This window comes from Schistocerca americana, chromosome 2 (genome assembly GCF_021461395.2).
Source record: "Schistocerca americana isolate TAMUIC-IGC-003095 chromosome 2, iqSchAmer2.1, whole genome shotgun sequence".
Taxonomy (NCBI): domain Eukaryota; kingdom Metazoa; phylum Arthropoda; class Insecta; order Orthoptera; family Acrididae; genus Schistocerca; species Schistocerca americana.
In genome coordinates this window covers 844,448,941-844,521,029 of record NC_060120.1, presented here as the reverse complement: position 1 = coordinate 844,521,029, position 72,089 = coordinate 844,448,941, and the positions used below count along the sequence as shown (strand labels likewise).

The window sequence follows — 72,089 nt, the reverse complement described above, 5'->3', positions numbered from 1 at the left end:
CGATGTTGTTGGGGCTAAGAAGTGGAACTCGTTATCACTGAATACACAAAATGCAGTAGGTAAGATGATGTACTTACTTGCATACAGGTGCATGCAAAGTTGCATGACAATAGGCGTGAATTTCGCTTAGTCAGTTACTAAAAAGACTAATTTAATTTTTATTTTTCCTTCTTTCTTTGACAGTTCGACATGCTTGCAAACCTGTTGCGCCAAACAATTTAATTAATTGTGTTAAAGCTTTCTACGACTGTGTATGATGACATTTGGACGTATTTGCAGACTGTTTTCTATGGTATAAAAAACTCAGAAAAGTAATTACTCTGAATTGGTACAAATTTTTCGTACTGATATGTTAATCAATATTACCCAAGGTAAAAAGGAAATAGTAGTTGGAAAAAGGAAACTGAAAACTAAAGGGTTTATGGTATAAGTTATGTTCTTGAGGAGTAAAAGGTGAAAGCGAAACTATAAAGGGTTGTTAGAAAGAACTGTGTCCCTGTGAAAGTATTCGTAGCATTATCTATTTAAGTCACAAACCAAATAGGGTAACACGAAAATGTGAACATGAAATGTATCAGCTATTAATAAAACTAAGTATAGCTTATGACAACGGTGACACCCTCAACTGCAGATGCCTAGTTATCTTTGCCGACAATGTATGCATTTTGCCAAGGAACTGATCCTTCCACAGAGCAGAAGTAGTTGCGAAACGTGTCTCTAATGTCACATCGACGGATACTGCCTCTTAGTTGTACTTTTCCACACATTCCACAGAACAGGTTAAAGCATCTTCAGACCGGTAGCCATCATGCCTCTGCACTGCAGCAAGCAACACGTTTTTATAATACTTTCAGCCAAGTTAATATAAACGGCTATGGCCCTATGGAAAAATCACCATTTGTTAGCAAGGAAGCCAAAAGAACATTCTACTACACGCATTGCTCTACTTAGCGTGTAATTAAACACTCTCCTTGAGAGTATGTGTGATTTTCTTGCAAAAGTCTGCTTCAAGTGTTTATCAAGAGCAAAACCTTCAAAAAACTGGTTGAAATGGCTCTAAGCTCTATAGGACTTAACATCTGAGGTCATCAGTCTCCTAGACTTAGAACTACTTAAACCTAACGGCATCACACACATCCATGCCCGAGGCAGGATTCGAACCTGCGACCGTAGCAGCAGCGCGGTTCCGGGCTGAAGCGCCTAGAACCGCTCGTCCACAGCGGCCGGCGCAAAACCTTCGTCACCTGTAAGTACGAAAGCCACGTTTTCGTTGTTTGTTTCATTAGTGAAAGGTTTGGCCTCTGGAAAGGTTACCTTCTATTATAAAATGCTCTTCCGAAGTTAGTTTCTTTTAAAATATTTCAATGAATGTTCTCCTCCTTCAATGAATCGGAAGCAATAGTGCTATCCGCAACTGCCATAAGCACTACGGAGTGAAATAGTTTATGACAAAAAAAATTCACGCCCACTATTCCAGGGCTTCACCAACCGCACGTTTACCATCAGTGGCACCTGTGCCGTGAGGAAAATTTGTAGCTTTCTCAAAATTCAGAGCTAGTTCATGTAAGTCCTTTTTTTGTCGACATTGGCATGTACAGGGTGTTTATAAATGAATATCGGGGTTTTAACGCTTTATAATATTTATTATATTAAGCTTACAGTTATAAACGATATGTCGAATGAAAGAGCAACTCTAACAGTTTTACCAAGAACCTTATAAATGTTCAATGTGAGCGCCATTTGCCACACGGCACACATCAAGTCTACAGCCGAGTTCTTCCCAAACGTTGATAAGTGTGTCTTCAGTGATTGTACCAACAGCTGCTTCAATCCCGTTTCTTAATTCAGGGAGGTCTGCTGGTAGCGGAGGCACGTACACACGATCCTTGATGAAGCTTCAAAGGAAAAAATCGCATGGTGTTAGGTCGGGTGAACGTGGAGGCCATGCAAAGCAAGCCCTGTCATTGGGGCCTTTGCGGCCTATCCAGCGTTTGGGCACAGTGAAGTTCAACCAATCTAGCGGATTACGGCGGAAACATTGCGCGCTCCTTATGCGCACTGGTGCCAAACACAACTATTGAGTTGCTCTTTCATTTGACATATCATTTATAACAGTAAGTTTAATCTAATAAATATTATAAAGCGTTAAAACCCCGATATTCATTTATAAACACCCTGTACTTCAGCTGTAAGCACTTCAAAATGTCTCTGCGTGTATCTTCGCGTATAGGAGCAGTAATTGAGCGACCTAGGAAAAACTCGGAGTGTAGAGACTTCATGGAGCATCCCGTTCCAAGATACCTGTTATAAATAAATAGAGTATAACACACAATAAAAGGCTGATGGAACTTAATTAATTTCTATGAGCAGGTATAAGAGTAATTTTGTTTAACGTTCCTACAGGAAAAGAAGTACAAAAGCGGTCCACCATAGGCAGATGGCTTTCCTGCAAGAAGCCATGGAATTGAGGCAGTAAGTAAGAAATGTCTTCTGCAATTTTGTAACATTTAAATGTGTTTCCAATGGATATGATAGTTAATTACCTACTTAATACAAACTTACTACATATTTATCACATCACACTCATTTGCACAGTATAAAATGTTACATGGGTTTTTCCAAAAATGTATCCTTCAATTTCAGGACCTCAGGAAATATGAATGATGCCTCTATTCTTGAAGATGATGAAGCGGGAAAGCGTGATGAAGACAGTGCACCGCCACCTAACATGTTGCTAAGCCCTCCGCTTCTAAAGCAAAAAAAGGGAACTTCAGGACCCGTTTAAAAAAGACTTTATAAGAGTTCTGACACATAGTTCAACTTGTGCTGTTCCAGAAAGGGATCCTGATTAGCTATTTTTGACATCTCTTTTGCCTGACTTAAAAGAAATGACTACCCGTGGCAAACTAGCTTTTAAAATAAAAACATTACAATTAATAAAATCTTACAGCCGAAAGACTGTAGTCAGCGGCGCTACTACTGACTCCTTCATAAATGCTGCGCCGTCAGGTACTTCGGCATTGATAAGCACACAAAGCCCTACACCTGATAATCCAGTCAGTTATTTTTCACCAGTTACTGGAGTGGCGAATGAAGACTCGATTTTGTCGTTTGAAGATCGTTACAAGTGATTAGGCAGTTGACATGAACTTGTAAAGTAAACTCTTTTAATCCAACCTAGTTTACGTTAATGTTACGTTACGTGTTCCAGTATCCTCGTTTTGCCTTTGTTGATGTTCATCTTGTATCCTCCTTTCAAAACACTGTCCACCGTTCAACTGCTCTTCTAGGTCCAATGCTGTCTCTGACAGAATTACAGTGTCATCGGCAAACCTCTAAGTTTTTATTTCTTCTCCATGGTTTTTAATTCGTACTTCAAATTTTTCTTTTTTTTTCTTTTACTGCTTGCTCAGTATACAGGTTGAATAACATCAGGGATAGGCTACAACCCTGTCTCACTCCCTTACCAACCACTGCTTCCCTTTCATACCCCTCGACTCTTATAACTGCCGTCTGGTTTCTGTACAAATTGTAAATACCCTTTCGTCCCTGTAGCTTACCCATGCCACCTTCAGAATTTGAAAGAGAGTATTCCAGTCAACATTACCAAAAGCTTTCTCTAAGTCTACAAATTCTAGAAACGTAGGTTTGCCTTTCCTTAATCTATCTTTTAAGATAAGTCGTAGGGTCAGTATTGCCTCACGTGTTCCAACATTTCTATGGTATCCGAAATGATCTTCCCCAAGGTCTCTTTCTACCAGTTTTTCCATTCGTCTGTAAAGAATTCGCGTTGGTATTTTGCAGCTATGACTTATTAAACTGATCTACATCTATACTCCGCGAGCCACCTTACGGTGTGTGGCGGAGGGTACTCATTGTACCACTATCTGATCCCCCCTTCCCTGTTCCATTCACGAATTGTGCGTGGGAAGAACGACTGCTTGTAAGTCTCCGTATTTGCTCTAATTTCTCGGATCTTTTCGTTGTGATCATTACGCGAGATAATATGTGGGCGGTAGTAATATGTTGCCCATCTCTTCCCGGAATGTGCTCTCTCGTAATTTCGATAATAAACCTCTCCGTATTGCGTAACGCCTTTCTTGAAGTGTCCGCCACTGGAGCTTGTTCAGCATCTCCGTAACGCTCTCGCGCTGACTAAATGTCCCCATGACGAATCGCGCTGCTTTTCGCTGGATCATGTCTATCTCTTCTATTAATCCAACCTGGTAAGGGTCCCATACTGATGAGCAATACTCAAGAATCGGACGAACAAGCGTTTTGTAAGCTACTTCTTTCGTCGATGAGTCACATTTTCTTAGAATTCTTCCTATGAATCTCAACCTGGCGCCTGCTTTTCCCACTATTTGTTTTATGTGATCATTCCACTTCAGATCGCTCCGGATAGTAACTCCTAAGTATTTTACGGTCGTTACCGCTTCCAATGATTTACCACCTATGGCATAATCGTACTGGAATGGATTTCTGCCCCTATGTATGCGCATTATATTACATTTATCTACGTTTAGGGAAAGCTGCCAGCTGTCGCACCATGCATTAATCCTCTGCAGGTCCTCCTGGAGTACGTACGAGTCTTCTGATGTTGCTACTTTCTTGTAGACAACCGTGTCATCTGCAAATAGCCTCACGGAGCTACCGATGTTGTCAACTAAGTCATTTATGTATATTGTAAACAATAGTTCGGTAATTTTCATATCTGTCAACACCTGCTTTCTTTGGGATTGGAATTATTATATTCTTCTTGAAGTCTGGGAGTATTTCGTCTTTGTCATACATATTGCTCACCAGATGGTAGAGTTTTGTCAGGGTTGGCTCTCTCAAGGATATGTTTCTACTCCCGGGGCCTTGTTTCGACTTAGGTCTTTCAGTGCTCTGTCAGATTCTTCAAGCAGTACCATAGCTCCCATTTCATCTTCACCTACGTCCTCTTCCATTTCCATAACATTGCCCTCAAGTACATCGCCCTTGTATAGACCCTGTATATACCCCTTCCACCTTTCTGCTTTCCATTCTTTGCTTAGAACTGGGTTTCCATCTGAGCTCTTGATATTCATGCAAGTCGTTCTCTTTTCTCCAAAGGTCTCTTTAATTTTCCTGTAGTCAGTATCTATCTTACCCCTAGTGATATATGCCTCTACGTTCCTACATTTGTCCTCGAGCCCTCTCTGCTTAGACTTTTTGCACTTCCTTTGGATCTCATTTTTAATACTTTGTATTCCTTTTTGCCTGCTTCATTTACTGCATTTTTATATTTTCTCCTTTTATCAATTAAATTCAATATCTTTCCTGTTACTCAAGGATTTCTACTAGCCCTCGTCTTTTTACCTACTTGATCCTCTCCTGCCTTCACTATTACTTCTCTCAAAGCAACCTATTCTTCTTCTACTGTATTTCTTTGCTCTGTTTTGTCAATCGTTCCCTAACGCTCTCTCTGAAACTCTCTACACCCTCTGGTTCTTTCAGTTTATCCAGGCCCCACTTCCTTCAACTTTCACATTTTTTCAGTTTCTTCAGTTTTAATCTACAGTTCATAACCAATAAATTGTGGTCAGAGTCCACATCTGCCCCTGGTTCGTAAATCTCCGTCTTACCATTATATAATCTATCTGAAACCTTCCAGCGTCTCTAGGCATCTTCCATGTATACAATCTTCTTTCATGATTCTTAAACCAAATGTTTGCTATGATTAAGTTATACTCTGTGCAAACTCTGCCAGGTGGCTCTTTCATTCCTTACCCCCATTCCATATTCACCTACTACTTTCCCTTCTCTTCCTTTTCCTACTACCGAATTCTAGTCTCCCATGATTACTAAATTTTCGTCTCCCTTCACTATCTGAATAATTTTATCTCATCATACATTTATTCAATGTCTTCATCATCTGCGGAGCTAGCTGGCATATAAACTTGTACTACTGTAGTAGGCATGGGCTTCGTGTCTGTCTTGTCTACACCAATGCGTTCTCTATGCTGTTCGTAATAGCTGACCCGCACTCCTATTTTTTTAATTCATTATTACCCCTATTTGATTTTGTATTTATAACCCTGTATTCACCTGACCGGAAGTCTTGTTCCTCATGCCACCAAACTTCACTAATTCCCACTATGTTTAACTTTAACCTATATATTTCCCTTTTTAAATTTTCTGATCTACCTGCCCGATTAAGGGATCTGACATTCCACGCTCCGATTTAACCTATACATATCCCTTTTTAAATTTTCTAATCTACCTGCCCGATTAAGGGATCTGACATTCCACGCTCCGATCCGTAGAACGCCAGTTTTCTTTTCCTGATAATATTACGTGTATGTTCGTGTTAATAAATTACTTTCTCTATTTAATTAAAAAAACGTACCTCAATGTTACTGCAAGTTTTTCTTGCGCCCCAACGCAATCACGCAACTTAGTATCCTTCCTTTGTAAGTTAATTTTAATATTCGACGCCAGTAAAAGTCGAAAGATGCTACGGACATGAGGTGATAATAGAAGAATTTTTTCAGGGACCGATGACCTGAGCAGTTTGGTCCCTTAGGAATTCACACACATTTGAACATTTGAATTTATCCAGATGACTCCTAAGTTTCTAGTGTAACAACACAGACTTTCCTTCGGCTGGACGATTCATAATAACTGGATGAATCCGCCATTTTAGTTGACAGTTACGCTTTCTACGCCGGCGAAATACATACAATGCTACTGCAGCTAAATATTTCAGTTGTGAATGACAGCTCATCATGCATGGTGTCTCTCGTGGTTGGTTGCAGCGCAACTGCAGAAGCAACCGGTTTCTGTCGCTAGTGCGGCATCCAGTTTTGTAGGCGTGACTTCTTCCGCCGCGATTATTATCGTTTGGGAAGTGTGGCACCCTAAGCGACTATTTCAGCCGCGATTATTATCGATGGGAGTGTGGCATTAACCTTATACTGTGTGTTTAAATAAGAGCGCTCCATATTCTTAAGGAAGTAGTACGGATCAAAATTAGAAAAAAGTATCATTGGAGAACATGTCCAGAAACAACACTTGCTGAGATATAAGACACTCTACTTCTGTCCAGAGCGGCCCGTACTCATTAAGCGCCCGTCGTTTTCTTATGCGATTTGGTCAGTGTCCGGCTGTCTACTTCACAAAGGAGTACGAAGCAATTCTCAAAAAACCCGTAAAAACTGCGTTTGAAATTTGGAAGATATCCGACTGCTATTTACAAATTTCATGTTTATTGAAGTAGTTGTCGCCGGCCGCGGTGGCCGAGCGGTTCTAGGCGCTTCAGTCCGGAACCGCGCGATTGCTGCGGTCGCAGGTTCGAATCCAGCCTCGGGCATGGATGTGTGTGATGTCCTTAGGTTAGTTAGGTTTAAGTAGTTCTAAGTTCTAGGGGACTGATGACCTCAGATGTTAAGTTCCATAGTGCTCAGAGCCATTTGAACCATTTTTGAAGTAGTTGTCAATAACTGAATGAGTCCGCGAGGCTATTAAACGTAAAGCCTGTGGCATGAATGTCGTTGGAAGGAAGTTTGTTTTGGTTCCATATTTGTCAACAAATATAAATGTTAATTAATTATTACTATATCGCAGTTTTTCGTAAAAATAACATCTATTGATTGTTAGTTAGCTACTAATCGTGAAATGGTAGGGAGCTCGGATCACGGAATAGTAAGATGCTGAGTCAAAATTAAAAAAAAATTAATCATATACATGCAGTATGCCTCAATAGCATTTTAAGAATGACAAAAAAGAAATCACAAGAAGCGTTTTAACAGCAACTATATAATCGTAAAAGGAATAAGAGTAACATTTAAAGGCAAACGAATGATGCAGAACGGTTGGCATTTTAAACTCTTGGGGTGTAAAACGAAAGCACGTAATTCAAAAAATTAAGTTCTTGTAAATGGATGATTACAGAAATGACACTTCTACAGAACGGTCAGTATTATAATTTAAAATCCTGTTTGCCTTTTACAAACAGGCTCATAATTTTTTCAAGAAGGCCGAAAATAACTCTGGCATGATCTATTAACATGGAATGGTGACCCACATAAAAATTTACAGCAATTTTAACCTTCAATGGTGAAAGGTAACAGCGTGCTACGGGAGAACCCAAAGTGAATTTCGCTTAACGAACATGGCATTTCGCAAATGGAAACAGCGTTTTACGTCCTTTAGCTACACGTAATAGAGGTGCTCACAGTTTTCTCGGTACGCCCTTTTTTGCCTGCGCGACACCCACAGCAAAGGCAGCAAAAATAATAATAAAAAAAAACGTACAGACTCCGGAAAGACAAACGCGCGACTATAAAGGCAGAGGAACACAATGACTCTTCACACCGTTTCCTTTCTATGGCCCTCCTTAGCTGTAAGTAAATACTGGCACCGCAGCATGCACAGACGAGGCAGCCAAAATGGGAAGCGTGCCGTCTTCGAAGACGCAAAATAACGACTACGCAAGCTGATGGAAGCAGTAATTCTTCATCTGTCGTGTGCACATACTTTCCACATGACGAATCTGATCTCCGTCCTCGGTGAGCGACCGCAGTTTGTTAACAGAACGCTCCTCCGATGTGGAGCAGGAAGGAATGCGCGTGGCGAGCGACTCCGCACCCTCTCGTGAGACGGCGAACAAACTTCGCTTCGAAACGCCGAGCATAGAAGTTTCATGACCGGGAAGAATCGTTTCCAACATGGGCATTACTCAGATTGCACGAAAATAAATTAAATTTCGATAGACGTGCGAAGTACGTTATTGAGAAGAATGAAAAATCTGTACGCTTCAGTAGTACCAATCGATCTCTGTTTGGCTTCCTAAGTCAGCCATTCCTTGCGCATTGTTTTCAGCGTATATCGGCACCAGACCCATACTGGTGATTCCATATAGTATGAACAATGTAAACAGTGGACATTAATATGGGGTGTGTCCACCCTTCACCGTTATGAAGCCTTGAAATCCGTTAGCAACAATTTCAGTAAGGTGTCTGAATGCCGGTCAAATGGCAGCCCAATCTTCCTCCCATGCCGAAATGAGAGATAGTAGTAAAGTCGGACGCCTTCTTCCGAATTGTTCTCTGCAGTACCCAGTACACAATGCTGTTCATATCCATATAACGTAATCACCTACCAACATCGCTGTCGACACTGTTGGCATTGTTGCAGCCACATGTAGTAAGTGTTGCTTCACGCAGTGGACAATGGCAAAACAGAGGCACGCCGGCGACCGAGGCGTTGCGAAGTAGGCAGGCACAGAAAGCCTTGCTGACAGCACCAGTCTACCAACAGGCTGGCGCAAGGACGCACACAGACCGAGCGCCAAGCGAAGCCTGGAGAGTGCTGAGTAAGGAGAAGTGAGGCCAGCACGCTAAGTTACGCTGCAATATACTGCGGGAGTAATAACGAAAAGCTACCACCGAGGGTAAAAAACGTCCTCCTGCCGGATATAAATAGTGGAGCACAGGCAGCAACGGACAGAAGCCATTAGGAAGCAGTTCGGATCTGAGGACGGACGTGGTCCGTGTCCGAATATTTAATCTTCGTAGGTGACGATTCTGGAAATCTGTTGCAGCTCGCAGGAGTCATCCGTTGGCCACCAGATGTCAACTTCAGCTCTGGAGGTCGGTCTGAGTTCGGTCGGCACCATGGCTGACTAACTACAGCGAGAACTTCCAGCAGGACTAGCCGCAGCGCGGTCTTGGTCACAGGTGCCTGGACTATACAGCAACATGGCCCCACGGTGCGTGGTCTGTCCATGACGGGGCCTTGCGGACATCGCGACTGACGGCTTCCCAACCGCCAGTGCACCAGGCGTCAGCAGATGATCCCACGATGACGAGTTCATTTCAGCCTCAGGGCATCCTGGCTTCAGCAGAGCACTCACTGGTGGCCTGAGGCTCCCGAGTGCGATCAGCGGCGCGCGTTGCGCGCATTGTCGGAGAATCTACACTGCAGCAGCCAGGCGGAGGGATCCGCAGGACTTGGCAGCGACGACGAGGGGGAAATTGTAAAGAAAGTTCAATAAATAATTGTAAAACTCCACGCCGTCTCAGTCTTTGGTGCAGCCACTGTGTCTGCTGCTAACAAGTGGTGCAGAAGCCGTAACAAGTGGTGTCAGGCACACCCACGCCACGGCTTTGACCAGCACCATGCGGAGCAACTGAGAAACACCGAATAGGGTGAGTCCAGCAACTGCGTTCTCTCTATGTTATCTGCGTGGCTAGACATGTCGAGGGTAACGTTAAGGGATGTGAGAGTGTCATTTGAAAGGCCTAGCATCCGGCCGAAGTGGCCGTGCGGTTAAAGGCGCTGCAGTCTGGAACCGCAAGACCGCTACGGTCGCAGGTTCGAATCCTGCCTCGGGCATGGATGTTTGTGATGTCTTTAGGTTAGTTAGGTTTAACTAGTTCTAAGTTCTAGGGGACTAATGACCTCAGCAGTTGAGTCCCATAGTGCTCAGAGCCATTTGAACCAAAGGCCTAGCAGCGCTGTAGACTTATCGCAGTTTCGTGGGAATGATAGTCATGTTAACTTAGTACCATCTAAATGTGTAGTGTGTGGATTAACAGGTCACGTCGCTCCTTGCGATAAATTTGTACCAAGCACTTGTGACGTGTGTGGCTTCTATGATCATGTAACGGGGCAATGTGGTAAGTCTAGATGGCTTGCAATTAGACGTGCTAGGAATTAACTTGCTTCTGGATAATACAATTTTATTTTTGTGAGGTGACGTATACCACACGAAAAATGCCAGAGACACATGCAACCGGGACAAGTGACGCCGTAGTCGCATTGTCAGAGCAAGTTAAGAAACTGATTGAAGAAAATAAGTTGAAAAAGCAGCACATGCAGAGGATGGAGCAACCACTGTTGCCAAATACTCAATCAGGCTCGGGAAGCGATGGTGTAGAATGCAAGGGTACTGTCTTTTCTGGTGTGGCAGATTGTTCAGCGGCTAATTTGATACCTTCCTTCTCGGGTAAAACATCAGAGGATGTGAATATTTTCGTTGGTGACGTACGTCGTACGGCTAGACTGTGTGGCTGGTCGGATGAAATGTGTTTGCAAATGGCGAGGTTACGGTTAGTAGGTGACGCAAGGACTTATGTGGCATACCACAAAGGGTTAAAGAATATTACTACGTTCACAGAGTTGGCTGAGGGATTATTGCAAAGGTTTAGGAAACAAAACAGTGCCAGATTTTTTAGAGAAAATTTAGCGAGGATGACGCAAAAAAACGGGTGAAACGGTAGAAGAATTTTCAGACAGAATTAGAAGAACGAATGTGCACACATATGAGTTAACGCAAGATGCGAACGCAAATGAAGTTCTATTGAAAGAAGCAGAGAATAGAGCTTTAGACACATTTTTGCGAGGGGTCTCGCCGGATTTTTCACGCTGGATACGGATGGAAATTCCACGTGTCTTAGCAACAGCATTGCGCGTAACTACACATTTGCTGGAAGTAGATAGCGCCACTAGAAGTCGTAATAACAAGAAAATTTTTTCGTCTTCCAAAGAGTGTTACTGTTGTGGGAAGCAAGGTCATTTTAAGGGACAATGTCGGGAACCGCAGTGTTTCAATTGTCAGAAAATAGGGGGAATAAGGCATGGTAGTGTAAAGCCAAAAAACGAGTTAATGATACAGCAGGTAAAAAACTGTTAAACGAAAAAGGGAGTGTTCCTGCCGTCGGGAGGCATTCCCAGTAAAAAGAGGCACTCAGAGTGCACGAAGAGGCGGCTTGTAGTTTGATGGTTTGGGTAAAAGATAAGTGGCGAAGAGTTTTAGTGGATACTGGACCGCATGTATCAGTTGTCAGTGTGGACCTCGTGGGCAAGAAAGGATTGGAAGCTCCTAGATACATATTGTGCGCAGTAGGTGATAAGAAATTAGATGCACTAGGGACAGCACAGCTCAAGTTTAAGATAGGGAACATGTGGTTCCGGGAGCAAATGGAGGTGTTGTCAACTGTGGGACAGGGATTTTCAGCGATACTTGGGTTGGACTTCCCGATTAAACATCACGCCAAAATTGACCTTTCACGACATACGCTGGAACTCGATGGGAACTTGTTCTCAATGGGTACAGCCGTTGCAAATGTTTCAGAGTCGCAAGGTGCACCGATAGCTAAGGTGATACCAAGTAAACTGCGTACAAGTGCATTAAAGGTGATTTCGTGTGACAAAGTACGAACAGGTACAGGGAAGTGGGTACCGGTGGATGTCGATGTGCCACAGCAGGGGTTATTTTTGGTAGAGCCACTACCGAGTAATGAGGTTTTAGACGAAACGCATTGCTTTATTCATAGGAGTGTATCACGGGTAACGTACATAAACAGGCAGTTTATGGTTCCGGTGAGTTTAGATAACTTCGGGCAGGATGATGTCGATCTGCCAAAGGGATTAGTAATAGCCACAGTAGAGTTAATGGATGAAGAGGACATCGATAGTTCGAGGCTAGACTATGATGTAAAGCAAACCGTCAGCACGTCTGCACTTCGTGACAAGGTAAATCATTTGAGAGGAAATGATTGTTCAGGTACGGAAGCATTATTACTAAAGTATAAAGCATTGTTTGAAGCACAGAGTACGTTACCTGCTACACTAATAACACAGCATCGTATTCCAACAGGGAATCACGCTCCGGTGTATTGTAAGCCATACAGACTACCGAAACAATTACAACCAGTAGTAGAGCAATTAATAGAGCAACAACTGGAAGATGGGATAATCCAGCACAGTAATAGTCCTTGGTCTAGTAGCGTGGTCCTAGTTCTGAAGAAGACACTGGACAGGTCGAAAAAATTTCGCTTTTGTTGCGATTACAGACATATGAATGAACGGACAGTGGCGGACGTACACTCCTGGAAATTGAAATAAGAACACCGTGAATTCATTGTCCCAGGAAGGGGAAACTTTATTGACACATTCCTGGGGTCAGATACATCACATGATCACACTGACAGAACCACAGGCACATATACACAGGCAACAGAGCATGCACAACGTCGGCACTAGTACAGTGTATATCCACCTTTCGCAGCAATGCAGGCTGCTATTCTCCCATGGAGACGATCGTAGAGATGCTGGATGTAGTCCTGTGGAACGGCTTGCCATGCCATTTCCACCTGGCGCCTCAGTTGGACCAGCGTTCGTGCTGGACGTGCAGACCGCGTGAGACGACGCTTCATCCAGTCCCAAACATGCTCAATGGGGGACAGATCCGGAGATCTTGCTGGCCAGGGTAGTTGACTTACACCTTCTAGAGCACGTTGGGTGGCACGGGATACATGCGGACGTGCATTGTCCTGTTGGAACAGCAAGTTCCCTTGCCGGTCTAGGAATGGTAGAACGATGGGTTCGATGACGGTTTGGATGTACCGTGCACTATTCAGTGTCCCCTCGACGATCACCAGTAGTGTACGGCCAGTGTATGAGATCGCTCCCCACACCATGATGCCGGGTGTTGGCCCTGTGTGCCTCGGTCGTATGCAGTCCTGATTGTGGCGCTCACCTGCACGGCGCCAAACACGCATACGACCATCATTGGCACCAAGGCAGAAGCGACTCTTATCGCTGAAGACGACACGTCTCCATTCGTCCCTCCATTCACGCCTGTCGCGACACCACTGGAGGCGGGCTGCACGATGTTGGGGCGTGAGCGGAAGACGGCCTAACGGTGTGCGGGACCGTAGCCCAGCTTCATGGAGACGGTTGCGAATGGTCCTCGCCGATACCCCAGGAGCAACAGTGTCCCTAATTTGCTGGGAAGTGGCGGTGAGGTCCCCTACGGCACTGCGTAGGATCCTACGGTCTTGGCGTGCATCCGTGCGTCGCAGCGGTCCGGTCCCAGGTCGACGGGCACGTGCACCTTCCGCCGACCACTGGCGACAACATCGATGTACTGTGGAGACCTCACGCCCCACGTGTTGAGCAATTCGGCGGTACGTCCACCCGGCCTCCCGCATGCCCACTATACGCCCTCGCTCAAAGTCCGTCAACTGCACATACGGTTCACGTCCACGCTGTCGCGGCATGCTACCAGTGTTAAAGACTGCGATGGAGCTCCGTATGCCACGGCAAACTGGCTGACACTGACGGCGGCGGTGCACAAATGCTGCACAGCTAGCGCCATTCGACGGCCAACACCGCGGTTCCTGGTGTGTCCGCTGTGCCGTGCGTGTGATCATTGCTTGTACAGCCCTCTCGCAGTGTCCGGAGCAAGTATGGTGGGTCTGACACACCGGTGTCAATGTGTTCTTTTTTCCATTTCCAATGAAAGAATGCCGTTTGGACTAAAAAACGCTCCAGCAACATTTCAGAGGTTGTTGGATGGAGTCCTTCGCGGGTTGAAACTGAAAAACTGCATGGTGTATCTGGATGACATTATAGTTTTTTCAAGAGATATAGAGCAGTATGTGGAACGGTTAGAGGAGGTGTTTAAAAGATTACAGGCAGCACGGCTAACATTAAGTTTGGACAAATGCCACTGTGCGCAAGCACAAGTAAATTATCTCGGGCATGTTATCAGTCAGGACGGGGTACGGACAGATCCTCGTCTCACTTCTGCAGTACGAGATTTTTCGGTTCCGCAAACGGTTAAACAACTGCAATCATATATTGTACTTGCGAGCTACTATCGAAAATTCGCACAGGGGCTCGCAGAAATAGCGAGGCCACTTACCAAGTTGCTAAGAAAAGGTGTTACCTTCAAGTGGACGTCAGACTGCGAGAAAGCATTTCAAGAGTTGAAAGGGATACTGACATCAGATCCAGTTTTGAAGTTTCCAGACTTTTCGAACGAGTTCATACTACACGGTGACGCATCTAATCACGCTCTTGGGGTTGTACTTGGGCAAGAAATTGATGGCAAAGAACAAGCGATTGCGTTCGCGTCTCGTCAACTAAACAAGGCGGAACAAAATTACTCCACGACGGAGAAGGAATTGTTAGCGGTAATATACGGGATTTCGTACTTTCGATGTTATCTGTACAGTAGAAGGTTTAAGGTTGTGACGGATCATTCAGCTCTGAAATGGTTATTAGGTCTGAAAGACCCAGCGAGTAGGCTAGTGAGATGGGCGCTGAAACTCAGTGAGTTCGACTATGAGGTAATACACAAGCCAGGTGTGAAACATGCCAATGCTGATGCATTGAGTAGGAAAGTGGCAATGTTACAAGTAACACGGGTGACTGTAGATGAGTGGAAAAGGGCACAAGCCGTGGATAGTGATCGCCAATTGTTCAGAAAGCAACCGCAGTTCCTAGTACAGGACGGGTTACTTTGCAGGCCGACGAAATGCGGCCCGCGCGTCGTCGCACCAGCAGTGTTAAGATCTGAAGTTTTGCAACAGGCGCATGACCATTTTCTTTCAGGACATGGCAGGAGAAGAGCTACAGATAGGCGGATAGCGGAGAAGTTTTGGTGGAGGACACCACGTCAAGACGTGGACGAGTACGTCAGGAATTGTGTGCCATGCGCACAGCGTGCGGACTTGAGCCATCAAAAGATTCAGCTTCAAAGATTACCAGAGGCAGACAGACCTTTCCAACAAATCGGAATTGATGTATTAGGCCCATTTAATAGGAGTGCAACAGGGAATAAGTATGTGTTAACAGTGATTGAGCACTTTCCTAGGTATTTAATCATGGTCGCATTACCAGATCAGAAAGCAAGTACGGTGGCACAAGCTTTAGTTAATAATTGGTTACTGGGGTATGGGATACCTCAGTCCTTAATCTCGGATCAAGGTACTAATCTTCATGAAGATCAATTTCATAAGAGTTCGTAGGCTCTTGTTGGTTCCCCCGCGCTTGACTCCGTCGACGACGCATGGTTCTCTTCATAGATTCTGAATTAGGCATCACTGTAACAAAGTCATAACCTTTATTATGAAGATTTCCCATTTCATCCGCGTAGATCTCCGATAACTGTGTAGTTTCTTCTTGAGGCCTTCTCTTCGCCCTTTCCACTTGCTTTCTCATTTCCAGAGCCACATCGTCAGGTGGTCCACAGAGATGTTCTGATACGTTCAACACTTCTCCGTTCTTCGAAAGCAGCTTTCCCTTGCAATGATCCGCTTTTCGGCGTAAGCACATCCACGTAACAACACCTTCTTTAGATTCCCTGTGTTTAAGATACGCGTAACCATTGTAATGAGCAGAAGGCGTTGTAATAACTTCCATACTGATGGTCACGTTAGGAACTTCGAAAGCAAACTGGGCGGGCAGGTGAGGGTATGGAGGAGGAGGAGGAGGAGGAGGAGGAGGCAAGGGATCCGACCCTTCGGAGCAGGTAAAATCGTGGCAAATGTCCGGCGTGGCAAATGTCCGGTGTGGCAAATGTCCGGACACCGACCTGTGCAAGTAACTAAACGTCGTATGACGTCCCCTCTCCTCTTTTGTTGTCGCTGTTGATGTTGAGCCGCTACTGCTACAGCTCGGTCGTGGAATGGAGACGCGTCGCGCAGTGATGGTTGTCCCCGTCGGATAACGTGGAACAGCACCTGAAAATCTCTAAAGAAAATTGTTCCTCGCGTAATGTATGAAAGTCCGTTTGCGAGTCCGTACAGTCTTCTCAGCGATGCGAACTGCTGATTTTAACTGTCTGTTATGGCTTTATGATGATTTGCTATGCCCGGTTAGTTAGTTATTGCAGTATTGAGTGAATCATTCATCACCGGCGTCGTTTCACACCACTGAAGCGAGGAAAAATTCATTTGCGGTTCAGTAACAGTAGTTGTTGTTACGTTGCTAGGCAGAAATGTTCAATACGGCACGACGCAAATCCAGAGATAATCTATAATACTATCTTGTTTAGTGCGTCGTAATATTATTTCGGCAAAACACTCCTTTCAATGCTCAATGTTCATCAAGTCACTCTTTCAATTAAAATGTTCACAGTTAGTTAATTTTGATCATCAACTATCACACAGTTCAATTAATGATGGAGCCAACACGTGAGATTTCCATTACTGACGAACAATTTTTTTTTTATTTTTCCTTCTTAGCAGTTAGTTTATAATCATCACACCACACGTATACCGATGGATCAGATCAATTACGATTCTTTTCAGCTCGGTGATCGTGACAATTACGACAACTTTTACAATCGGCGTATTTGTATTATCTTCGTGTGGTCGTATTAATGTTTCCTACCCCAGGCTAATCAGGTATTGCAGTCTTCGATACTATGTCCATTCTTCGTTGTAACTGTTCACTTTGATGAAGATTGATTCCAACAATAATATCTCCAATAATTAAAGTTCATTAACTCGTCGTACACTATCAGAATATCACTTCAGTTCAAATTCTCAAGTCAGAATAACTGAGAACAAAGTCCGCGCATCTGTATCATACAATATTATTTTTTTTTAAGAAAGAAATAATCTCATAGCGTTCCGTTTGTAGTGCTATAACAAACGGTGCTCTCTCTCGACTTGATAGCAAGCAAGCTAGCAAGCGACTAACTTTACCATGATCGAGCATCGTAGACAAATTGAATTTCCTTTTCGCCGCGTTTACAACTCTCTTTCACAATAAATGTTATCTCTGATCGACATATTACTTTGGACTTAACTTTCGTCGTATTGATTTGCAGTTATTACTAAGATGTTTGATAGCTAATTAAAAATAACCTTTCTTTCTTTCTAGCTTTATATCATGACATACTCAGTAATTGTTGAATTTGGTGTTCATCAAAACTTTAAGGTGTTATATTATTGTCAAAGTTGTCGTACCTGTCAGGATAACACTTCCCTACTTTAAATTATCATGACATTCTTATTTGGGTTTTCGGCTTTCTTAGTTATCGAGAGCAGCTACTTTGTCGATAGAGGAAAGCGACATAACGATGCGTAGCAGAATTCGCAATGTTCAACCGTTCTGTCAGGCAGCGGTACCAATGGCCTTCGCGCCTGGCGAGCGGCGCTGCGCGGTCACGTGACGTTGGCGGCGTAGTCTGCTGTGGAGTGGGGGTGGGAGGAGGGCGGGAGTGCGTTACGCCCGCGCTCCGTCCTCAGCACTATAAATGTCATCCGTCGATGCTAGCGGAGACACTCAGCACCAGACAGCAGCAGCAGTAGACAGCAGGATCAGACATGGGCATCGAGAAGTACGCTGGCCGCGTTGCCCTGGTTACTGGCGCCAGTTCCGGCATGGGCGCCGCTATCGCTCAGGAACTGCTGAAGAACGGCATCCACGTGGTCGGCCTCGCCAGGAGGGTGGAACTGATCAAGGTCAGTCTGTGGAACACTCCTAACTAGATTTGGGCCCTTCCTGAAGAATACAAGACACTTTGCAACAATTCCTTTCGGAAGGCACTCTCTTATATCTTTACGCAGGAGGGGCTATTCACTATATAAACAATTTCCGTATATTGCCACGATAAATTCGTAGCTAATCCATTAGCTTTCCAGCAAGATATGCTATAGTTCAGCCGGTCGTGGTGGTCTAGCGGTTCTAGGTGCTCAGTCCGGAACCGCGCGACCGCTACGGTCGCAGGTTCGAATCCTGCCTCGGGCATGGATGTGTGTGATGTCCTTAGGTAGGTTTAAGTAGTTCTAAGTTCTAGGGGACTGATGACCTCAGATGTTAAGTCCCATAGTGCTTCGAGCCATTTTGCTATAGTTCATCATTTTCGAGAAATGTATAGCAAACTTTTTACACATAGTCGACAGTAATAGACGATCACCCACCGCAAGATTTATAATATCTACAAAATTGTCAACGCTTTCGTGGCCATCTGTTGACAAACTGCTTGTTGGCTTCTGTTTTGGGTCCGTCAGCCGACGTTTATTTGATGTTTTTTCTGACGTTTCGCCTGCACGAATGTCTGGCATTGTCAAAGCTTCACCCTCCATTGCTGGTGGTGGACTGGGGTCGAGCTCGCCGCATCAGATTATATGTACTTGGCCCGCCAACGTCCAAGGGTTTCTTCGTGGTCATTTCCAGTGCGGTTCTCCTCTTGCTACCTGCAACTGTCGATTGATGCGGTACGGGAGTTCAGGATCCGTTCAATTTGAGGCTTTCCTCTTTCTTCTTGAAGTTATTCTCATGTTTTTGTATTTCTGTAGCTTCTCTGAAGAAGTGGATTTGATAGAGTTTCTCTACAGCCAGAACTTCCGTGTCGGCGAATTTTACCATGTGGTCGGCCTCACACAGTGCGTGCTCTGCCACGGCTGATTTCTCCACCTGCCCCATCCTGCAGTGCCGCTTATGTTGTGTGATCCTAGTGCTGACATGCTGCATGTGACAATTTTCTAATTCCCCCAGAGAGGCACAATTAATGTTTATATGATCACTACAGTAAGTTAGTGTGAGGAAGGCTCCACTAATGAATTTCAGAATGCACTCTTTCACAATTCCATTGTAGAAGATATTGTTCATCTACATCTACATCTATATGGATACTCTGTAAATCACATTTAATTGCCTGGCAGAGGGTTCATCGAACCACCTTCACATTATTCTAATCTCGTATAGCGCGCGGAAAGAATGAACACCTATATCTTCCCGTACGAGCTCTGATTTCCCTTATTTTATCGTGGCGATTGTTCCTCCCTATGTAGGTCGGTGTCAGCAAAGTATTTTCGCATTCGGAGGAGAAAGTTGGTGATTGGAATTTCGTGAGAAGATACCGTCGCAACGAAAAACGCCTTTCTTTTAATGATGTCCAGCCCAAATCCTGCATCATTTCTGTGACACTCTCTTCTATATTTCGTGATAATACAAAATGTGCTGCCTTTCTTCGAAATTTTTCGGTGTATTCCGTCTCTACTATCTGGTAAGGATCCCACACCGTCCAGCAGTATTCTGAAAGAGGACGGACAAGCGTAGTGTAGGCAGTCTCCTATAGTAGGTCTGTTACATTTTCTAAGTGTCCTGCCGATGACACGCAGTCTTTGGTTAGCCTTCCCCACAATATTTTCTGTGTGTTCCTTCCAATTTAAGTTGTTCGTAATTGTAATACCTAGGTATTTAGTTGAATTTACGGTTTTTAGGTTAGACCGATTTATCGTGTAACCGAAGTTTAACGAGTTCCTCATGTGGATGACCTCACACTTTTCGTTATTTAGGGTCAACTGCCACTTTTCGCACCATTCAGATATCTTTTCTAAATCGTTTTGCAGTTTGTTTTGATTTTCTGATGACTTTAATAGTCAATAAACGACAGCGTCATCTGCAAACAATCGAAGACGGCTGCTCAGATTGTCTCCCAAATCGTTTTATATAGATAAGGAACAGCCAAGGCCCTATTACACTACCTTGGGGAACGCCAGAAATCACTTCCGTTTTACTCTATGACTTTCCGTCAATTACTACGAACTGTGACCTCGCTGACAGCAAATCACAAATCCAGTCACATACCTGAGACGATATTCCATAAGCACGCAATTCACTACGAGCCGCTTGTGTGGTATAGTGTCAAAAGCCTTCCGAAAATCCGAAAGTACGAAATCGATCTGAAATCCCTTGTCAATAGCACTGACAACCCAGTCATGTACACACGCTTTATCACGATACATCCGTATTTATTTCTTTAGATTGCGGCAAGAGAATCGACAGTTCATCATTCCTGAGACATGTATGGCAAATACGAACACACTGTCCTCGGCATAGAATGATCAGCAAATCTCGCCTGTGTCGTCATGTTGCATCTGTCTATTGTTCTAGTTCCTCGACAGATGCCCATTTACCTAAATGTTTGTATTAACATTACCTGACGTTGTTCGCAAGAAAAGAAATAAAATAGAACTAAAATTTTTGTCTGCTGCGTAGTTAAAGAAAATGAACTAAAGCTGTTATAAAGCCACTATAACATTTAATTAAATTTCTTGTAATTAACGTTGTTAGTTTTCATCTAGAAGCAAGATTACAGAAACTGCTTGAATACACCCACCCTTCAGCAAGCAACTTAAAATTACCTGAGGGAGTGACATGGCGGCCTCTAATTCACTGTTCTTGAGCCTCCAAAATGTACACCAAATCCTTAAAAATCAGGCTACCGACCTTAAGGAGCAGATATTCGGCTCTTGTAATCGATTTCGATTCTTTTTATGGGTCACCACATTCCTTCTCAAGCCCACCCTAAACGTATTACCATAATCACAGTGTTCTTTTCAGATAAATAATCATGTGTGACGTGCCATAGTCATGGTGGAACACACACACACACACACACACACACACACACACACACACACACACTAAAACTACATCTCGCACACTCGCCTCCATGGTCGTAAATTTGTGTATATTTCACCTTATTATAGAGCTATTATTCTCCTTTTCACCGTATCACATTTTGGGGATTCAGTCCCTTGTCACCTTCCATGATCAGGACTGCTGGACTTGTTTCCCAGGATATTTTCAATGTGCTGTTCACCGATCGCGGAATATAATTCGTCCCTGGACAGAGGACTCATTTTTTGGGAAATTTCTTCGTGGTATCATTTATTTACTGCTTTCCATATCCAAGACGGTATTAAATTGCAACTGTTTCATTAAGTTCCGTAAGTGTTATGTCTAAGTACTCTTCCAAGGCTCATTTCAATGCTACAGAAAATATACATAGCTTCATTACAAAAAGTAGTCGCTGTTAGAATTCGGCAGCTGTAAACGTTGAAACGTCTGTTACAAATTCGGCCCATTATTAGTATGAAATCCACTATTTTTTCGAACGCAATTTTAAATTTCTGTTTAGAAGCTTTCACTTTTGCAGCTTCCAGAGCATTAATTTTTTTCCAGTGCGATGCACTTCATTAACTGTACCAGTTAACAGGCTGGTCGATGTCTCCAAGTTTTTGATAGCGTGAAGCAAAAAACTGAAATTTTCAGTTATGTGAGACAGTTCATCTTTTCGTGTACTGTCATTGAGCAAGTTCTGAGGAATTTTAGTTGAAGAAGAGTCATCATTATTTAATTCGCAAATTACCGATTTAAAATTTTCAAAATTGTTTGCATAATACACTGCTGCTTCCAACCAAGTCCCCCAACCAGGAACTATGGGTGTAGGTGAAAGTGCAAGATGTGGATTTTTGGCTCTGAACAAATCAATTCTTGAGAGCGCTTTGACAGTTACCTTTTTGCCATTTGAGACCAATTTGCCCACTTTAGGATACAATGTACATATCTGCTCACATACTGTGTGTAAACCAAGTACTATACAAGTTGCGTATATCATGTGAAGTTACGTGTATCATATGTGGGAAGCTTACAGAGAGGCATTCGGCTGCCTTCTCCATATATGGAGCAGCATCCGTAAGTAAGAGTAGAACCCTATTAAATTTCACCCCATTCGGCCACAACTACTGCAAAGTTTCGTTGAGTAAGCGAGCCATTGTTAAATGATTCGATGCTGATATTTCTTTATATATCGATAGAAAACAAAGCTTGGAAACTATTTCATCATTTTCTAGCACACCTCGCGCAACATTTCCCACTTTGCTACCTCTACAGTCAGATGATTCGTGAAAGCTTACCCATTTTTTTTTAAAATTTTCACCTTCTGTTCTGATCTTTCTTAGCGTTTATTCGTGACAGGCAGGCACATACAATTTTCTTAATGTTGATTCTTCTGGTGTTTCAAAATTTGTGTATTTCGTAAGAAAATTTCTGAGCGCTGGACTTCTCAATTTACATAAAGAAATATCACACGAAAGAAAAGTGGTGCATATATCTGCGCAATATTCGGAACTTTTTGAAACTAGAGTGTGTGAATAGGAAGCTGCTTCACCTAAAAAAAGCTTGGCTAGAAGTTGTACGTGAAAGGATTGTTCTTTGTTTAATACCTGCTAAATACTGTAGTACTTGAGATCGCTGGTCTGCGTTTACTGAGTTCCCACATTTCTGACGGAACAGAATTCTCCCACTGCTTGTAAAGATTCAGCAACATATAGTTGCAAAGGAGAGCGAACATTTGACTTTACTTTCGACATTATACCGTCAGTCACTTTACTTTAAGATACCATACTTGCGTACTGTATAAACGCTTTGCTTTAAACAAAACAAGAGAAACGAAGAAGACTGTTGAGTACATTGCGTCAGCCATTCACATCATAAACAAGAATTCCCCTTTCATACAGCCGGTCAGCACGTGTAATAGAGGTCACTTAAAACACAACACGTTTACGAATGAGGTTCGTTCAGACTGCGTTGTCGTAATACACTGACGGAAAAAAAAAATCGCAACGTCAGGAAGGAGTTGTGCGACATGAACTAAAATTGGTATGCGTGGTCCTACATCTGAAAGATTATGTCTCTTCAAATTTCAAACCAGACGCATAAGAAGGCGCTAATGGCGCCACTATGGGGATACGTATCAGGTTTACTTCAAATATACGCTGTAACGGTCGTGAGCTTTAGTTATGTTTGAGACTGGACATGGTGAGTTGATGTTAGTCGAGAATGCCTTTAAGGCGACGAAGACGCCACTCTCAACACCTCACCGAGTTTGAACGAGGTGGTGTAACAGGGCTACGAGAAGCTCCATGTTCCTTCTACGATATTATAGAAAGCTTGGAAGGGAAGTAGTCACTGTACATGATTGCTGGCAGGGGCATCACGAGAATTTGGGGCGCAAGATGCAGGATTGAGGACTGCCACGTGGATTTACCGAGAGGGAAGACCATAGTGTTCGGCGTATGGCTGTGGCGCATCGTCCTGTGCCTCCGGCAGCAATTTGAGCAGCAGCTAGCACCACAGTGGCAACGAACTGTTACAAAACAGTTACTCCACCGTCAACTCAGAGCCAGACTGCCTGTAGCGTGCACTGGACTGACCCCAAACCACCGCCGTCTGCGACATCAGTGGTGTCAAGCGAGAGCTCATTACAGGTCAGGGTCTGAGGTGTGTTGTGCTTTCTGATGAAAGCTGGTTCTGCCTAGATGCCACTGATGGCCATGTGTTGGTTAGGAGGAGTCCAGTTGAGAGCCTGCAACTAACCCGCGCGCTAGACACACTGGACCTACACCTGGAGTTATGGGTTTGAGATGCGATTCTGTACGACAGCAGGAACACTCTGACGATTATCCCACGCACCCTGACTTCAAATATGTACGTCAATCTGATGAATCAACCTGTTGTCCTACTATTTATGAACAGCATTGCAAGAAGTGTTTTCCAACATGATACCGCTCGCCCACATTTAACTGTTGTAACCGTACATGCTCTAAGAGTGTCGACCTGTTGCCTTGACCTGCTCGATCACCAGATCTGTCTCCAATCGAGCCCATATGGGACACCATCAGACGACAAATCCAGCGTCATCCACAACCGACACTAACCGTCCCTGTAATAACTGACAAAGTGCAACAGGCATGGAACTCGATCCCACAAAGTGGCATCCGGCACCTGTACGACGCAATGCATTCACATTTTGTATGCTTGCAAGAAAATGGTTCAAATGGCTCTGAGCACTATGCGACTTAACTTCTGAGCTCATCAGTCGCCTAGAACTTAGGACTAATTAAACCTAACCGACCTAAGGACATCGCACACATCCATGCCCGAGGTAGGATTCGAACCTGCGACCGTAGCGGTCTCGCGGTTCCAGACTGTAGCGCCTAGAACCGCGCGGCCACTTCGGCCGGCTGTATGCTTGCATTCAACGTTCTGGCGGTTAGACCGATTATTAATGTACCAGCATTTGTCATTTGCAATGGCGTATTTCGCTCTTACATTAATCTGTTATCTTGCAATGTTAGTAACTTATGTTGCCTCGACAAATTTATCCACGAAACTTCATTACGCTACATTAATTGTTTTTTGGTGTTGCGGCTTTTACCGTCAGAGGACTGCAAAGTGTTGTTACAGTATCAGCAGTCCCTATTAAGCAGACACAACAACGAACATCGGACGAGAATGGAGACGCGCTGCCAGGATCGTAACAGGTCGATCTGGTCGACGCAGAAGATTAGCAGAAAATCCGATGCAGCTTAAATGGGTAATCCGTTGAAAAATTACGACTAGTTCTCGCGAAATTCTGTTAGATAAATTTAGAGAAACTATATTTGAAGAATGCAGTTCGACCATTATAAGGTCATTGTGGTATGTGTCGCGAAGGGATCACGAAAATAAGACAGTGATTATCTTGTGAATGCTGCGGTTCTGCTTTTTTTCACTGATGTCAGTAAAATTGGAGAGAAATTCCGCCTTATGCCAGATACAGTTTTGTAGTTTTGTTTTCACCCATACATGTTTCAGCACTTTTTGTGCTGCCTTCAGTGAACTTGTTTGTTTATTTCTTTCTGCAAAACTGTTGTATTTTAGCTTCTGGAGAAACGGAACCAGCAACACAATAGAGAACAGATTTGGAAGAAATACCACCAACACTGAGAAATACAGCCAGTCTGGTATATTTCGACTAACATGCAACTGCTGTCAATCTGTATATGTGGGTCAAACATGCAGGAATTTTAGAATCATGTATACAGAACACCTCATAACAGTGAAAAATACTAGTTCACACTTAACATTTGCAGATCGCCTAATAGCACAGATTCACGACGCAAGAAACATGGAGACTGATTTAAAATATCCTAAAACTAGTATTAGCCTATACCAAAAATTAACAATAAAAACAAATTATCACACTCAACAATCAATAGTCCAATGAAGAAAAGTACTAAGCGTAGACATCACTGTGCAACAAAAAACCCTCTTTGCCACAATAAAATAACTTCATAAACAACCCCCATCCAATAAGTGCATGTTATCACCCTATAAAATCCAATTATCCTCAACCCATACTCCACACCATTCACGCTGCCTGCCCATCCCTAACTCCCTCGCTCCCTATCTCTCTGTCATTGACACACAAACACACACACACACACACACACACACACACACACACACACACACACACGATCTAAACACCACAGACGTCAACAACACTTCAAATCCACGTGCCATATTCCAAACGAACATGCCACGAGGCAAAAGAACACCAAACGGTCATAATAACAAGTAATGGCGGCGGAAACTCTAAGCGTGGAGAATAAATATTAGAAAGTGCATGTGTAACGATCATACCGAAAGAAATAAGCATGTTACGTCGACACAAACAAAGGAAAAACACTAAAACATCTAAAACTCTTAAATAACAAGGTAATAAGCCGATATGCAGGGTGGTCCATTGATAGTGACCGGGCCAACTATCTCACGAAATAAGCACCAAACGAAAAAACTGCAAAGAATGAAACTCATCTAGCTTGAAGGGGGAAACCAGATGGCGCTATGGTTGGTCCGCTAGATGGCGCTGCCATTGGTCAAACGGATATGAACCGCGTTTTTTAAAATAGGAACTTCCATTTTTTATTACATATTCGTGTAGTACGTAAAGAAATATGAATGTTTTAGTTGGACCACTTTGTTCGGTTTGTGATAGATGGCGCTGTAATAGTCACAAACGTATAAGTACGTGGTATCACGTAACATTCCGCCAGTGCGGACGGTATTTGCTTCGTAATGCATTACCCGCGTTAAAATGGACCGTTTACCAACTGCGGAAAAGGTCGATATCGTGTTGATGCATGGCTATTGTGATCAAAATGCCCAACGGGCGTGTGCTATGTGTACTGCTCGGTATCCTGGACGACATCATCCAAGTGTCCGGACCATTCGCCGGATAGTTACGTTATTTAAGGAAACAGGAAGTGTTCAGTCACATGTGAAACGTCAACCACGACCTGCAACAGATAATGATGCCCAAGTAGGTGTTTTAGCTGCTGTCGCGGCTAATCCGCACATAAGTAGCAGACAAATTGCGCGAGAATCGGGAATCTCAAAAAAGTCGGTGTTGAGAATGCTACATCAACATCGATTGCACCCGTACCATATTTCTATGCACCAGGAATTGCATGGCGACAACTTTGAACGTCGTGTACAGTTCTGCCACAGGGCACAGGAGAAATCACGGGACGATGACAGATTTTTTGCACGCGTTCTATTTAGCGACGAAGTGTCATTCACCAACAGCGGTAACGTAAACCGGCATAACATGCACTACTGGGCAACGGAAAATCCACGATGGCTGCGACAAGTGGAACATCAGCGACCTTGGCGGGTTAATGTATGGTGCGGCATTATGGGAGGAAGGATAATTCACCCCCATTTTATGGACGGCAACCTAAATGGTGCCATGTACGCTGATTTCCTACGTAATGTTCTACCGATGTTACTAAAATATTGTTTCACTGCATGACAGAATGGCGATGTACTTCCGACATGATGGATGTCCGGCACGTAGCTCACGTGCGGTTGAAGCGGTATTAAATAGCATATTTCATGACAGGTGGCCCGCACGTTCACCGGATCTGACGTCCCCGATTTCTTTCTGTGGGGAAAGTTGAAGGATATTTGCTATCGTGATCCACTGATAACACCTGACAACATGCGTCAGCGCATTGTCTATGCATGTGCGAACATTACGGAAGGCGAACTACTTGCTGTTGAGAGGAATGTCGTTACAAATGCTGCCAAATGCATTGAGGTTGACGAACATCATTTTGAGCATTTATTGCAGTAATGTAGTATTTACATGCGTTCTCAGAAATGATATGTTCACAGAGGTACATGTATCACATCGGAACAACCGAAATAAAATGTTCAAACGTACCTACGTTCTGTATTTTAATTTAAAAAACCTACCTGTTACCAACAGTTCGTCTAAAATTGTGAGCCATATGTTTGTGACTGTTACAGCGCCATGTATCACGAAGCGAAAAAAGTGGTCCCACTAAAACATTCATATTTCTTTACGTACTACACGAATATGTGATAAAAATGGGGGTCCTATTTTAAAAAACGCAGTTGATATCCGTTTGACCTATGGCAGCGCCATCTAGCGGGCCAACCATAGCGCCATCTGGTTTTCCCCTTCAAGCTAGACAAGTTTCGTTCTTTGTAGTTTTTTCATTTGACGGTTATTTCGTGAGATATTGGCCTGGTCACGATCAATGGACCACCCTGTATAGCGATTATCAGTCGGAAATGCATAATAATAAGCATAAAAATAAAAGTGTTCTGCTGTTTACAGGTGACAAGCTACAGATTGCGTAGTAGATCTAGAGCTACCAAATTAACAACCAGAAGCCTCATGTGAGGCATGTAAACAAATGTATACGAATTTGTCCACCTTATTCCCAAATTTACTATGAATGTTCAACTGTATGTGAATTCCTAAGGGACCAAACTGCTTAGGTCATCGGTTCCTAGACTTACACACTACTTAAGCTAACTTATGCTAAGAACAACACGCTCACCAATGCTCGAGGGAGGACTCGAACCTCCGGCGGGAGGGGCCGCGCAGTGCGTGACATGACGCCTGTAACCGCGCGTCCACTCCGCGCGGCTTTACTATGAAACTAGAACTTTTAGACTTATCGAAAACGAACAACTTCAGCTCAGCGATAGATATCTCAACTACGTGCAGTATTCAAACTAATGTAAAATATTTGACAATAATCATTCATTTTACAAATATAAGTATTTTAAACCAAAAGTTTCTTTTAGAAGTTAACAACAATTGTTTAGAAAGAAAATAAATAAACCCACTGAACGATAGTAGAAAAGTGCTGAAGCATATCTGAATCAAAGCAAAACTACAAATGTGTCTCGCAGAAGATAGAATTCCTCTCTAAGATAAAAGTTATTAGGGTATGCCATTTTTCTTCAATATGGGAATGAAAGGACGGAAAATCTGTAGCACTGGTACGACGCAGTCTTCGCTTTGTATGTGTAATTGAGAGTTGTTCAGAGTAGCGGAGAGAAGCGTTGCGGCTTACAAAGAGCAAAAGAGAAAGAGAGAAAGAAAGAAAGAGAGAAAGAGAGAGAGAGAGAGAGAGAGAGAGAATAAAACAAGCACGTGGATGAGAAACAGGTTGGTGCGGTACGTGTAGTTCTGACCGTAATGAAAATGATACGCGATTGGGTGGGGCACTAGTGAGGCGAATGGGTGAAAAATGGACCAAGGAAGTTGCTTTCTGGATTACAAGGCATAAAAAAACGAAAAGAAAACGATGTAGAAGATACACAAATATTAGAAGAAAACTGGTCAGGTGCTAGTAGTACCCGGTACAAAGATCATTACGCATCATTATATAGACAGTTCATGCATTCCGGGAGTGGAGAATCTCGACCATTTTTGCCTGTTATCGACGTTGATACTGGCAACATATCGGTGTGAGGTATTCCAAGATTTCCAGGAATATTTTAATTTCAATAATTTAAACGTGACCTAAAGTCTTGCAGGAGGCAGGTGACCATTATTATGATAATCAGTAGTCCTCCATTCAGACTGGCTGGGTCGCAATGGTAAAAGTGAAACATCAGACTAGGAAGGATTGACTTTATTACTAATATGGCGCGTATCGGAATTTACCCATCATCAGATATCCAGGGGCGATTACTGCACATAGATATGGCGTTTCAAGTTGTGTGTGAAATAAACTTTCGCAGACCATTGGGACACAATCGGTCTGCATACAACACTGCTGACTGTTTTACTTTCAAGTTTGTCATCGGATAGCAATTGACAAAAGAAATATTTTTTCGAGAGGTATGATTACAGACTGACGATTTCCGTTTTTTTTTCTTTGATTTTACTGTGAAACCTTGCTTCTTCCCGTATTTCATGATGCTAAGCCAAGGGGAAGTACCCTATAGGTTTTGATATGTGAGTTCGCGAGTATTAACACGAGTGACATAAATGGCCGTATCTTTCGATTATATTGACTTAGAAGTTTCAATATTTTACACGGCCAAAGAGTCACATGCCTCAGTATGTAACATCAGTTTCAACTTGACACGTTTGCCCGTTCCAGAGAAAAAGTGTTTGCAACGGCCGGAGAGACAAGCAGACCGACAACAAAGCGATGCTACGTTCCGTTTGTTACCGATTCAGGTGCAAAACCCTAAAAAACAGTGGCAGCATTAATGTGTGCAGACCACGAGCGCAGTGCATGGAAAAATTTAGAGTCGTTAATCCAGGAGTGGATGATGATGTTGAACGTTATGGTAATCTGGTAGTAATGATCACAGATTTGCCATTTAGTAGGTTCAGTCGATCAGAGGCAAGGGATGCAACATGCGGCGTTTGATATCATGCCCACAAAGCTGTAGATCTCCGACCAAATCGGAAATTCTGCCTTCACTACAGCCGCAGTAAGGCTGCAGCCGCACTGCGCACCGGGTCGAGCCAGGATGCGATGCACTGGAGCTGCCAGCCCAGTCGGCACAAAGCCGCCTACCAGGGCGTTCACACTGAGCGCTGGGTAGGGCAAAATCCACTTCTCTGATTCCCTCGCTGTAAAAACACTTGCAGGTATGTAACGCTACACAACATCGTTTTATGAACTTATTTTTTCTTAGAGGCTTTACTTTCCTTGTGAAGTAAGAAAACGCGTACTTTTCATTTCGCGTGATCTTTTAGTTTTGTAACGTTTCTAAGTCGATTGTGAAGAAAGTAAGCAATTAAAACACATCAGTTTTGTCCACATCTTTTAACTACACTACTGGCCATTAAAATGCCTACACCACGAAGATGACGTGCTACAGACGTGAAATTTAACCGACAGGAAGAAGATGCTGTGATATGCAAATGATTAGCTTGTCAGAGCATTCACACAAGGTTGGCGCCGGTGGCGACACCTATAACGTGCTGACACGAGGAAAGTTTCCAACCGATTTCTCATACACGAAAGGCAGTTGACCGGCGTTGCCTGGTGAAACGTTGTTGTGATGCCTCGTGTAAGGAGGAGAAATGCGTACCATCACGTTTTCGACTTTGATAAAGATCGGATTGTTGCCTATCGCGATTCCGGTTTATCGTATCGCGACATTGCTGCTCGCGTTGGTCGAGATCCAATGACTGTTAGCAGAATATGGAATCGGACGGTTCAGCAGGGTAATACGGAACGCCGTGCTGGGAAACGGCCTCGTATCACTAGCAGTCGAGATGACAGGCATCTTATCCGCATGGCTGTAACGGATCGTGCAGCCACGTCTAGATCCCTGAGTCAACAGATGGGGACGTTTGCTAGACAACAACCATCTGCATGAACAGTTCGACGACGTTTGCAGCAGCATGGACTATCAGCTCGGAGACCATGGCTGCGGTTACCCTTGTCGCTGCATCACAGATAGGAGCGCCTGCGATGGTGTACTCAATGATGAACCTGGGTGCATGAATCGCAAAACGTCATTTTTTCGGATGAATCCAGGTTCTGTTTACAGCATAATGATGGTCGCATCCGTGTTTGGCGACATCGCGGTGAACGCACATTGGAAGCGTGTATTCGTCATCGCCATACTGGCGTATCACCCATCTTGATGGTATGGGGTGCCATTGGTTAAACTTCTCGGTCACCTCTTATTTGCACTGACGACACTTTGAACAGTGGTCGTTGCATTTCAGATGTGTTACGACCCGTGGCTCTACCCTTCATTCGATCCCTGCGAAACCCTACATTTCAGCAGTATAATGCACGACCGCATGTTGCAGGTCCTGTACGGGTCTTTCTGGATACAGAAAATATTCGACTGCTGCCCTGGCCAGCACATTCTCCAGATCTCTCACCAATTGAAAACGTCTGGTTAATGGGGGCCGAGCAACAGGCTCGTCACAATACGCCAGTCACTACTCTTGATGAACTGTGGTATCGTGTTGAACCTGCATGGGCAGCTGTACCTGTACACGCCATCCAAGCTCTGTTTGACTCAATGGCCAGGCGTATCAAGGCCATTATTTCGGCCAGAGGTGGCTGTTCTGGGTAGTGATTTCTCAGGATCTATGCACCCAAATTGCGTGAAAATGTAATCACATGTCAGTTCTAGTATAACATATTTGTCCAATGAAAACCCGTTTATCATCTGAATTTCTTCTTGGTGTAGTAATTTTAATGGCCAGTAGTGTAAGTAGCTTTACGCATGGTAATCCCATCCATTGCTTTATGTTTCGTATTCAGTGTATTCTTCTTCGACTTCTTCTTCTTTTACTCTCACTCTTTCCTTCTATTATCAATTGTAGAAGCTTATATTTGCTGTTCAGTAAAATACGTCCGAAGTATCATCGTGAAATGACTCTGATTGATGAGCTTGTGCATCTGACTTACAAATCTTGTACTGAAAAAGTGTGATGGTTTGTAGGTTCCCGTTCGCCACTTTTTCAGACCATACATTACTGCAAGTGAAATGTAGTTAAAAGTATAAAAGACCTTTAAATGGTAGTGATACTGATAGCCGCCATCAGTTAGAAATAAATGCGAGTTATTTAATGATGTCAAGGCCGCGATCATGAGCTGACTGGAGTCCGCATGGCTTGAGATTAACGTCAGACATTACAGGAAAGAAAAACGAATTACTAGCCATCATTGCTGGCCTACTGTTGCAATTTCGTATGTTTTAATCATCCATTTCGAGAAAACTCCACATATACACGAATTATTTACTCGGCGACGACTGTTTAAACTACACAATCATCTGCTATGGTCTGACAGTAGCTCACATTTTACATTATAAAAGGCAAGCAATTTTCTTCTCCATATCCTACAGTTAAGTGGAACGTATGTTTTCTTATTTGAAACCACAAGTGGTGAATATTCTGTAAATAAATTAATGTAAGTTGATACATCGCTAACGTCGGACTATAATAAAAGTTTGTGACGTCCTGCTCAATTGCTTTCGAGATGAAAAACAACTAACATACAAGGCCGCGATAACACAGCTGCTACCAAAAGCTGTTTACCACCAATCAGTCAGAGCCACCTTTCAGAACAATGCCTTCATTGCTTTATTGGTATTATTTTGAGAGTGTAATTACTTGTCCAATTTTGAAACGCAGAGGGAATAGGTTGTTAGAGACCCATCCAATTAGTATCCACTGAAACGAAAAGAATTCTCAGAGAGTTCTTATCGGTCCACGAACAACTAAAAAACTCGACTGAAAGCTTTTATTCGTATTACAGAATGAATAATAATATATTTCAGTATCTACTGGAGAACACTAAATAACAAATTTCAAAACAGAATCTACTTTCGCATGAATATTGTCTATAATGATAAGGTAAGTGAAATTAGTGCATAATCGTTGTTTTGAAGGAGACCTTCATACTGGCCGGCCGAAGTGGCCGTGCGGTTAAAGGCGCTGCAGTCTGGAGCCGCAAGACCGCTACGGTCGCAGGTTCGAATCCTGCCTCGGGCATGGATGTTTGTGATGTCCTTAGGGTAGTTAGGTTTAACTAGTTCTAAGTTGTAGGGGACTAATGACCTCAGCAGTTGAGTCCCATAGTGCTCAGAGCCATTTCAACCATTTTTTTAGACCTTCATACTGCATTTACCGTCTCCAATTCATTATACACAAGCTATTGACTTTTAACATTTGTCTGAAGAGCAAGGGAGTTTAATGCACTCCTGAGAATTCTCAGAAAGTAATAGGTCTCGTCATCATGGGCGATGTCTCGTGAGCCTTCATCCGAGCTAATTTGTCCTCCTTAGCTGCAAAAAATCTTCAATATTTTTCCCATTTGTTTTTTCTTTTCTCTTAATGATGCTGTGCTTGACAGTGGCAGGGGTGCATTGCGTAGAGCTAATGACGACCTCTCAGTATGATCTTCTTCATCTTGTGACACAGACAAATTGAAAATTCTTGAGATGTTTCATTTTGGTCAATGGTTTTGTTTCCGCTAGAAAGGAACTGCGCGTAGCTCATGGATTTAAAAAGTCTTTTAAAAAGTTTATGAGGTGAATCCAAGGCCAAGTGGAATTGAGTTTCGGTGCACTTTTCCCTGGATCACGTGACCTCAATTTGCCAAGTTTTTAAAGTTTCCTCTGTAACTGTCTCTGAAGTGTTTCCATTTGCATTTCACCGTTTTAACTGAGAGAATAATAAAATGATGTGAGAAACGGAGAGAAGATTAGGGTTTTAAGTCCCATCGACAGCGAGGTCATAAGAGGCGGATCAAAACCTTCGGATTATTTCTACAGTTGGGATGAAAATCGGCTGTGCCCTTTCAAAAGAACCATCCCGGCGTTAGGCTGGAGCGATTTAGGGAAATCACGGAAAAATTAAATTGGGCAGCTCGGACACGAATTTGAACCGTCGTCCTAGAGTAAGAGTCCAGTGAGGTAACCAGTACACCACCTCACTTGATAAGGATGTGAGAAAATATGGATCTTCAGTTCGCTGTTTCTAAGGATATATGGAAATAGATGGGCTGAGTAAATGTCTATTATACTAACAAACCTATAAACAAAACGTATATGATTGACCAATTCATACAGTACCACAGGTGTTTGCATACAGTTGTTGAAATATAAATGCATCTCCAGTAGCTGTATTTATCGAAGTCGATTAGAGACTCACACAACTGGTTTTGCAACTTCTAAGCTGCCTCTTCTGGTGCATATAATGCTGTGCCCTCTGGTATAGGGAGCTATTACAGAATGTTGTAGAGTAACAGTAGGCCTGGCTAGGCAATGTTCTTAGCCTTCTTCAATTGGTAAAATCATCCTCAATAATGAAAGTTCAGTCTATGTTAAAAACACAAACTGTGATCACTCTACCGATTAAAGTATGTTCCTGTGGGCCTGCGTCAAGCAACGGACGATGCTCTTCGTAAATGTTAGCCAGGAAAACATTGGGTCTGGAGGCGGTTACCGGACCCAATATTTTCCTGGATGACATTTGCGAGGGCACCGTCCTTTGCTGGACATAGGCTCACAGGAACGTACTTTAATCGGTAGAGTGATGACAGTTCGTGATTTTAACACAGACTGGACTTTCATTATTGATGATATTTTTACCAACTGAAGGCTATTTAATTTAGCTATATAGGAAATACTGAATAATCTTTTTCAAAAACTTTCTTCTCGTGAGACGCGTCTGTATTCAGCTGCTGAGCAATACCGACTATTGGTTGGCCCTGTATTGCGTTTGTGAACAGTCAAACTTTAATCGTAGTGAAATGCTAAATTTGAAACAATAGAAATGAATCTAATTAAATCCAAACGAAACTAACTGTGTACTCAGCGAAAATTATTCAGCTGAAACTCAATAGTGAACTACGCTCTGAAAGTTACATAACATTAAGTTCAGTATCTGATTTGAAGTATCTAAAAAATATAATACTGCCCAATTCTGAAGAGAATAACCCTTTAAGACTATCTACGTTGTTCACAGTAAATTAATCTGCTTACGTAGCACAATGCCTGCAAATTCTGACTACGTATTGTGTGCTCACAAGAATGCGAGGTGACTTCTATCCTGAAAGAAAAGTAACTTACCTCTTGCTTAGTATCCTGTTTTGTGTCTTGTGTACTGGCGTTCTCTAAAGCAAATTGAAATCAGGAAATGCAGCAACTAAAGAAAAATAATCCACTAACTACCAAATTTTTCTTTGTTTGTCAGAAACAACCTGGGCTGCGTGTGGCGCAAGATGCATTGCACACATGACAAAATATTTAAATTTTACTAAGAATGATGAAGAATGATTTTACTTTAAAGAAAAGCGTTCTAGAAAAATTAAACTATGATTATTGTGCAAAAAGACTGTACAACATCAGAAGACTCTAATAATTACGAAATTCACTCATTACAAAAATAACAGACATTTAAACCAATTGCGTTATTTACGATCTATTGAAAAAAACAGATAAAATAAACACTAATCATGAGTATGATTAGTTATTAAGAGACAAAGATTTCCTTCAATTAATAGTTCTTACCACAAAGATTTCATTCTTGGGTATGCATTGTTTACCTTGAAATATTCCTTCGAAAATTTTCTCCATCCACAGAACCGAGAAAATATCTTTAACAAAAAATTTTCATCTCCATACTAAAGTGTTCCAAACAGTTTCTTCCAGATTTATAAATATCAGATCTCCTCCTCTGAAACTCAACTGCTCGCTACTCTGCCTCTAATAAGAATGTCCTAACCCTGCACAACTGACTGGCGACGAAGCGCACCGCAGGTTACATTAAACACAGTGTCAACGATCTTACCCACTACTCGTACAGGATCCTCATGCATATTTGTCCCAGTACAGTAAACGTGAAACATTTACCATGGCAGAAAATACATGAAAACCTTACGGGCTGAGAATTTTGCCTAGACACGCCAACCTTTTGCTCTGCGGCATTCTGTTATAGCTGTCTATACCACGTTACATAGCATTATATGCAGCAGCAGAAGCAACTTATAAGTTGTGAAACCAGTTGTGTGAATCTCTAATCGACTGTGGCCTTTTGGATTTTTCAATGATCCATGGAACTCTTGAGCCCCTGACGTTTCGTCCAAGGCTACGTTGGACATTTTCGGAGGTGCTCCTGGTTGTGCTTTGAATCTTGCCGACTCACGAATCGGACGTCGAAGAGCGGCCTAAATACCGTGGAAAGTGGGCGTGGTCTGAATTTCACGTGATATCAGAGATAAACCTTGTCAAAGATAAAAATTTTTAACTATCGATTGTAGTACGTCAAAGATAAAAACTTCTCATCGATTCTGTAGCGCCACAGTCCATATATCACTGAGTTTCATGGCTTCTTCTTTTCTGTTAAAATTATCCGCATGTTTATATATTTCGATGGCTTCTCTATATAGCAGTGGTTAATAGTTCGTCATAGTACATAAAACTTCAGTTTCCGAAAATTTTACTGCATGATCACCTGATTGAAGAGCATGTTCCGCCACGGCTGATTTGTCTGTTTTCCCTAGTTGGCAAAGACTTTTATGTTCCTTCAACAGTGTATTCACACTTCTCTTTGTAGTTCCAATGTAGAACTTGCCACACGTACACGGAATCTTATACACACCACTTGCAGACAGAGGGGGACGTTTATCCTTAACGGAACGAAGTGCTTGGCCTATTTTCTTAGTTGGTTTGAAAATCGGTCGAACGTTATGTTTCCTTAGAATCTTGCCGATTTGATCCGTTACTTTTTTGATGAAGGGTAGAGAAACCGTGTTTTTCATCGCTGTGTCCCATCGTTGCCCTTAGGCCCCCTGTTATTCGGTCGCAAATCTCTATTTCCTTACTAGAGTACTCATTTTTCTCAAAAGTCTACTTTAGATGTTTTAACTCGGCGTCCAGGTGTTCCGGCGCACAAATCTTTTTAGCTCTGTCCACTAGACTTTTAATTACACCTATTTTCTGTTGTTGATGATGATTGGAATCCTTATGCAAGTATCTGTCGGGATGTGTAAGCTTCCGAAAGACTTTATGTTTCAAGCTGCGATCAGTCTGTCTCATGACGAAGACATCCAAGAAGAAGCAACTGGAATCACTCAATAGAGGAAAGTCCACTGGACCTGACGGGATACCAATTCGATTCTACACAGAGTACGCGAAAGAACTTGCCCCCCTTCCAACAGCCGTGTACCGCAAGTCTCTAGAGGAACGGAGGGTTCCAAATGATTGGAAAAGAGCACAGATAGTCCCAGTCTTCAAGAAGGGTCGTCGAGCAGATGCGCAAAACTATAGACCTATATCTCTTACGTCGATCTCTTGTAGAATTTTAGAACATGTTTTTTGCTCGCGTATCATGTCATTTCTGGAAACCCAGAATCTACTATGTAGGAATCAACATGGATTCCGGAAACAGCGATCGTGTGAGACCCAACTCGCCTTATTTGTTCATGAGACCCAGAAAATATTAGATACAGGCTCCCAGGTAGATGCTATTTTTCTTGACTTCCGGAAGGCGTTCGATACAGTTCCGCACTGTCGCCTGATAAACAAAGTAAGAGCCTACGGAATATCAGACCAGCTGTGTGGCTGGATTGAAGAGTTTTTAGCAAACAGAACACAGCATGTTGTTATCAATGGAGAGACGTCTACAGACGTTAAAGTAACCTCTGGCGTGCCACAGGGGAGTGTTATGGGACCATTGCTTTTCACAATATATATAAATGACTTAGTAGATAGTGTCGGAAGTTCCATGCGGCTTTTCGCGGATGATGCTGTAGTATACAGAGAAGTTGCTGCATTAGAAAATTGTAGCGAAATACAGGAAGATCTGCAGCGGATAGGCACTTGGTGCAGGGAGTGGCAACTGACCCTTAACATAGACAAATGTAATGTATTGCGAATACATAGAAAGAAGGATCCTTTATTGTATGATTATATGATAGCGGAACAAACACTGGTAGCAGTTACTTCTGTAAAATATCTGGGAGTATGCGTACGGAACGATTTGAAGTGGAATGATCATATAAAACTAATTGTTGGTAAGGCGGGTACCAGATTGAGATTCATTGGGAGAGTGCTTAGAAAATGTAGTCCATCAACAAAGGAGGTGGCTTACAAAACACTCGTTCGACCTATACTTGAGTATTGCTCATCAGTGTGGGATCCGTACCAGGTCGGGTTGACGGAGGAGATAGAGAAGATCCAAAGAAGAGCGGCGCGTTTCGTCACTGGGTTATTTGGTAACCGTGATAGCGTTACGGAGATGTTTAATAAACTCAAGTGGCAGACTCTGCAAGAGAGGCGCTCTGCATCGCGGTGTAGCTTGCTCGCCAGGTTTCGAGAGGGTGCGTTTCTGGATGAGGTATCGAATATATTGCTTCCCCCTACTTATACTTCCCGAGGAGATCACGAATGTAAAATCAGAGAGATTAGAGCGCGCACGGAGGCTTTCAGACAGTCGTTCTTCCCGCGAACCATACGCGACTGGAACAGGAAAGGGAGGTAATGACAGTGGCACGTAAAGTGCCCTCCGCCACACACCGTTGGGTGGCTTGCGGAGTATCAATGTAGATGTAGATGTAGATGTAGATGGATATTGCATTGTCTTTCTCCAATTCCATGGTAAACTGGATTTTTTGATTTATACTATTTAAATAACAGAAGAATTCCTCTAAAGCTTTTTTGCCATGTGACCAAAAAACAAATGTATCATCCACGTATCGATACCATCGACATGGTTTCTTACTCGCTTTTTCCAGAGCTAATTGTTCGAATTTTTCCTTGTAAAAATTAGCAATCGTAGGACTCAATGAGTTACACATGGTCACACCATCAACCTGCTCATAAAACTGATATTCCCACTGAAACTGACTAGGCCGGCCGGTGTGGCCGTGCGGTTAAAGGCGCTTCAGTCTGGAACCGCGTGACCGCTACGGTCGCAGGTTCGAATCCTGCCTCGGGCATGGATGTGTGTGATGTCCTTAGGTTAGTTAGGTTTAATTAGTTCTAAGTTCTAGGCGACTGATGACCTCAGAAGTTAAGTCGCATAGTGCTCAGAGCCAGCCAACTAGAGGTAAGGCAGTGTATGAAAAGACCAATCAAATCCGCTGGGAAAACATACGCTATGTAAACAATAACTCAGTTTTTCCAGTAGTGTTTTCATTGATGACTCTGCTTACTCTGGTTACGACGTGAAAATACTCTCTAAGCAGACAAACAAATGATTACAATTTCAGAAAAAATGAGTGATTTACTCAAAAGGAAGAGCTTCAAACATTGAGCAAGTCAATAAGGCGTTGGTCCACCTCTCGCCATTATGCAGTTGATTTAGTTGTTGCGTTTCCTGCTGAGCGGTATCGTGCCAAATTCTGCCCAATTGACGCGTTTGATGGTCAAAATCCCCGAGTTGGTTGGGAGGCCTTGCCCACAATGCTCTAAACGTTCTCAGTTGGGGAGAGACTTGGCGACCTCGCTGGCCAAGACAGAGTTCGGCAGGCACGCAGACAAGCAGTAGAAACGCTCATAAAGTGCAAGCGAGCAGCATCTTGTTGAAATGTGAGCCCAGGATGGCGTGGCATTAAGGGCAACAAAACGGGGCGTAGAGTATCGTCAATGTACCGCTGTGCTGTAAGGGTACCGCGGATGACAAGCAACTGGGTCTTGCTAAGAAAAGAAATGGCACCGCAGACCATAACCGGCGGTTGTCGGGCCGTATGGCAGGTTGGTATCCCACCATTCTCTGGGTCGACTCCAGACACGTCTTCGGGCTGGAATGTCATTGATGGGAGTAGAATTGTCTTCAGTATGAGCCCTGCTTCTGAATGATCCTCGATCACCGGTCTGAGGTGCCATTTCTTTTCATAGCACAACCCCTTCGGTTGTTATCCGTGGCATCCTTACTGCACAGCGGTACACTGACGTTAATCTACGCCCCATTTTGTTGCCCTTATTGGCTCGCCGTCCTGGGCTTACATTTCAGCAAGATAATGATCATCCGCACACTGCGAGACTTTCCGCTAATTCAATAAAATTCTTCTGGGTTTGAGGCCGCATTTTCATCTGTAAAATACCGACGTTTCGGCGCCAGTCCAATAAGCACAAGGTTAACTGAACACGAGAGATATATCCGCCTCAAATACAATACAACAAATCAGCGGTGGCAGAACAGTGCAGGATGAAGATCGAATTTCGAGAGGCCCGCGTACAGGCGAAACAGCCGTTTAGTTGGAGGAGGAAGATTAGAGAGGCTATAGAAATAGCCAAGTGACCCGACAATATGAATAGAGAAGACGGGCACCGACTTCCAGCGTCTTGGCTGCCAGCAGTGACACTTTTTTTTTTTTGTTTATTTGGCCTTTGAGTGTGTACTCAATTTAGCCATCGGCAACAGGTAGTGACAATGTACACATAATTGAATAAACAAATACAGAAATGCATATTTACAAGAATAAAAAGCTTAACTGTTACAGTTTTGTACATAATGTTTTAAAAATTGAATTGAATTGCATTGGAAAATAATTAAAAGTGTCTTGGCTTACAATTCACACCAATTCTGAAATATCTTCATCTGCAAGACATATTTATAATTACGTACACCATTAAAACCTACAGATTGTAACCAGTACTCTTGATGAAGTTAACTATTACTTTATATAGACGAACGTCTTTAGTACACAGAAGAGAAGAAGCTGATTGAGGAAGATGGTAGCCCATACTCAGCAATGTCTTCAGAAAGACCAACCGTTCACGGTCAAATTTGGGGCACATAAATGTGGTTGACATCAGCTTCCGACTCAGGATCACACTCACATGTTGGTGAACTGTGAACGTTGATCCGATGTAGATGTTGTGGGAAAGAGGCATGATTGAAGCGGAGTCTTATGATGGTAGAAATCGTGGATCGGCCCAGATGTGTCCTCATGAACCACGGCTGTGAAGGAATCCGAGGTTGTAGCGCTGCGTAATAACCGCCTTTTGTCTGTTGAGAAACGTTCCACATTTCCTGCCATTGTTGTCTTGCGTGATCCTTGACTTCACGTAAGAAGTCTGTATAAGGAAGGTGCAGATCCAGGACGGTGCCTAAGGTTGCCGCTTGTTTGGCTAATGCGTCAACTTCATCATTATAGAGGATACCAGAGTGGGAAGGTACCCACAACAAATGGATCGTCCGGCTCGTGCGTGTGCAGCGAATATATTCAGATATCACATCCAAGGTATAACTGTTGGTTGTTTTGTTCCATCGACTGTACTGAATGTTTTTAAGAACGCTTTGCGAGTCAGATACTATCAATATCTTGGGGAAGGAAGTGCTAGAGACAAACTTAAGCGCTTCCAAAACTGCCACTGTCTCCGCCGTAAAAATAGAAGTGCTCGAAGGCAGTTTGAAGGTTCTGCGGATCTGGATCTGAGGACAGAAAAAAGCGCATCCTGTACACTCTCCTTGCGGAATTTTGGAGCCGTCGGTATATACACAGAGAAAACCCGGACCTTGTGCTTGAACGAGACGATTGAAGCCAACGTTGACATTAGTACTGTCCAGCCAGGTCGTATTTAAATAATTGACTGGGATCTGGGAGCAGAGCGTTTGAAGATCGTATTCAAAAACAGGTAGATGAGGTAGATGCGCTGAACGCCGTGTAGAATGTATGACAGGTGACCAAGTGTCAAAGCACTTTATTCCTTCCGTGGGATGCAATCCACAGTCGATAAATGCAATCTCTACTTTGGTAGACGGAACTATCCATAATGGCCATGCCTTGAATGTAGAATTTGTCCGATAACATTTGGCGCCTAGTGCTCAAGGGCATCTCCCCTGCTTCTATTAAAAGGGCGTTGGTGGGCGTCGATCGCATGGCTCCAAGACAGGTACGAATGGCTCTATATTGAAGAGTATCTAATTTGGAGAGATGAATCTTTGACGCAGTGTGGTAGAATTGACAGCCATAGTCTAATCGAGATCGAATTATTCCTCGGTACACGGTGAGTAAAACACTCTGGTGCGCTCCCCACCAGACACGAGTGAGTGATCTGATTACATTTAAACCTTCTTCACACTTGGTAACGGTGGATCGGATGTGGAGCGCCCAGCTTAACCGAGAGTCAAAAATCATCCCCAGAAATCGAACGTGAGATTTTATTTGGAAGGTGTACTTGCCACCGGTAATGTGATCTTCAGTGCGAGCTGTCGTCGACTTGGAGAAGGGAACGACTGCTGATTTCTCAGCCGAGATCTCCAGCCCATTGTGAGAGAGCCACTCATCGATGTGTGCGATGGTTGTGGTTAATGCCCTTTTGGCCTGAAGATATGAAGCAGCAGTAGAATAAACACATATATCATCAGCATACTGTAGGGTTTTTGTGGGGGGAGTAAGTATGCGTTCTAGGTCGTGCGTATATAGAGTATACAGGAGAGGACTTAAAATTGCACCTTGCGGCAAGCCCTGGGAGACATAAAAAGGTTCGATCATGGTACCTTTGAAACGGACGTAGATCGTTCTTTGAGTAATCAGGGTACTGATACCGTAGATCATCCGTGAAGGAATTCCGAATCCTGCCAGCTTGTCCAAGAGTATCGGTATTTGTACGTGATCATATGCACCCTCAACGTCAAGAAAAGCTGCCACTACTGTCTCTTTCGTTTGAAAGGCTGACGTGATATCCATATTAAGCAAAAACAGGTTATCCCTGGTCCCTTTGCCTTTTCTGAAGCCGTATTGATTCCGAGGCAACAAATTACTTTTTTCAAGCCACCATTCTTGTCTTCTTTCTACCATTCGCTCCAGTGTTTTTGCAACACACAACGACAAGGTAATAGGTCTATAATTAGTACCGACATTTGGATCTTTACCACTTTTGAGAATTGGAATTATTACTTGCGTCTTCCATGTTGATATGAGGTCTTTCTTCATCCAGTACTGATTAAAAATGTTCAAGAGAAAGTCTTTCGCTTCTATAGGCAGGTGTGCAAGCATAGAGTAGTGTATATGATCAATGCCAGGGCAACTGTCGCTCGATACTTTAATAGCTTCGTTGAGTTCTTCTTTAGAGAAAGGACGAAGGAGAACATGATAGCGGTCTTCTTCAGCAGGGAACCGATGGTTTAAAAATGACACCGTGGGAGGAGCGATTGTACCTATGAATTCCTCTAACCAGGCCGTGGTAGCAGGGGGGGGGGGGAGGAAGACAGTCTTCTTGTTATAAATGCTTTTATTTTATGCCAGATGCTTGCCATACTGGTTTCATTATTTAGGGACAGGCAAAATTATTTCCAACTGCCCTTTTTGTTTTTCTTCAGGAATTTGTTAACTCGCGCATTCACTTTTTGCACAGCCAAGAAGTTGTCCAATGAAGGATTCTGACTATAGGTTTTCAAGGCGAGTCGTCGCTTCGCAATTTCCCGAGAGCATTCAGAATTCCACCAAGGAGGAGAACGGTGCTTCATTACTGTAAACTCTTTTTTCTTAGGGATGCTGATGCCAGCTGCGACGTTCATAGCATTGAGTAGAACTGGGTATGCATCTTCGTCCCGTAAGTCACGTCTCATATTTGCGAGTGCCCGCCGAACCGTTTCCTGATAAGAGGCCCAATTGGCTTCCTTGATTTTCCACGTACTATTAGAGTAGCAGATGTGTGTAGTATAGACGTTGATGTTAATGTGAAACTCTATTGGGAGATGATCGGATCCCATTGAATCCTTTTTAACGCACCAATTAGATATTTCAGTAAAGCAGGAGGTGCAAAGAGTTATATCAACTGCGGAGGGTCTACGGAGAGGTGAAGTTATCATAGTAGGAGAGCAATCGTTGGTATCACTAGGTTATTATCTTCGATAACGCTTATCAAGGTCCTGCCGTTCCCGTCTGTCACGTCTCCTCCCCACGCTACATGGTGGGCATTCACGTCTCCAGCTGGGATAAAGGGAGGACGAAGCTGACTTATTAATTGTCTCCAGTCACCTTCCACGATACTGTGGTGGGGAGCGTTATACAACGAGACAACTGTAAAGGTTTTGTGGGCAGTTCGTATCTCCACAGCAACTAATTCAAGGTTGGTGACAGGTACGTGTAACGAGTGTGGACGATGCGGCAGCGAAATTTTTACCAGTATAGCTACGCCGCCCCACCCATCGAGACGGTCTTCCCTTACTATAGAATAATTTTGAAAGCGAACAGTTCGTTCGAATTTGAACCAAGTTTCACATAACAGAACGATATCAGGCTGACTTACGAACAGTTCTCGTTGCAAGCTTTCTCTATTAGAATTAGCCGATCTCGCATTCCACTGCAGTACTTTTAAAGCCGCCATAATTTAGGGAACCCCCCCATGAACCATGGACCTTGGCGTTGGTGGGGAGGCTTGCGTGCCTCAGCGATACAGATGGCAGTACCGTAGGTGCAACCACAACGGAGGGGTATCTGTTGAGAGGCCAGACAAACATGTGGTTCCTGAAGAGGAGCAGCGGCCTTTTCAGTAGTTGCAGGGGCAACAGTCTGGATGATTGACTGATCTGGCCTTGTAACATTAACCAAAACGGCCTTGCTGTGCTGGTACTGCGAACGGCTGAAAGCAAGGGGAAACTACAGCCGTAATTTTTCCCGAGGACATGCAGCTTTACTGTATGATTAAATGATGATGGCGTCCTCTTGGGTAAAATATTCCGGAGGTAAAATAGTCCCCCATTCGGATCTCCGGGCGGGGACTACTCAAGAGGACGTCGTTATCAGGAGAAAGAAAACTGGCGTTCTACGGATCGGAGCGTGGAATGTCAGATCCCATAATCGGGCAGGTAGGTTAGAAAATTTTAAAAGGGAAATGGATAGGTTAAAGTTAGATATAGTGAGAATTAGTGAAGTTCGGTGGCAGGAGGAACAAGACTTTTGGTCAGGTGAGTACAGGGTTATAAATACAAAATCAAATAGGGGTAATGCAGGAGTAGGTTTAATATGAATAAAAAAATAGGAGTGCGGGTTAGCTACTACAAACAGCATAGTGAACGCATTATTGTGGCCAAGAGAGAAACAAAGCCCATGCCTACTACAGTGGTACAAGTTTATATGCCAACTAGCTCTGCAGATGATGAAGAAATAGATGAAATGTATGACGAGATAAAAGAAATTATTCAGATAGTGAAGGGAGACGAAAATTTAATAGTCATGGGTGATTGGAATTCGTCAGTAGGAAAAGGGAGAGAAGGAAACATAGTAGGTGAATATGGATTGGGGGGAAGAAATGAAAGAGGAAGCCGCCTTGTAGAATTTTGCACAGAGCATAACTTAATCATAGCTAACACTTGGTTCAAGAATCATAAAAGAAGGTTGTATACCTGGAAGAATCCTGGAGATACTAAAAGGTATCAGATAGATTATATAATGGTAAGACAGAGATTTAGGAACCAGGTTTTAAATTGTAAGGCATTTCCAGGGGCAGATGTGGATTCTGACCACAATCTATTGGTTATGAACTGCAGACTGAAACTGAAGAAGCTGCAAAAAGGTGGGAATCTAAGGAGATGGGACCTGGATAAACTGAAAGAACCAGAGGTTGTAGAGAGTTTCAGGGAGAGCATAAGGGAACAATTGACAGGAATGGGGGAAAGAAATACAGTAGAAGAAGAATGGGTAGCACTGAGAGATGAAGCAGTGAAGGCAGCAGACGATCAAGTAGGTAAAAAGGCGAGGGCTAATAGAAATCCTTGGGTAACAGAAGAAATATTAAATTTAATTGATGAAAGGAGAAAATATAAAAATGCAGTAAATGAAGCAGGCAAAAAGGAATACAAACGTCTCAAAAATGAGATCGACAGGAAGTGCAAAATGGCTAAGCAGGGATGGCTAGAGGACAAATGTAAGGACGTAGAGGCTTGTCTCACTAGGGGTAAGATAGATACTGCCTACAGGAAAATTAAAGAGACCTTTGGAGAGAAGAGAACCACTTGTATGAATATCAAGAGCTCAGATGGCAACCCAGTTCTAAGCAAAGAAGGGAAGGCAGAAAGGTGGAAGGAGTATATAGAGGGTTTATACAAGGGCAATGTACTTGAGGACAATATTATGGAAATGGAAGAGGATGTAGATGAAGACGAAATGGGAGATAAGATACTGCGTGAAGAGTTTGACAGAGCACTGAAAGACCTGAGTCGAAACAAGGTCCCGGGAGTAGACAACATTCCATTAGAACTACTGATGGCCTTGGGAGAGCCAGTCATGACAAAACTCTACCATCTGGTGAGCAAGATGTATGAGACAGGCGAAATACCCTCGGACTTCAAGAAGAATATAATAATTCCAATCCCAAAGAAAGCAGGTGTTGACAGATGTGAAAATTACCGAACTATCAGTTTAATAAGTCACAGCTGCAAAATAGTAACGCGAATTCTTTACGGACGAATGGAAAATCTGGTAGAAGCGGAGCTCGGGGAAGATCAGTTTGGATTCCGTAGAAATGTTGGAACACGTGAGGTAATACTAACCTTACGACTTATCTTAGAAGAAAGATTAAGAAAAGGCAAACCTACGTTTCTAGCATTTGTAGACTTAGAGAATGCTTTTGACAATGTTAACTGGAATACTCTCTTTCAAACTCTGAAGGTGGCAGGTATAATATACAGGGAGCGAAAGGCTATTTACAATTTGTACAGAAATCAGATGGCAGTTATAAGAGTCGAGGGGCATGAAAGGGAAGCAGTGGTTGGGAAAGGAGTGAGACAGGGTTGTAGCCTGTCCCCGATGTTATTCAATCTGTATATTGAGCAAGCAGTAAAGGAAACAAAAGAAAAATTCGGAGTAGGTATTAAAATTCATGGAGAAGAAGTAAAAACTTTGAGGTTCGCCGATGACATTGCAATTCTGTCAGAGACAGCAAAGGACTTGGAAGAGCAGTTGAACGGAATGGACAGTGTCTTGAAAGGAGGATATAAGATGAACATCAACAAAAGCAAAACGAGGATAATGGAATGTAGTCAAATTAAATCGGGTGATGCTGAGGGAATTAGATTAGGAAATGAGACACTTAAAGTAGTAAAGGAGTTTTGCTATTTAGGGAGTAAAATAACTGATGATGGTCGAAGTAGAGAGGATATAAAATGTAGACTGGCAATGGCAAGGAAATCGTTTCTGAAGAAGAGAAATTTGTTAACATCGAGTATAGATTTAAGTGTCAGGAAGTCGTTTCTGAAAGTATTTGTATGGAGTGTAGCCAGGTATGGAAGTGAAACATGGACGATGACTAGTTTGGACAAGAAGAGAATAGAAGCTTTTGAAATGTGGTGCTACAGAAGAATGCTGAAGATAAGGTGGGTGGATCACATAACTAATGAGGAAGTATTGAATAGGATTGGGGAGAAGAGAAGTTTGTGGCACAACTTGACTAGAAGAAGGGATCGGTTGGTAGGACATGTTTTGAGGCATCAAGGGATCACAAATTTAGCATTGGAGGGCAGCATGGAGGGTAAAAATCGTAGAGGGAGACCAAGAGATCAATACACTAAGCAGATTCAGAAGGATGTAGGTTGCAGTAGGTACTGGGAGATGAAGAAGCTTGCACAGGATAGAGTAGCATGGAGAGCTGCATCAAACCAGTCTCAGGACTGAAGACCACAACAACAACAACAATTTAGGGAGAGAGAGATTTAAATATGCCAGTAACGAGGTACCGGATATCGGAATTGTTCATAGCACTATTTCGTCTCATGTTTTGCATGACAATATCAATCACATTTATTATCTTATCTATAAGTTTAGCATGACCTTGAGGCTGTCGTTGATTCGGCGCTTGTGGGGTTGCTAATCTGTGAGCAGCAGGCTGGTATGGATTTTGGCTGATAGGAGTGAATGAATGTTGCATGGGATACAACAGGCTGCGGTACTGAGACCACTCACGAACGTTACTTTGGTTGTTTACTTGCGCCTGCCGCCGGGGAGGCCGGTATATTAGCACAGCCACCTCTGGAGCCAAGACGCCGTCCATCTACTCCAAACAGGAACCCATGTCCGCGCATTGACAACAAGGTTCGTTGACTGCTAGCTCTCGCCCGACTCAACCACCCTGTTCCACTGTTGGCCACGCGAACTTGCATCTCCGCCCTTACAGCTCTCGCCCATCTCAGTTGCTCCCTTCTTGTCCTTCCACAGTGGCTCTGCACGGACTGCCTTCCTCTCCGGCCAAGGCTTCACACAGCTCGAGCGTGGCGACCTCTGACTGACTGGGTGGCAGTAAGACTCATCGCAACGGACGGAAATGCAGTCTGTCGTAACTCACGGCACACTTGTTCTAAACGACACATCCATTTATTATATTCCAAACAAGTTCTACATTTAAAAAAATAATTTATTCTCTGATACTATGAAGACCAAGAATGAAATGTTTAGATTAAAAAGAGCGTAAGACAGGGATGTAGTCTTTCGCTCCTACCGCTCGATCTATACATCGAAAAAGCAATAATAGAAATAAGATATAGGCTCAGGAGTGGAATTAAAATTCATAGTGAAAGGATATCAGTGATATGATTCGCTGGTGACGTTGCTATTCTCAGCGAAAGCGTAGAAGAATTACATGATCTACTGAATGGAATGAACAGCCTAATGAGTGTAGAATATGAACTGACAAGGGAACCTCCCCATCGCACCCCGGTCAGATTTAGTTATAAGTTGTCACAGTGGACAGGCCTTGAAAAACTGAACACAGGTCAATCGAGAAAACAGGAAGAAGTTGTGTGGAACTATGAAAAAATAAGCAAAATATACAAACTGAGTAGTCCATGCGCAAGATAGGCAACATCAAGGATTCTGTTAACTCAGGAGCGCCGTGGTCCCGTGGTTAGCGTGAGCAGCTGCGGAACTAGAGGTCCTCGGTTGAAGTCTTCCCTCGAGTGAAAAATTTACTTCCTTTATTTTCGCAAAGTTATGATCTGTCCATTCGTTCATTGACGTCTCTGTTCACTGTAATAAGTTTAGCGTCTGTGTTTTGCGACCGCACTGCAAAACCGTGCGATTAGTAGACGAAAGGACGTGCCTCTCCAATGGGAACCGAAAACATTTGATCGCAAGGTCATAGGTCAACCGATTCCTCCATAGGAACACACGTCTGATATATTCTATACGACACTGGTGACCGCATGGGCGTCACATGACAGGAATATGTTGTCGACCCACCTAACTTGTGCACTTGGCGAATGGGTAAAAAGATTCTTCTACCTTGCCCGATTTAGGTTTTCTTGTGGATGTTTCGATGTTTCTTTAGGTGTAGCGTCCCCATACTATGGCGCAGTTACCTCGCATCGGACGGACGGACGGACAGATAATAATTGTCTGAAAATAAAAAATTAAACTTTTCACTCGAGGGAAGACTTGAACCAAGGATCTCTCGTCCCGCAGCTGCTCACGCTAACCACGGGACCACGGCGCTCCTGAGCTTAGACTGTCCTTGATGTTGCTTATCTTGCGTATGGACTACTCAGTTTGTATATTTTGCTTATTTTTTTCATAGTTCCACACAACTTCTTCCTGTTTTCTCGATTGATCTGTGTTCAGTTTTTCAAGGCCTATCCACTGTGCCAACTTATAACTTAATCTGAGGGGGGTGTGATGGGGAGGTTCCCTTGTGAGAGTAAATCGAAGAAAGACGAAAGTAATGAGAAGTAGCAGAAATGAGAATAGCGAGAAACTTAACGTCAGAATTGATGGTCAGGAAGTAAGTGAAGTTAAGGAATTCTTCTACCTAGTCATGACAGACAGAGCAGGACGACATAAAAAGCAGACTGGCACTGATAAAAAGGGCATTTCTGCCCAAGAGTAGTCTACTAGTGTCAAACATAGAGCTAAATTTGAGGAAGAAGCACAGCACTGTATGCTACAAAAACATGGACTGTGAGAAAAACGGAACAATAGAGAATCTAAGGATTTGAGATGAACCTCTACAGAGGAGTGTAGAAAATTAGGTGGACTGATAAGGTAAAGAACGGGGAGATTTTGTGCAGAATACCTCAAAATATGCTCATGTGAGTTATCATTTTTTTCAGCCGTCCCCTTCAATTACACTAAAGTACAAATAAACTAGCTGGCATAAACAGGATATTTCACTATGACGATGCGTGGGAATCAGTGACGCAGCATGCAGGCTGCGAGCACAAAGAACTATCCTGTCGTTGGACAATCCCACCATAATAACATCTCGTAATACTGTCAAAAACGCGTTGGCGATGTGTGCTCTAGCATTTCCCTCCCTGAAATAACTTTCTTTTCCTCAGTTATTAGATCTCTGAGGAAAGGCTGCAATATATTGTTCGCGTGCCTACCAGAACTAGGCGGAAAAAAAAATTGTTGCAGTAATTTATATTACACTAATTACTGACCACAGTCAGATTTTTACATAATATAAATCCTCTACATGTAACTGATGAGGATTTTCAAAACTACAGCGTTTGCTTGGACCAGTGCTGTTTAAAATATGCCGTATGTAAATGATCCAGTAGAAAGCGATGGATGCTCTTTAAGGCTGTTCGCAGATGATGTGATTATCTATAACAAAATAGCAACGCCAGAAGGCAGTAGCGATTTTCAGAATGACGTTCACAGCAGTCTAATCAGTGGTTCAGGCTCTAGCAGTTGACCCTGAACGTAAATAACTGTAACTAGTTGCGCATACGTAGGACAAGAAAGCCACTACAGTACAACTACACTATTCGTGAGAGACTGCTGGAAACGATATCTAGGAGTAACTATCCAGAGGGACGTTTAGTAGAATGGTAGCATAAAACAATTGGAAGGAAAAGTGCGTGTCAGGCTGATATTCATGCGAATGTAGCTCACCCACGAAGGAAGTGGCTCATAATGCACTTCTTTGACCGATACTTGAGCGTTGTTCATCAATATAGGACCCTGACCAGGTAGGAACTGATAGAAGAGAGAGAGATTATTAGCCCATGCTTTATTTAAGACATTATTATTTATGTGTGCAGGTTCAATAATTCATAATTTAAAGGATTCTCAGGATATTCGTTTTATAGGCTCAATGTTAATTTTATACCTTTAACTTCTGTTTGTTTTAATGATTCTAGTTTATCTTTGTGTGGTATACCTTTTTTGGCAGGGTTTTATTCAAAGGACTTGATTCTTGAAATGGTTTGTTTAAGATGAATTAATTGTTTAATTTATTTTTCTTTATTTTTTTCTACTGGCTTAACTGTTTCTTATTCTTTTCGTTTATTTTATTATTCGATATCTGGGGATAATAATTTTTATTCTAGATTTTCGTTTGATGATAAGGGTTATTATATTTCGTTTGGTATGATTGGTTTATTGTTTGTTGCTGTTTTTGGTGGTAGTCTTTTATCTTGATTAATTTTTCCTTTTCCTCATATGATTGCTTTACCTTATTATTTAAAGTTTTAGACTATTACAGTTGTTGTTTTAGGTGCTTATTTGGGTTATCTTATTTCTAAGTTTGATTTTTCACATAATTTGTTTTCTTTAAGTATGCTTCCTTTTGTTAGATTTGCTGGTTCTATATGATTTATACCTTTTCTTTCAACTAAGTTTGTTAGATATATTCCTTTAAAGTTAGGTTATTATTCATCGAAATCATTTGATTATGGTTGAGGTGAGTTATTTGGTGGCCATGGTTTATATAGATTATTTATTTATTTAATTGGACATATTCAGGGTTGATATGATTCTAATTTCAAGATTTATCTTTTAACTTTTATTTTTTGAATATTTATTTTAGTGATGTTGTTTTTCGTGTACTTAAATAGCTTATAATTAGAGCGTGACACTGAAGATGTTAAGGAAGTATTTTTACTTTTAGGTATTTATAAATATAGATATATTATTTTTACAGTGAAAATGTAATGTTTTATTTAAACTATATAAATTTTAGAAATGTTAACGGAGTTTAACCGCTAATATAAAAAGTTAGCAGCTTTCATATTGGCTTTACATTTCCTTAATTCGAACTTTATAGTTCAATTATATTATTAACAGTAATACGCCTCTTTTTGGCTTCAATTAATAATTTCGTCATGGGATTGTTTAGTCAGTGCCAGAACGTTACCCGGATCCTCAACAAACTACATTGGGAGACGTTACAAGAGACGCGTTGCGCATCATGGATAGGTTCACAACTGAAATTTCGAGAAAGCGCTTTCCGAGAAGAGTCTGACAGCATATACACCTCGCGTGATGACTACGGCGAGAAAATTAGAGAAATAAGAGCCAATACAGAGGCGTACCGACAATTATTTTTCGCGCTAGCAGTATGTGACTTGGTGAATGGACACACTACCGTTGATTTGTCAAGTTTCTGTTTGAATTCGTGAACAGCGATATTTGTAGCAGAGGTCACTGCCACAACAGTATGTCGAGTTTCACAGCGCAACGATTTTCCCTTTCCTCTTTCCAAGGCCGCTCCTATCTCGTCTACTTCTTTCTCAGTTAAAACCGGTACGCCACCCGCCACAGTGTCCGCACAGACGGCCCAAGAGGCAGGCAACGACCGCAAGGCTGCCCACACAACAGAGCACCAGCGCTTGCACCGTGCATGAAACAACATGTCTAACATTCTGTAGTAGAGCAACATATCAGGGCCGTGTTTCATATCGCTGTGCCATTGTTGTCTTATGAAGCATTTACAAGCGTTCTTTGTGTTTCACCTTAGGCCCTTGAAGTGAAGGGGTCGCCAGGAAAACTGTACGCTCTTCAGGGAGACGTGGGAAAAGAAGAAAGCATCCTCTCAGCTTTCAAGTGGATTAGGGAAAACCTCAATGGAGTCGACATCCTGGTCAACAGCGCTGGTACCGACTACGACACTGATTTTATATGTATGTATGCAAATATTTCAGATTTTAAAGAATTTTCCTTGAATTAATGTATAAATGATCAAAAATGTGAAAAGTGCATTATCAAACTTCTTGGAAGGGTAAAACTGTTTACCGGACCAAGACTCGAAGTTGGGACCTTTGCCTTTCATGGGCAAGTGCTCCACAAACTGAAATGCCAAAGCGCGACCTCCGAAACGTGAATCCATTTGCGGTAGCTCAATTGGCAGAGCAATTGCTCTCGAAAGCCAAAGGTCCCGAGTTCGAGTCTCGGTCCGGCGCACAGTTTTAATCCACCAGGAAGTTTCACATCAGCGCAGACACCGCTGCAGAGTGAAAATTCATTCTGAATGCATTATCAGCTACAGTAAAAATTTACTAATATTGCAGCGTATCTATACATTTTAATATCGACAAAGAAGTACGATACACGTCAAGACAAGGAGACGAATCAGACGTGTGTCGCCACTGCGAACAGAATTAACGCCTACTGGTCCGGCACTCTGGCCAGGTTGGGTGCAGCCTCAAGATCTCTCGTCCACACTCGTATGGTAAATGGCAGGTTGACTTCCTGAGCTGTTATTCCACAGAAACACAATAAATGCTTAACACAATTTATATGATTCACAGGACGATCTCCTCTACTGTGGTGTGTGACAACTGTGGTGAAAATGACATTCAGATCTGTATTTAACATAAAAATGTCTGGTGAGTTACAAATTATGAATTGGAGATTGCGCCTCCTCAGTGATACCTATCGAAAGTAGCACAAAGGCCAAATAAAAAAAGGACTTAAAAATGTGTTTGTTTCGTGCAGTACCTAACGTGAAATCAACCTTCAGATAGGTACATGAAATTGCAATAGAAAACTAATGTCACTTCAATAGCTCGCTAATGCAATAAGCACGGCCCCTATGACCACAGACCAAAATACACACGGCCTCTATCCGACGATAAAACACAATGTGACCTACACTTATCATGGCCACTTGCGTTCCATACACACAAGAAATTATTAAGAAACAGCAACTACCACTAATTCGTAAAACCAGAAAATTATAAATCTATAACTAAATTAAGAAATGACGTTCAAGTGATCCAGCTACCTTCAGCATGCGACTAAGCACCAAATCCAAACTTACAAATGCGAGGCGCTATTTCTAGCCACTTTAGTAACATAATTTCATGGCCGTTCCAGAACATAACTCGCCTTGCCACCACTGTAGTGAATTTTTTGCTGGCCACTAGCACGAGCAACTGCAACAGACAACAGTCCTTAAGTACACAATAATATTCACTATATATAGAAGGAGAACTCCACCACGAAAGCTTGGCGATTAACTTTTTCTTCTTCATGTGAAATTCACACGCCACCCATCCACATAGCTCTCGAGGTATTAGCAAATCCTGTTCGCCACTGGCCAGCCATGTCAATACAACTTTAATACTTTCCGGCAGCGGCCAATGCTTTTTCGTTGCTCCAACTCAACTGGTCCTCACGGCATACGGCCGTGCCACGTGACATCGTGTCGGCCACTCCGCACAACGACAACATCGAAAGCACGTCACGTCACAGACTGACTCGGTTCATGCGCGGACCCACCCTCCTCGACTTGCGCACGCGCGCCACCATAAAAATCCTGCCTCAAAGACGCAAAGAGAACAAGGCACATGGACAACGATCAAAGATGGAAGTAAGAAACGATATCGCCTGGCGCCAGAAACCCACCGGATCAATCTCCCCCCCACAAAGATGACCGGGGGTGGGGGGGTGGGGGGTTTGTTAGGAACCGCGGCAGACTGTGGGGTACCCCGGTTCCTGAGTTTAACCTGGTTTAACCTGACTGAGATGCACCCTGGAATTACGGCCAGACGAGAGATCCTTGACTACAAGGTTGACCGGACTCATGATTTTCAGTATCCGGCGCGGGCCCCTGAATCGTGGCATAAGCTTGCCTTTTGGACCAAACCCGGTACCGCCAGCAACATCCCTGACGAACACGAGATCCCCGACCTTACCTTTGTTATACTGAGTGGCTTGGCGCCGGTGGGCCAGATCGATATTAGCCCGTTTCCAATTTTCCCGCAAACTCGCTGGAGTAACCTGGCGTGGAAGAAGGACGTTAATGTCCCATAAATTGGAGAGTGGCGAGTTCGGGACATAAGCAAACATTAAACGGCTAGGTGCAGTGCCCGTGGACTCATGCCTGGCAGAGTTGAAGGCTTGGCTTAGCCAGGGTAAGGTAGCATCCCAATGCGTAGGTGTTCGTGAATGATAAATGCAGAGAGCGGCCTTCAAATTCCGATTGACACCCTCTGCGAAGGATGACTTCAGATAATAGGGAGTAGTTGCGATGTGTTTGATCCCATTAGCAAGGCAAAACCCTCTCAACACCTTAGATAAGAAGGTGGGAGCGTTGTTGGAGGCCCAAACCAGGAGATGATCCTAGACAGCTGTTGCACCGTAATTTCGGCAGTAACGCCACGAGTGGGCAGAACCCACGTGAAACGGGTGAAGGCATCAACAACAACCAGTATGTACCTGTTTCCTCTTTTAGTACGGGGCAGAGGGCCGATGTAATTGATAAAAATCCGATCCAGGGGGTACTCTTCCCTACCTGACTGTAACAACCCCTTGCTCGGACCCGCATCCGGTTTGGCACGCCTACATCGAACACAGTCCCCTACGAATTGCCTAACGTCCCGGTAGAGCTTGGGCCAAAACAGACTTTCACGAACGCGGTTCAGAGTTTTATAGAATCCTAAATGTCCCCCAACGGCCGAATCGTGAAAGTATCTAAGCACCATGCCAATTAACTCCTGAGGGACACATACCTTAAATTGATCCTGATCTTCCTGCCTACAGAGACTCCCCTTTCGAAGACAATAACCCGGGACAACCTCTCCATCAGCCAATTGTTGCCTGATGGGTCCCCAGCGCTGATCTTGGGCCTGTTTGGCGGCTAGGTCACAGAATAGCCCAGGAGTTTCGGACAGAAGAAAATTGGTCTCAAGGCTAGGGTTCTACTGATTCCTCATCTTCCGGAGAATGGCCTGAAAATACGCGACTCAGAGCGTCGGCTACTTCGTTCTCACTCCCTCTAATATGGCGAACCTTAAAACCAAAGTAACGAGTCATGAACAATGAAAATTCAACATTAGCACAACACGTACCACGGCTCCTTTTAACTTGTTCTTGATAGATTTCTTTTTTTAAGCATACTTTTATAACCTGCTTCTTGCTCTGAAATTGTTGCGCCAAACTGCGATTTAAATTATGTAACCATATTTAGAAAAGTGACTGATGTTCAACTGTGTTGACTTTTACAGCCGGTAAAACAGAACACTGGTGACAGATGTTTGAGGTGAACGAGCTTGGCCTGGCCATCTGTACTAGGGAGGCGGTCCAGGACATGATGAGGAGGGGCGTCGACGACGGCTTCATCATCCACATCAGCAGGTAGGAGCCAGCGCTTACGTGGCGACGCTCGTAACACACACACACACACACACACACACACACACCCACGTAAGCAGGTAGATGATGAGGCTCCTAAAGGCGACGGCCCCCACTCCCCCCTCCCACACCTCCTACCCACAAACACACACACACTTTCACGTAAGCAGGTAGGAGCCAGGACTTTGATGAGGCCCCTACAAGCGGCCATGCACACACACACACACACACACACACACACACACATGTACAAACTTCTGTGAATAATTTGGTAAGTAGATGCTGCAGTAGTGACTGTAGTGGGACTAATTCTAGTAGTGATTCATCTGTCACCCAAGCAGTACTTTACATCCTTGTTGACATTTAGATATATACTACTTTTCTTCTTTTAGTGATACTAACGTTCCCAAAATTCTTGGTAACCAATAATCAAATGCTTACTGACGTAAAGAGTTCGCAATCTCGATACTGATGATGAACGTTGCTACACTCTTTGTTGTCATACGACGTCCGTATACATTTGTACATAAAGTGTGGGTGTCAATGGTACATTATGATATTTCACACAAGAAAGAAGTTCTTTTTCGACCTAGCTGCGTTTATTGATGCCAAATTTAAATACTTTCGATTTCAGTCCCAAGTGGTTCGAACTTCAGGCTTCTTACACGGATGCAAGACCTGATCTAAATCTGCAAAATATGTCGTCTCTTGACACAGAGCAGGACAAAATATATTAATGGGTCAACATAAGTCCTAAGAGTCCTTACTCATACCGACTGACACACTCGAACTATTGTGGATTTAGATTGAAAATTGCGTACTTGTCAAGTGCTCGAAGTTGCAGCTATTAAAACGAAGATATTTTGACAACTAAGTGTTATCTCGTTTCTTTTTCTGTAAAATATTGCTAAACACTATTGGTTGAATTTCTGCTTCAGACCTAAAAATTGTAGCAAAGGCACTTATATTTTCTTGTGAATACTCACTTGATCTGTATTAATTTTACAAATGAGACTACACAGGTCATCCCGGCGTGTTTTATGGGCTGATAGCTTCTTGTCTGCAAAACCGTCGTAGGAATATCTTTAACTGAAGAGTAATTACTTTTGTGTACTTTTTCCGAGAGTATCGGTAGTAGATATATGGTTCTAATGCTGTATGTCACACACCAAGGATGCATGATACAACGGAAAACGTACGTATATGTCCGTTAATTGGTTTAAAATAGTGTTAGTCGAGCTGTTAGTACTAATTATTAAATCTTTCTGAATATCGCTGTTGATTAGCGTCTGAGTGGGAGTGGGAATTTTTCATCCTATGATAGAAACGCTAGTGGCAACATGTGTTACTTTGGAACCAGGGAAGATGCCTGACATCAACAATTTTATTCCGTAATTCTCTTTAACACTTGCTGAATGATGCTGACACTAATAAAAAGTATCAAAATATCTACTGACAAGAGTATGATTCCGAACACTAACTTTTGATCCACGGTTATAGAATGTTACAGTCGGCTAGTAACGCTATAAAACTGTTACGGATGAAATTAAAAGCGCACTGTAAACATAACGCATCGGCACCTTTCATACAACTTACAAGAAAAATGTGACCTGCACTATTTTATTACAGTTGCTAAAAATCTACCTGGTGAACAGTGTTTTACGGTATTTCTCGACAATACTGAGTTCGTATGGGAACGATCAATAAAGGTCGGGCACCTACGAGAGCTGCAGAAAGAATACTGGGAAATTTTTCTTAACTATTTTGTTAAATAACTAGCTTATCGATCGCTGCTTCGCTTGCATAGACTGTGTGGTATGCACAGAGGGTTTTTCTTTTTCATTAATCGAGTTTATAAGTTACAAGTTTTAAAACCTTCTAAACTTTTCACGCCAATTAAAGCCATAGAAGAATGGTTTTTTCCGATTGTACTTCCTCCCAAAAAGCGATTCTGGTAGCTGGAGTCCAACGTTTTTGATTAGTCATGACTTTTGCGTTCTTGCGGTGATATTTCAATAAAAACTTTCGTCCTCTAACACATATTTTTTTATACCTAATCGAGAAGTGAAGTAACAGTTTTCATAAAACTATATTCAAATTTTTTTTAAATGACGAAATATTTTCTTAAAAATATTTATCCACTATTTCATACTTTGTGAGACTGGATTTTCAAAACCCGTGAAACATGTGATTTTTATTACTAACAGAGGACCCAAATACAAATTTTCGCTGATTTAGGTTTGAAAATGCTTTCATAATGAAATAATATCTTAAAATTTTCATCCCCAATTTCACCTCTTTAGGGGGCTGAATTTCCAAAACCACTGAAAGATGTTTCCTTTTTTTTGCTTCTAAGCGAGAAGTCAGTTAGCAATTTTCATAGATGTAGCTTTAAAATGCATTAGTAATTATATTTCGATGCCATAACCACCTATGAAATTTTCGATCATTTTTCTTAAAAAATAAGAGAAATGACAGTCTTTCCTCTTTTTCTCTTTCTTCGGACCTCACTATTAGAATGTTGTATCATTCTGGTACCATGATTTCTGTTGTACGCCATTTACGACTTTATTTTGGTTGTGAAGTGCATTACCCTGTCATTCCTGTAAAATGAAATATTTCGTATACTTTTGGCCTTTTAAATTAGTTAGGAGTAGTCAGTTTTGTGACGCAATGATCACTCGTCATAAGCACGCTGTCGTTTTCACATTCCGACATTTGTAAATTGAACCTATATTTTTAACGATGTCTAATTGTAATTATTATTATTATTACTATGCAGGCTATTTCTTTGCACTGAAAACAATGACACAGTCTTACGTCACCAACGACCACTTCTGGTCTTGTAGCAAAACCCGCAAGAGTAAAGAAATAATCTCTTATAAATTCATTTTATACCACAAAAATAGTGTAAGGTTCAACGTCTTCTTCCCAATTTTCATAACTGTACGTTTTCTTTTCTCGTTGGCGTTGTGATTTGTCTTCCCTTCGTCAGCATGGTACATTCTTATTTAAATTTAAAAATCACAAACATCCTCACTGGAGGGAGAGGATACATTACGGTTCTGAAATGAAACGTTATGAGGTATCTAGAACAGAATGGCTTCCCCTATTCTAATCGGCGTGAGCCGGCCGCTGTGGCCGAGCTGTTCTAGGCGCTTCAGTCCGGAACTGCGCTGCTGCTACGGTCTCAGGTTCGAATCCTGCCTCGGGCACGGATGTGTGTGATGTCCTTAGGTTAGTTAGGTTTAAGTAGTTCTAAGTCTAGGGGACTGATGACCTCAGATGTTAAGTGCCATAGTGCTTAGAGCCATTTGAACCATTTTTTAATTGGCTTGGACTTCCGAACATCGGTCATGAGAACCCAACTCGCGCTTTTCTCATATCACATCGCGAAAACGAAGGATTGGACCAACGAGTGGCATGCTATTTTTATTACCTTCTGGAAGGCATTTCACGTTGTATCGCACCAGCACTTGTTACAGAAAGGTCGGCAATATGGAGTATCAAACGATACTTGTGAAAGGATTAAGAATTGTTTGGTGAGGAGGTTCCAACATGTTGGGTAGAGAGTCATCTACAGATGTAAAAGTAACTTCAGTCTGCCCAGAGAAGTGTGTTGGGATCCTTGCTATTCGCGTTATTTATTGATGATCTGGCAGACATTACCGTAAAGTCACACTTTCTGCAGATGAGGCAGTTATCTGAAACGACGTACTACCTGAAAAGAAACGGCAGAAATGTCCAGTAGGATAATGATAAGGTTTCAAAGAGATGCTATGATTGGTTACTTGCTTTAAATATTCAAAAATATAGAACTGTGCACTTTACAAAATGCATAAACAAAATATCCTATTAGTACAATTACTATGAGTCACAGCTGGAAACAGTCGACTCATACAAATATCCAATGTTATTTATAATTCGTCTTGATTGCAAAAAATGTTTATTCACATGTCCGGTCTCGGTTCCTCTACAACCATCTTCAGATCTGCAATTTCGGTTACAGGAGTAACCCGTCCATACACAGCAACCCTCGCATGCTGCGGTTATCCCATCAAACATTATGTCTGTTTTTTTTTTTTAAATCATACAAATATCTTGACGTAGGGATTTGTCGCGATATGAAAAGGAATGATCGCATAGGCTCAGTAGGAGATAAAGCACGTGGCAGACTTCGGTTTCTTGCAAGGACGACGAAACAGCGGAACTGTTGGGCACGTGAAGACAGACACAGACTATCCCGCGAAAGACTAGCTACAAAATTTCAAGAGCCATTGTTGAGGAGTCTAGGAATACACTAGCACCCCCGACGTATCGTTGTCATAGGCACTGCGAAGACAAGGCTAGATTAATTACAGCTCGCGTAGAGGCAGACTGGTAGTCAATATTGCCGCCCTCCTTTGCTCTGCCATTAATTTCACAGCACTTTGCAGAATTTGAATTTGATACGGAGCAACCTGTGCTTCGGCGACGCTGTATGAGTGACTTTCCTTTCCAGCATTTCGGCCCATATCCCGACGCTGAGTGACGGCCTCGGGATGCACTCAGCCAACAAATCTGCCGTTAGGGTCATGGCTGAAGGACTCAGGAAGGACCTCGTCGCCAAAAAGAGCAATATTCGTGTTGGGGTAAGACAACATTTCTCGTCCTGTCAGTAACATATAGGTACCTAGAAATTCTTTGATTAACATGTTGTCACTGTGGTCTTCAGTCCGAAGACTGGTTCTGTGCAATTATCCACGCTAAGCTATCCTGAGCACTTCCCTGAACAACTACTGCAACCAACATCCGTTTGACCACGGTTGTTGTAGTCAAGCTTTGTTCCTCCTCTACAATTTTTACCAACATACACTTTCCTCCTTTATGTGTCTCAGAATGTGTCCAGGGCGACCTGTCACGGTTCGCGCTGCTCCTCCCGTCGGAGGTTCGAGTCCTCCCGCGGGCATGGGTGTGTGTATGTTGTCCTTAGCGTAATTTAGTTTAAGTTAGATTAAGTACTGTGTAAGCTTAGGGGCCGATAACCTCAGCACTTTGGTCCCATATCTTACCACAAAGTTCCAAATTTTCCAATGTGTCCAATCAATAATTCCGTTCTTTTAGTTAACCTGCGTCATGCACTTCATTTTTCCCCAGTTCGACTCGTTACCTCGTTATTAATTATCCGAACCACCCGTCCAGTGTTCAACATTCTCCTGTACCACCACATTTCAAAAGCGTCTATTCTCTTCTTGCAATTGCTGTTTAATATGCACGTATTGCTTCCATAAAAAGCCACATTCCAGACTAGTACCTACAGAAAATACTTCCAAACATTTTAATCTATATTAAATGTTAACAGATTTCTGCTTTTCGGAAATGCCCTCCTTTCTATCGGGAGTCCGCATTTTGTATTTTATCTACTTCGGCCATCGCCAGTAATTTTGGTGCCCAAATAAAACTCATCTACTGCTCTTAGTGTCTCACTTCCTAATCCAATTTCTTCAGCATCGCCTGATATAATTCGACAACATTCTATTACTTGTTCTCATTTTGTGTTTTCAAAATACTATCCATTCCGTTAACTGCTCTTCCAAGACTTCTGCTGTTTCTGACAGCATTATGATGTCATCGCTAAACGTCAAAGTTTTTATTTCTTCATCCTGAACTTTGGCTTCATCTCTTTCATCGACCCTTTTTAACTTCTGCTTCCCTTTCGTGTCCTTCGACTCCTATAACTGTAGTCTGGCTTCTGTACAAGTCGTAAATAACATTTTGCTCCTTGTATTTTATTCCCGCTACTCTCAGAGTTTCAAATAGTGTATTCCAGTAAATAATGTCAAAATATTCTATGAATGCTATATAGCAGACTTGTCTTTCTTCAGGCTATCTTGTAGGACACGTCGTAAAGTCAGTATTCCCACGAGTGTTCCTCCACCTTTCTGGAATTCAAACTGACCTTCCACAAGGTTGAGTCTACCAGGTTTTCCCTTTCTTCCGTAAATAATTTGCGCTCGTGTCTTTCAACCATGACTTATTGGAATGACGGTTCGGTAGTATTTGCTACTGTCAGTTAGTGCTTTCTTTGGCATTGGAATTAATTTCCTACGTCTGTGTATTTTATTGAGTTTTATTCTGGAATTCATAATCAATAAATTATGGTCGTAATACACATAGGCATCTAGTTTCGAAGTATGTGTCTTATCGTTACAAAGCCTGTAATCTACAATTAAGTGATATATCGGCTGTAAAATAAGTTCCACCTTCATAATGAACACAGAAACATAATTCTGGTAATTGTAAGTTTTACCAACAACGTTACATATGAACAGTGAAAAATATAGGTGGTGGTGGTTAGTGTTTAACGTCCCGTCGACAACGAGGTCATTAGAGACATAGCGCAAGCTCGGGTTAGGGAAAGATTGGGAAGGAAATCGGCCGTGCCCTTTCAAAGGAACCATCCCGGCATTTGCCTGAAACGATTTAGGGAAATCACGGAAAACCTAAATCAGGATGGCTGGAGACGGGATTGAACCGTCGTCCTCCCGAATGTGAGTCCAGTGTGCTAGTGAAAAATATATTTTGCAGTAATAGACAAGTAGTAGACAAGCACATATGTAACAAAACTGTGTGCTATATGGAGACTCTAAGCCACATATTTGACCTTCCCATGGGAAAGGCGACTTAGAGTCTCCGTCTCAAACATAATTTTGTCAAAATGGCTAAGCGTGGGTATTACTCTGGCTTAGAAGAAAAGATTTGAGCTCAAGTATAGGTATGTTTAGCAAAAAGATGCCTTTCCCACGGTAGGTATAATAACAAACCATATTGTCGTCCTGTGTCTGAATTACATTGGCTTGAATTTAAAAAAAAGTATGGATACCATTCATTAAAAGATTATTATTATTATTACAGGATTAAAAAGATTAATTAGTAACAACATCTTGTTGTATTCCTGCTGCTCTCCGCCAAGCCCCTTTATCCAGCGCATCTTCCTTGTCGATGCATTGATTTTCCATTACTCCATTTATGTGGTCTGTCCAAGAACGTCGTGGTCTTCCGCGCTTACGCTTGTATAATTCTGTAACCATTAAAAATTGCAATATTTTTTACAATACATAAAACATTCCTTCGTATCGAAAACAGAATTACAAACATCACCTTATCATTGTACATATATGGAACACTAACAATTAATTCCTCTGTTTGCAGCAAATTTCTCCAGGGGCCGTGAAAACCAATGCGATGAACCAGTCTGAAAGGTGGGCACAGACGTTCAAGACAATGCCTTTCCTGGAAGCGGAAGACATAGCAAAAGCCGTGGTCTACATGCTTTCCCAGCCCCCAAGGGTTCAGGTGAGTTTTCTACTGCTACTTCAAATTACCTTATTTAAGAAATGTTCGAAAATTTCCAGTTAAAGTTTTTTAATACTGCAGGTATGGGCAGTTTAAAGATTACTTATAAAACTTGTAATTATGGAGTGGTAGTCGTCCAATATTTACGCAAGCAGCAAACGACCGGTGATATACCACCCATACCAACATAGCTCTTGCGTCTTCAGCTTCATACCAAACTGTGAGCGACTGCGAGATGACTGTCGCCGTTTTAAGGCCCCAGACCTCCCCCCTCATGGAAACACCCAGAATCTACGTCACTTGATATGTTGTACGTTCAACAGCCTGATTCACAACTTTTAATACATGTATGATATATAAAATTTGATTGCGCCATTACCTGTGCACTAAAATTCTAAGCAGGACAGAAACCATACGCTTATTTTTACGTGCATTAGTTAGCCCAAAATCTAAAGTTAAATAAATGCAAAATTTGTTGCAGTGCTGAAAATCAGTTCGTAATCTCTGTGCTGTAACTTATTACAGTAAATATGCATATGGCGCCATATTGTTATTGGATTTTTCCTCTTCTTTCCATTGAACTACTCAGAATTATGCTAGGTGAAGTAGTTTTTAGCTTGCAGGCGAAACTACGCAAATAAATAAACAGCAAATTAACAGAAGGAAAATCGTACGGACCAGATGTTGGACGAGGTTTGTCATTATGACTACTAAGACATGCTGCATTGCTAATGGCATATGTATCATATATTAAATTAGATGCAGATTTTAATTAAAGTTAAATTAAAAAAGTGTCTCACAGCTCAATTAATTATGATATGATACATGTGAGTAGTTCAACCAAGGTGCGATACTAAGAGCTACAATTAGTGCTTGATCTCTTTTGTAAATAAGTATTACTAAAGTTGTTAATTACATGCTGAAGTTCAGGTACATACATCTTCTCGGAGTTGTATCTTCTCATACATATGAATTGTAAATCTCGACTGCATGCTGACAGAATTACTTTGATCTCCTCTTTCATTTGACATATCCGTCGTGGTTTGCGCCGTAATGAGAGCAAACGTGAACGGTGGAAGGGAACCCACAGTGCATGCTAGCGGCGGAAGTGACGTCGCGCCTGCTGGTTTGAGTCTTAACGGGTCCACGTGTCACGGCCGGCCACTGCCGGTGGGCAGCCACGTGGCACAGGGAGCCGCCGTGCGGTACACCGACCACGGCCCTGCCTGGAGCCCACAATAAAGAAAACGTAACGTTTACTCCATAAGCATTCGGCAGCATATACCCACCCAACAGTGGAAGGAGTTTCTGATGTCATCCTCTGTCACTGTTCCAATGCTACGTCATAGAATAAGTCAGTGGTACTCAACCTGGCCCCTGCTGCCCACTAGTGGGCGTTTTAGGATTCATGATGGGTCCTACGCGGTTTGGGTGTTAAAAGCATTTCCATTAGCTTTCCATAAAAATTTGACATAAAATAATTGCTAAATAGTAACAGTTACACGCTTTAACTTGCAATAACTCTGCTTTATCATTTCTTCCAAGTACGGTTACTTCCCTACTTTATAAACCACCATTATTGTGGGGCCAATGAGCAGATAGAAAATTTTACTGCTATCAGAGATACCGAAGGGGGCTATAGGTAAAAAACGTCCACTACTCCTGCTCTAAGCCAATGAAAAAAGAGCAGCTATGAAAACCGAATGTATTTGGCATTATCATTAATTTCTTCCTTACTTCTCCTCTTAACTAATGTGTTTAATTTGTTTCAGGTTCACGACATCATTATCCGGCCAACAGGAGAATTTTACGAGTGATGTTGCACTGAACATTTCTTTCAGTGTACTGTAATTTCTGATTTTAAGGTTAACAAAACATGCGTATGTAGTACACTGAAGAGCCAAAGAAACTGGTACACCTGCCTAAGACTGCGTAGGGCCCCCGCGAGCACCCAGAAGCTCCGCAACACGACGTGGCATGGACTCGACTAATGTCTAAAGTAGTGCTGGAGGGAACTGACACCATGAACCCTGCAGGGCTGTCCATAAATCCGTAAGAGAACGAGGGGGTGGAGATCTCTTCCGAACAGCACGTCGCAAGGCATCCCAGATATGCTCAATAATAAAACTTCCTGGCAGATTAAAACTGAGTGCCGGACCGAGACTCGAACTCGTGACCTTTGGATTTCGCGGGAAAGTGCTCTACCAAAGAGTCTCGGTCCGGCACACAGTTTTAATCTGCCAGGAAGTTTCATATCAGCGCACACTCCGCTGCAGAGTGAAAATTTAGTTCTGGATGCTCAATAATGTTCATGTCTGGGGAGTTTGGTGGCCAACGGAAGTATTTAAATTCAGAAGACTGTTCCTGGAGCCACTCTGTAGCAGTTCTGGACTTATGGCGTGTCGCATTGTTCTGATGGAATTGCCCAAGTCCGTCGGAATGCCCAATGCAGATGATCAGACAGGACGCTTACGTACTTGTCACCTTTCAGAGTCGTATCTGAAGGTATCAGAGGTCACACATCACTCCAACTGCACGCGCGCCACATCATTACAGAGCCTCCACCAGCTCGAACAGTCCCCTGCTGACATGCAGAGTACATGGATTCATGAGGTTGTCTCCATACCCGGACACTTCCACCCGCTCCATACAATTTGAAACGAGACTCGTCCGACCACGCAACATGTTTCCAGTCATCAACAGTCCTGTGTCTTTGTTGACGGACCCAGGCGAGGCGTAAAGCTCTGTAACGTGCGCTTATAAAGGGTACACGAGTGGGCCTTTGGCTCCGAAAGCCCATATCGATGACGCTTCGTTGAATGGTTCGCACGCTGACACTTGTTGATCGCCCAGCATTGAAATTTGCAGCAATTTGCGGTAGAGCTGCACTTCCGTCACGTTGAGGGATCCTCTTCAGTTGTTGCTCCCGTTTTTGCAGTATCTTTTTCCGGCCGCAGCCATTTCGGAGATCTGAAGTTTTACCAGATTCCTGATATTCACGTTACACTCGTGACATGTACGTACGAGAAAATCCCCACTTCATCGTTACCTCGAAGAAGCCTATCGCACGTTCAAACTCACTTAAATCTTGATAACTTGCCATTGTAACAGCAGTAACCGATTTAACAACTGCGCCTTTTTTTTTTTTTTTTTTTAACAAGAGGTGGAGCCCCTCCACGCCCACACCGGCATGATGGCCAACACAAAAGGTCTACTGCCATCTCTGCGTAAGGGTTAGTATTCACTAAAGTGAGGTGTCGCAGGATGTGGGTACTGCGATGTTTGCGTACGTCTGGTTAGGATTAACCATTAATACGCGCTCATCTGGAGATAGATTGGTCGAAATCTGACGAAGGGTAGCGGTTTGAAGGGCAGAGGAAAAAAAGTGCCAAGGCAAGAGCCAAGGGAAAAAAACCTCTGCGAAAGTTAGGTCGGGCGGTAAGAGCAGTAGCGGTTGTCTTGCTGCCTGTGATAGGTTGTGCAAGGATAGGCTTTGTTAGTAGTGGGTATCATGCATGTCGATACCTTGACGTTGTGCGTTTGTGCTGCTCGGCGGCTGGCGCTGGGTGCTGGTACAGAGTCCTCGTTCGGCGTCCTGCAACCTGCAACAGTTATGTTTGTTATCGGTCTTGTGTCCGATAGGTCATATACCGGAGGCACAGTGTGAGGGAGTGTTGGGAGATTGTTCGTGCGTCTGTGGGCGAGCTCGTCGGTGTCCCTGCTGTGGCCTGTTGGTCGGCTCTAATAGCAGCTGGTAGTTGCCAGTCAGTATTGCTGATATGCAGGGGCTTACCGACGTTTGTCGCTGTTTGCGTATGTTAGTTTACCATAGGTGGTTATGCCCTAGCTAGCAGTGTCTTTGGTCGCTTGTGTTTCCACCTGTGGTTGTGATCGTAGTTTCCCAGAGTGAGGATGAAAGGATTGTTCGAGTGTCTCGAGTTCCTGTATAGTCGTGTGGCGTGTTTCTTGAATACTTCCTTGAGGGTATCAAGGCGGTATTCATGGTGAAGATCCACGGTGGGTGTGTAGCGTGGAGCATTGCTAATGATTCGTAGCACTTTGTTCTGTATGATCTGCAGGCGGCGCAGTCGTGTGGGAGCTGCATATCCCCAGACGGGAGCTGCGTACGTCATCAGAGGTCTAATCAGTGTCGTGTATAAGGACCTCGACACCCTCCTATTCAGTGTGCTTTCCCTGTTGAGCATTGGGTAGAGCTGTTTGAGCCTCGCGTGCGCTCGGTTGGCAACGTATTCGATGTGGTCCCCCCATGTAAGTTTCCGGTCCAGCCAGACACCAAGGTATCTGACTTTCTCTCGGAAACGTATTGGGCGTGTATGTAGTGTTATCGGTCTACAGTGTTGGTGTTTGCGCAGTAGTTTCGGTCTGCGTGTGAACAGAACTGCTTCGCACTTGTCGACGTTTACTTTAATACGCCATCGCTCCAGCCAAGGCTCAGCTGTTCTGAGTGCTGTCTGTATTCGTGAGTTGATGTTCGACGGTTTCCAGTCTTGCGCGAGGATGGCTGTGTCATCCGCGTAGACGGCTAACGTCGTGTTTCGTGTCGCTGGGTAGTCATTAATGTACAGGTTAAACAAGATGGGCCCCAGAATGCTTCCTTGGGGTACTCCAGCTTGGATACCGTGTTGTGTTGATTGTTTATCCTGCACGTTAGTGTTGAAACATCTGTTCGTGAGATATGAGTGTATGAGACGTACGAGTCCGTCTGGGAAACCAGCTTCGCTTAGTTTGCGTATGAGTACGTTGTGCCAGAGACGATCGAAAGCCTTTTCGATGTCTAGGAACACGGCCCCTGTGGCTTTGTTCATGTTGTAGCCGTGTGTTATATGTTCGACTACGCGGAGGAGTTGTTGTGTTGTCGAGTGGTGATTCCTAAAGCCGAATTGCTCCGGTCTTAGGGTGTCGTTGGCGATGCAATGCCTGGCGATACGTTTTAGAATTACCTTCTCAACAATCTTGCTGAGCGAGCACAGCAGACTGATGGGTCGGTAATTTTGTGGGAGGGAGTGGTCTTTCCCTGGCTTCCTGAACATCAGGACCTTGGCCGCCTTCCAAAAGTCAGGGAAGTGTTGGTGTGTCAGGATGGCATTCGTTAGGTGTGCGCCAGACACTTGTCGTCTTATATAGGCATTGCCCACAGCAGTAACGTATTCTGTCTGTTTTCATATCTCTGTATTTGAATACACATGCCTATGCCAGTTTCTTTGGCCCTTCAGTGTATAATGTATCATGTGCAGCAAATAAAACAACATAAAAAATGAAAATCATTTATTTTTCGCTATAAAATCAACCACTTGTTAATGTTAGTGTTAATGTTATTATTGTGGCTCGGTAAATGAAACAACTGCTTCGCAATGAATATGTAGTAGATGATTGGAGATGCAGTGATAATCCTTTTGCAACGGAAAGGCAGACGGGACTGCTATTGCCGGTAAATATAAGAGTGATTGTGGTGAATAATTCATATTGCGGTAAGATGAGCGTTGACATGTCGTTACTTACACAAATGATGGAGTTCACTTTGAACATATATAGTATTTTCAGAAACATTATTTCAGTCAATGTACTAGCTACTACAAAAGTTGCAACCAGAAATTGATGAGGTAACATACCACACATTCCACGAAAGTGACAGAATTCCTTCACCAGACCAGGAAATAGTGAAATATTTTGTTTATATTTGTCAGACATCACTGCTGAAAATCAGCAACGGTTACGAAAACTATTTCTTTCTGGTTTCCTCATGAGGGTGGATGTTTTTTATTTGAGTCTAACGTACTCTAGAATTCCAAAGCATCTGGTGTAGAGTAACACATGCCTTATCACTTTCAAAAAAGATAATATGAATTTAAAATATATGTATAACGCACTTATGGAAACACGATTTACATTTAGATTGCTGGAACCGCACGCAATACTGGCTTTTGGTCATAGTTAAAATGCGACATTTGAAGAAAGGACAGCACTATCGAAAATTCAAGGAGTATTTTAAATAAAAAACAATGTGACAATATATTAGTTCATCAGTACATAACTTAGACAAGTACGGTCGTGTGACCCAGGCTCATATGCGAATGTATGTGACTGTATGAGCTGAAATTTTGATACAAAATTTATACAAATGATACAAAATTTATACAAAACAAGAAACCAGCACTGGGAAGTTATGATGCAAAAGAAGAACTTATGTTAACAGGGCGAATGATGGATATTGAAACTCAGCTAGCATGTACATGTATGCAGTGAACATTAATAAAACCGACAAACTGCAGAGACGGATTCCTCACTGGAAATGGAGGAAAAGGGTCCTATTTACATGTGTCAAGAAAGGCATCATGGTCACGGTAGATGGTGCTGATGAATGACAGCTCCTCTGACCAAGTGCTGCGTGTGTTGCAGGCTGTGTGATTGATGCAGCATACTGTAAGCAGCAGAACGGTCTGGTATTCGTGTCAGGTACAAGTCGAAATGGTTTTTGTGTATGACCAAGCAGATGGAAATGATCGAGAAGCAGCACGGCTGTACCAAAACAAGTGCCCTCAGAGACATCAATCGCGTCACCCATCATTTCAAGTCCTTTATGGGCGTTTGTGTGACAATGGGTTCCTTCTGACAGACGAACATGCAGGGAGGCGGCGGACTGTGCATACACCAGATTCAGAGGACCAGATTCTACAGCACATTGAGACGAACCCTAGTGTAGGCCCCAGGCAAGTGGCCCGTCAACATGGTGTAAGCCAGAATAGGTTTATGTGTGTCCCGCATGACAACCGCTACTATTCCCCATTACCTGTAACCCCATGGAGGCCATTTTGAACGTCTTTATATATATATATATATATATATATATATATATATATATATATATATATGCCAAATCGAGTCAAATTTAGAAGGAACTTGGTAGTATGAGCCCACTTATCTGTGGAATGATTACAAGCTTTGGGTTTGTAATTCATTTTTCACTTCCCAGCTATTGGCACTGGGATAGAGTTAGTGTCCAAGCTGCTTCCACACGTTCTATCAGGGGCAGATATGGGTACCTTGGTGGCCCTGGGAATATCACATCATCATGCTGAAAGCCTATAGAGACATGTACCACGTGTGAGTGAGCACTGTCCTGTTGCAAAATGGTACACGAGAGGTAACTCGTGAGGACCCAGGATATCTATAATATTCTATTATGCCTTAAAAACTCCCTCAGTCAATGTCATGCCTGACTTGAGGTCATATCAACGTCTCCTCACATCAGAACGCCAGGGAAAGCGTTTCTACAGCTGTCCAAAATACTCGAAGAATGGTACCTTGACCACCACCATACTCTCTGACGATGGCAATCCTGGGTATTTCAGAACCGCAAATCATCGATGATCACAATGTGTCTTCGTTTACTAGCAGTCCACACATCCCTGTCGTGGTACCACTCCAAACGCAACTGTTGGTGTTGTGGTGCAAGCAGTAGCCTTGGCAATGAGAGTGCCTGCCTTCAAGTTCCTCTACAGTCCAATATAGGGTTGGTGTCACATACGAGTGCTCCATAAATCTAGATACTGGATGATTTAACAGCTGGCCCAACGGACACCGACAATAGGGGCCCTTTTAAGCCCTGATAACACTGTCTCCCATGAGTACGTGGCAGCTCTGTGTACTTCACAGTAATCACTCAACATCTGATGCAGTTCCCATCGCTTGTGTACCTCTCCAGGTCTGCTAACAACACTAAACATGAACAACTACACTGACGCACCACACTGTGGTGACCATTCTACCATTCACAAGGAATTCAAGTGTAACATTTTCATACCTACTGATGGTGTACGAAGTTACATTGACTTCTGGCCATGTCTTCTGGGCACTTTACTTTTTGACATGCTGAAAATAAATAAATAAATATAGTATCTGAGTCTCAGCATTGCTTGGTTATGTATTTATTCCAATGTTTCATTAATCTATCTCCTCCTTCCCCACACTCTGTTGATCTCCTATCTCCTCCTCCCCATTCTCTCTGTCCATCTCATCTTTCCTTTCTTTGATCATCTTCTGCTCTCCCACCTCTCTGTCCATTTCCGTCTTCCACTTTCTGTGTACATCTTCTCCCCCAATTCCTCTTTATCTATGTCCATCTCCTCCTTTGTCTGTCCATCTCCTCCTCCCACCTTCTCTCAACACGTTATCACCCGCACCTAACAGGAAGCTGGTGGTTCTAACATTCACAGTATTTCTTTCCAGACTGTAACCAATATGTGTACCAGACTGGGTTGAAATCGTTCCAGAGGTTTGGGA

General features: G+C 42.9%; 2 protein-coding genes across 2 annotated transcripts; both read left to right on the top strand.

Annotated features, from left to right (window-relative positions):
- Positions 1 to 18,014: 18,014 nt before the first annotated feature.
- Positions 18,015 to 65,797, top strand: LOC124595640 (dehydrogenase/reductase SDR family member 11-like). Its single transcript, XM_047134472.1, has 6 exons — positions 18,015 to 18,233; positions 52,837 to 52,999; positions 56,327 to 56,456; positions 60,955 to 61,084; positions 63,645 to 63,788; positions 65,561 to 65,797. The coding sequence occupies exons 3-6, from the start codon at positions 56,353 to 56,355 to the stop codon at positions 65,603 to 65,605; spliced, it is 423 nt and encodes a 140-aa protein (XP_046990428.1). The 5' UTR covers positions 18,015 to 18,233; positions 52,837 to 52,999; positions 56,327 to 56,352; the 3' UTR covers positions 65,606 to 65,797.
- Positions 18,096 to 53,046, top strand: LOC124594482 (farnesol dehydrogenase-like). The gene is made up of 2 exons (XM_047132858.1): positions 18,096 to 18,233; positions 52,837 to 53,046. Exons 1-2 carry the CDS (start codon positions 18,096 to 18,098, stop codon positions 53,044 to 53,046), a joined length of 348 nt encoding a protein of 115 aa, XP_046988814.1.
- Positions 65,798 to 72,089: the final 6,292 nt, after the last annotated feature.

What these genes read in the sequence shown, in the direction of transcription:
- LOC124595640 (XM_047134472.1), top strand. Translation starts at nt 56,353, where the DNA reads ATGTTTGAGGTGAACGAGCTTGGCCTGGCCATCTGTACTAGGGAGGCG. An exon ending in AGAGCAATATTCGTGTTGGG is followed by an intron (nt 61,085 to 63,644) that starts GTAAGACAACAT and finishes CTCTGTTTGCAG; the next exon opens with CAAATTTCTCCAGGGGCCGT. An exon ending in CCCAGCCCCCAAGGGTTCAG is followed by an intron (nt 63,789 to 65,560) that starts GTGAGTTTTCTA and finishes AATTTGTTTCAG; the next exon opens with GTTCACGACATCATTATCCG.
- LOC124594482 (XM_047132858.1), top strand. Translation starts at nt 18,096, where the DNA reads ATGGGCATCGAGAAGTACGCTGGCCGCGTTGCCCTGGTTACTGGCGCC. An exon ending in GGAGGGTGGAACTGATCAAG is followed by an intron (nt 18,234 to 52,836) that starts GTCAGTCTGTGG and finishes GTTTCACCTTAG; the next exon opens with GCCCTTGAAGTGAAGGGGTC.